Below are 71,312 nucleotides of genomic sequence, written 5' to 3'. Positions count from 1 at the left end.
CTGATGAAACTCAGCTGAATTTTTCCAATAATGCTTATTCAAACATTGTTGATAAAAGGAATGACAATGAAGTTTCACTACCTCAAGTAGAAGCTATCGCTGGGCCTAGTAACTCGGGTAAGTTTTAGCTTGTATTTGACAGCTAAATCTCTTGAAACGTTTTCCATTAACATATATCTAAGGACGGGCCTTAGGGCACTATGAATGATGCTAGTGCTAGTTCAGCGGTGTGCCTCACGAATTATAGCCAATAGTGCAGTGTAACGCAACTAGTTGCAACCAATCGCGCGCGCTTGATGCGAACTCATCAACCAATCGCAGTTGGTTGATTGTTGACTGCAAGATTGGCTCGAATTCGTGTCCGTGACACAGCTGTACTGGTGGCACATTCTTATTGCCCGTAAGGCCTATCCTACGTTTTCAGTAGAGTCTGGCTACTGAAATATTACACAAACTTTTGGCGGGAAATTCATGTTCTTGTTAATAATTTCTAATTAATTAATTGTGTCTTCGTAAACTAAAAGAATCTTGTTTTATAGGTAACTGCATAAGCGCACGTGGAACAAGTTTAAATGTTTGAATAAATATACAGCTTTTGTTCGCGTGCGCGATGCCGTCACGGTTTCTGGTATATCATATGATAGTAGAGATTTTAAAACGTGTGTAGCGTGTGTACAGGGTAAGGCAAGTAGGGTCCCCTTTCCTAAGAAATCTCTCAACAGGGCTAAAGAGGTCCTGGGTTTAAGTACATGCAGACGTCTGTGGGCCGCTACCATCTCCCTCATTCAGCGGTGCGAGGTATTTCTTGCTTTTCATAGATGACTATTCTAGAAAGAAGTTTGTGTACTTTTTAACTAAAAAAGGTGAAGTATTTGATAGGTTCAAAGCTTTAGTGGAGAACCAGACAGGTAAAAAGATAAAATCGCTACGTAGCGACAATGGGGGAGAATTCACAAGTTCTGCTTTTCAGGCGTATCTCAAGAGCAATGGCATCGTGCATCAAACCACTGTTCCTGGCTCCGCTGCTCAGAACGGGGTCGCAGAACGCGCGAACAGGACCGTGATGCAGGCTGCAAGATGCGGGCCTAAGCAACGAATTCTGGGCGGAGGCCGTTAACACGCGTCAAAAACCGCTGTCCTACGAAAGCTGTACTGGGGAGCACTCCCGAAGAAAAGTGGAGTGGGAAAAAGGTATCTCTAAGTCATTTACGTATCTTTGGTTCTGTGGCTTATGCGATGACTTTGATGCGTTCAAAATTAGATCCGAAAGGCAAAAAGTACATTTTTGTTGGGTATTGTCAGCATACAAAGGGTTATTATAATAGTGACGGAAATATAATAATGTGATATATTTTTAGAACCGGCTCTGAATGCCCTTTCATTTAATACCACACACGATTGGTTTCTGATCAAAAAAGTTTTTTTTTCCATACAAAAAAAGATGACGTCATAACTCTTCTACTTTTTTTTCTTTTGGTGCTACGGGTCAAATTGATTCAAATGGTCTAAAGATAAATCGTACCGATTTTCATACCTTTAACACCATTTGCAGCTAATTCCCGAATATCAGGCTGTACCGCTAACACTAGTAGTGAGTGGTAAATCATAGATCATTTATTTTTCGTGATAAACTTATTTTACATACAAAAGTAACAATGATAAGGTTAGACATAGGTACATAATTACATATTGTTTACCATGAAATGGGCTCGCCTCAGCATAATGCCGACCCGAGAGTCGGCGCTGGTCTTCCGGCGAGTCCATTTTTGTGGGCCACGATCACAGCTGTGGTACGTCTGATGATGCCAATTTGACATAAAATTCTCAGAGTACGAGCGATCGAACGAGTACGGTCATAATACATGATTCGTCTAGCTCAGGTGAATGTGATGATCCGGCCGATGCAACTTATATTCCAGAGGAGGAGAGTACGGATACTTCGGACAGTTCAACGGGTTCTCCACATTTTGGATTCCTAGCGGGCACGTCCAATCCAGATGCTCCACGGACTATACAAGAAGCACTGAGTGGTCCAGACGCTGACAATTGGAGGGAAGCAATGTCTTGTGAGTACAACTCATTATAAAAAAAAACATTTTATTTTTCTTCTCATTTTTTAAATACTTTTCGCGGAGGTACACCTACAAAAAAAATATGCATGAGTAGCCACTAATACCCACTACATACACATATAAAAATATTTGCATAAATCTTCGTGCGTCATGTCAAAAAATAACCTCCGCGAAAAGTATAAAAAAAAACGAGAAAAAAAATAAAATGTTTTTTTTTTTTATAATGAAGTATAAGGACATGATGCAGGTTAAACATATCCATTTTGTAGTCTATTTTATTGTTGTCAAATATAATTTTGTTTGGTTTATCTAACTTGAACAGTTTACAAAATATGACACTTTCAATGATACACTGATTATTTTACATTATCTTGAATAACTCGAAAACAAAAGAAGATCGAGGACTGATATTAAGCATAGAGTGTTCTTAGGACCTGCCAGTACACCACCTGAAAGAATGACCAAATCCGTCGTTGGGGGCACTTCTTGTTCGCTTAGCCTGCTAGACCCTTTGAAGCTTGTGGGTATGCTAGAAGTATCTTAGAATTATGATGATCGGTGAGCGAGCGAGTGAGTGAGTGTGTCAGTGTCGAAATTAAGGAACTTTGACGTACAATAATTCTTAAACTACAAGTTCAAATTGAATGTTTTTGAGATTATATGTAAAGCATGTTAAGCCCTATATGTCACTGAAAATTTAGGGTTCTAGCTTTAGCCAGCACAAAATTACAGGATGTCGAATACTCCCATGGAAACAGGACTTAATTTACCTAGGGGCAATCAAAGAGATGATGCCTATGATTATAGAGGTCTTGTAGGTTCTCTTATGTATATTGCTATCTGTACCCGACAGACATCGCATACGCAGTTAGCTACTTGAGTCAATTTAATGAATCATTTACTTACAGAGACCCACTGGAAAGCAGCCAAAAGAGTCTTGCGCTACTTGAAAGGTACCTTGGATCTCCGTTTGACTTTTAAGAAAAGCAAGCAGCAGCTGGATATCACTGAATATGCGGATGCAGACTGGGGCAGTGACGACGTAGACCGCCGGTCGTACACGGGCTACGTCTTTAAAATAGGTGAGTCAGTATAGTTACTTGGGAAAGTCGCAAGCAAAAAACAGTTAGCCTTAGCTCTACCGAAGCCGAATACTACTCTTTGTCAAATTCTTGTAAACAGGGTTTGTTTATTAGTACATTTCTGAAAGAAATTATAAATAAAGAAATTGTACCGACAATTTTCAATGACAATTAGTCAGCGCTAAAATTGTGTAGAAGCTCATCATCATGCTAGGACCAAACATATCGATATACGGCATCATTTTATTAGAGAACTTGTAAATAGTAATAAGATTACTATTGAGTATCTGAATACTAATGATATGTTGGCAGATATACTGACAAAAGCGTTGTGTAAAGTTAAACACAGTAAGTTTGTGAGACAACTCACATTACTGTCATAGGTAAATGCATATAACTATGTATTATATGTAATAATTGTGTTCTTAATGTAATTACCATCAGGGTTTTGTTGGTTTAGTCAAACATGATAGTGATTACATGAAATTAAAAGACTCGTTTATTTTATAAACATTTATTGAATTACAATTCATAATGTGGATAACTGAACTTTGTTGATACGGTGTAGCGAAAGTTCAGTGCATATGTTTTTGTTAATTTACTTTTTTATTTATTAGAAGTGTCGGTCACTACTTAAGTTTTGTGTTTGTGTGTTTAAACAAGATTGATTTGGTTTAAGGGCCAGTGTTGGAAAGTGTCTTCGTAAACTAAAAGCATCTTGTTTTATAGGTTACTGCATAAACGCACGTGGAACAAGTCACAGAGTAAATAATAGTACTAGGTACAGAAGACTCACTCTCTAACAAAACGCGTCTGTTACGATCAGCACAGATATGGCCGCTAGGTGGCGACAGCGCCACGCGCGGCTTATGGCTTTCCCCAAAATTGGGGCGGAACGGATGCACTTTTAACTACCTGTAGCAAAGCGACGAAATCGCGGAGTGAGCCACGTCTGAACAAGTATAAATGTTTGAATAAATATACAGCTTTTGTTCGCGTGCGTGATGCCGTCACATTCGTTTCGACCTTTCTGCTGAACAGCCTAAATTTGTAATCAGTGCTTATTCCTCGACAATATACATCTTCATATGGACTTATCATAGTTTCCTTTACGCCCAGGTTTAAAAATTCAAAAGATCTTGGGCTGGTCACACTTTGTGTAGTAAGAATTAGTTTTGATACTAGAAAATATTTTTGATTTTCTGTGCACACATAAGGTACCTAAGGAAATAAATTAAATATACGTTGACGTGCACTCAAAGTCAGCGCACATAATTTCTACCACTATGTAAAGTACAGTCAACGACAAACAGACATGTTTACGATACAATGTTTTGATTTTATTGATATTTTCCAGAACTTCTAGTTTATCCGTTTCTTTACACACTTATCCTGTTTATGATATTAATAAATTCACATACTTTAATCAAAGTTATAGGCAAATGTTAGAACTAGCACTTAAAGTATCAAAATATATAGAGCACCAACCTACTAAATTTTTTACGCTTGTAAACATTGCAGTTTTTCGTTATACAACGCTTCACGTCGACTTCGCACATCATCGTAATTGTTTACGAGCTTAAATAGTAGTTTGCGGACCTCACTCGGTATAGTAATTATTAATATTATTTAAAATAAACCCCTTATAAACCGCAAACAATTTGAATGAATGACATAAATTGACAACTGACTTTTAGCTTTTTTTTTAAATGACAATTGGTGATACAACAAAGAAATATCTGTCAAAAATATTTGGCTGGCCAGACACTATTTAGATTATAATTATATGCTTTGAATATTTACAGAATCATATATGCTCGAGCAACAGCTGTCAAGTCAAAGATTAAGTCACAAATAAATATCCCAATCACGTAAAAGGAAACGGTGACACAGTTCAGGTAAATAGAGTTAATAATGTTAATATACTTGGTCAAGCAAATCTTATCAGTAGAAAAAGGCGGAAACACAAATTTTCTATGGGCCGATAACCCTTCGCGCCTACATTTTTAAATTTGCCGCCCTTTTCTACTGACAATATTTGCTTGACCATCTATATATGATGCACCAGTCACCTGCAATAATTTACAGGGTGAATATAATAGGTCCTACTCAGCAACATTTAATATGGGACCAACCCCGAAATAGCGCAGTATAATTGACGCTCCCATACAAAATATCAACAAAATGTTAAATTGGTATTTTCGTGTAAGCAATACATGTAGACAGCAAGACCTGCCGTAGTCGAGTAAAAATATTAAAATGATATAGGTAGACCCTTATTGGCCCATGGCCTGGCACTAGAAATATTACAAAAATGTAAAGTTACATACCAGTACAGTGAGCTGCGAAAATGCATGGAGAAATTATGAATGAAGTCATTGATAAAGTCGCCATACACTTTTACGGATACAGTACTTCTTAATAATTATCAACATTTTACAGTACATTATGGCCCTTTAAACTTTCGACATAACTATGAACGTGTTGTGCCAATTACTGCACTAATGATTTTTTAATTTACAGACCCACCTACATCAAGACAGTCGCATTTACTGGATCATGATTATTGTAAAAAAAACAAGAGCAGCTTCCAATCACCTAAAAGAAAAAAGTTATCTGCTTCAGGTAAACTCTGCTTGTGTTTCTGTTTTCTTTTGCGTTGTTTCCTTTTATTGAGGTGTGTAATATAGTATTTGTATTGTATTGTCAAGTTTGAGTCCTGATGATGAGATCCATCAGGAATCGAATGGACTCCTTAAATATTACAGGCATATATAGGTATTGTGATTTTAGTTTCACTTCAACAAATCAAGCATAATATATAATATGAGTTTAAAAAAACCGGCCAAGTGCGAGTCGGACTCGCGTTTCTAGGGTTCCGTACATAAGTCCGACTCACGCTTGACTGCACATTTCTAATAGGTTTTCCTGCCATCTGTAGGTAAAGAACTGTTTTGTGTATTTTTTTCAAAATTTTAGACCCAGTAGTTTCGGAGATAAAGGGGAGGGGAATGGTGATTTTATGGCTATTTTCTTAAATAGCTTCGAACCTATGTATTTTCAAAATTATAAAAAAAAACATGTCCCTCTTTGGGTTACTAATTTACATATGTGTACCGAATTTCAAATTGGTCCAGTAGTTTCCGAGAAAATAGGCTGTGACAGACGGACAGACAGACAGACGCACGAATGATCCTAAAAAACGGAACTTTTTCCTTTTGAGGTACGGAACCCTAAAACGTGGCATTTGATGACGTGGAACTGCTGATGATGATCAGATTGAAATTCTTCAACGACGCCTAGTTCACGTTAGGTTTTTAGCAAACATCTTAGAGATGGTAACTCCTTATTACCAAATGTAATAAAATATTTTATTCATAATTACAGAGCCATCTACATCGAGACAGTCGCATTTACTAGACCATGATTATTCTAAAAAAAAGAAGAGCATCCTCCAATCACCTAAAAGAAGAAAGTTATCTGCCAAAGGTAAACAGCACTGTGTATTTACATAAAGATTTCAGAATCAGAAGGACCCTTCCCATGTTTTTCAGGGTTCCGCACCCAAAGGGTAAAAACGGAACCCTATTACTAAGACTCCTCTGTCCTTCTGGCACCAGACTATATCTCATGAACCGTGATAGCTAGACAGTTGAAATTTTCGCAGATGATGTATTTCTGTTGCTGCTATAACAACAAATACTAATTTAAAATAAGTTCAAAAACTAAAACCCGACTACTACTGCTAATCGCGCTGTAAAAAGTATGAAATGAAGAATGAATGAAGAAGAAACCTTTTTCAGACGAGTTCCTTAGTTACTATAATAAACATCTCTCCGAAATAGATTGCTTTCAAAATTCGATGTCTAGTCTAAAAACCATAGTTAAACGTAAGTTGTTTTAGTACCTAAGTACTGATAGCAGTTTTTTCTATCTGATATTAATATGCAGTAGTTATAATTGTACTTACACAGTTAACATAATTTATAATTTATGAACCTCCAGGTCTTTTTTTTATTGTATCTTTTGTTGCAGTACATCTTTTGTATTGTATTTTTAGGGTTCCGTACCCAAAGGGTAAAACGGGACCCTATTACTAAGACTTCGCTGTCCGTCCGTCCGTCCGTCCGTCCGTCCGTCCGTCCGTCCGTCCGTCCGTCCGTCCGTCTGTCACCAGGCTGTATCACACGAACCGTGATAGCTAGACAGTTGAAATTTTCACAGATGATGTATTTCTGTTGCCGCTATAACAACAAATACTAAAAACAGAATAAAATAAAGATTTAAATGGGGCTCCCATACAACAAACGTGATTTTTGACCAAAGTTAAGCAACGTCGGGAGTGGTCAGTATTTGGATGGGTGACCGTTTTTTTTTTTGCTTTTTTTTTGTTTTTTTTTTTTGCATTATGGTACGGAATCCTTCGTGCGCGAGTCCGACTCGCACTTGCCCGGTTTTTGATATGTTTATATGACTGTTTGGTTTTCTCAATAAAAAAAAAAGATAGAATTCTTATCTAAAAATATAATACAGGAAATATAGTCCCCAATCCGCATTGGGCTAGCGTGGGGACTATAGCCCAGCAAGCCCTCTCGATGAGAGGAGGCCTGTGCCCAGCAGTGGGACGCTTATAGGCTGAATTTTTTTTTAAATTCATCATTCTTCTTAGGCTAGGGTTTTTATAATATGAATATAAAAGAAAAATATAAAAACACTTACAAAACAATAAAAAATACATAATTATAAACACATTATAAAAAAACCTAACCTAGGGTGCCGCCAGCAGCGGGGCAAGGCCCAAGCTACCGGTGGTCAGGGCTGCAGAGAGAGGAACCGACGTACTATCCGCGCCGTGTCCAAGATCACCGCCTTCTGCATCTGTCCCTTGTTCCAACCACCTAGCGAGAGTCTCTCAAGATGTAGGACTCTTCGCTATTTAATTAAACCGTTCACTGAAACAACTAGCGGGACAATGGCCGTCGAATCAACAAACATACAAATTATTATTATGTCTGTCTTTTACAATTTCTCGGAACCATGGGGTCCCGGGCATTTGGAAGGCGTGCGTGGGGCCGAAGCCAACACGTAGAGGCCCCTTGTAATAAGACAATTTACTCTAAATGTAATGTGACACCAACCGATGATTATCCCTGTTTGCACTATAGTAGTGCACCCAAGGACAAGCCCCGGTTAGTGTAAGACTATTGTAAGAAAAGGTACAAAAATAAACCGGGCTATTGAGTTGAGTTGCTAGTGGGCTAGTAACCGGGACTATGGAGGAGACTATGGCACCTGCCCTGCTCATATGTTAAAAAACATGAAAAAATGGGCCAGGTGGTGACTCGCCAACTCACAATATGGGTCCCCGAAAACGGCCGCTCGCACGGAGCGACAAGGGGACAACATCACGTGAGCGGCTCAGGGCGTGGAGAGGTGTGCACCGCTTTCTACCCAGTGGCTGTAAGCAGCCACTGTGCCAACTCGCGTCTTAGACATATTTCACTTCCGCCCTGCGAGCATATAAAGTCTATTTCAATAGAACTTGGTAACTATGTAAACAAACCGCCATATTGAAATTGTCTCTGAATGATGAATTTACTAGTGATGGTCAAGACTCCTACTTACTACTTTACTAATGTCAAACCATATCGAATAATAAAATACCAAAAGTAAAAAAACAAGTAGTTACTTATTTTTAATTTGTTTAATCACGATAAGAAGACAAATTAGTACTTAAGAATGATGTATTGATGTATTTTATAACCGCGGCGGTAGGTACAGAGCGTGGGTTGGGTAGTGTGTAGCGGGTTTATATCACAAACTTTAGTCACAACACTACCCATCATAGACAATTGTAGAATTTAAAAGAAACAAAACCGTCATTCCATCAAGTCCTAATAACCTAACTTATGAACCCATTTTAAACTTTTAATTAAATATCCAAGATACAGTTATATATTTATGTATTTTACGGAACGGACCGTTTGAATAGTGTATATGTGTATGGTTTCAATGGTATTTGATGAGGTGGTGTGAAAAGTCAAAGAGAAACAGTGATAAAACAAAGTTACGTTGTTTGTTTACATAGTTAGCAAGTTCTATTGAAATAGACTTTAGCTCTGACACCCCACTCTGGACGGCCGGTTAAGGCAAGCCACACTGTTAAAAATTATGTAATTTTACATTCAAAAAAATTACATAATCCTGTAAAATTCCCGAAAAATTTACGAGAATTACGTAAAATGTCATATTTTTCCGTAAATTTCCCAGATTTTTCGGGAATTTTACAGGATTATGTAATTTTTTTGCATGTAAAATTACATAATTTTTAACAGTGCAGAGGTGAGAGTCCTGCGGCCCCTGCTCAGTGTTCACTCCAGCCGGCCAATGAAGGCAAGCCGGAGAGAGGGGCCTGACCGACTCTCGGGGGTATGGGACCCAAGGGACGTCACTTCCCATTCAGCTCGCCACAAGCTGCCCTGGGGGCTTATTATTATTATTATTATTTGTATGTCTTTCCATATCTCGGGACCATGGGGTCCCGGACCTTTGGGAGGCGTGCGTGGGGCCGAAGCCAACAGCACAGAGGCCCTTTAAGACAAGTTTGATGTTATGTAATACACCAGCTAGAACCCATTCACGGGTACAAATAGATACCCGTAAATCGGTCCCAGCTGGCGTAGGAGCTATTGTAAATGCAATGGAGAAGAGTGCCGGTTATGGTGTTGAAGTTTGGCTGGTCAAAAGATTGGGCTATTGCCGAGAGGTCCGGACACCTGCCATAACAATGTTTCTATACGTTATCGAGGCAGGCGGTGTCTTGCCACTAACTAGGTGGGCCCCTGAAAGTCGTCGTAAAGACGACCAGGAGCAACACTGATGTAAGCGGCTCAGGGGTGTCGAGAGGTGTGCGCCGCTTTCTACCCAGTGGCTGTTATAACAGCCACTGTGCCAACTCGCGTCTTATGCATCTTTCACTGTCGCTAGCTATATGCACCCCTGGAGCATATAGCTAGCGACTCCTCTCTGGACGGCCAATGAAGGCCAGAGCTGAGAGTCCTGCGGGTCCCCTTGGGGTCCACTCCGACCGACGAAGACACGCCGGAGACGGAGATCCTGACCGACTCTCGGGAGCACTCGGGTCCGTGGGGTCGTTACTCCCCAACAGCTCGCCACAAGCTGCCCTGCGGGCTTATTATTATATTATGTATTATAATTTTTTAAATTAAAAAATACCACGTAATATAATTCACTATTTTCTTTCTATATTTACAGAGATTCAAAGGATCGCCGTGGTCGTATGCCACGCAATTATAAACTTTAAGGTAACGTGGCATACGACCACGGCTATCCTCTGAATCTCTGTAAAATTATAAAAAAAAATAGTAAATTATATAACGTTATATTTTTTAGTTTAAAAATGATAAGATTAATAATATTTCCAGTATGATATTTTCAGAATTCTATCTTGTTTTATACTTTTTAGAGCGCGATTTACAGTAGTAGTCGGCTAGTCGTGTTTTAGTTTTAGAACTTATTTTTAATTTAATTAATTTTGGGGTCATGATTTCGTACTGATGACTATTTGAAGCATAGACTAGGAATCCTCTAGACCGAGTTTAGAGCAATTATTTCATGCAACCGATGATGCCAAAAATGCGGGGGTGCGCGGGACGAGGTGAGCGAAGTCCCGTGTCGTGATTGGTCCGTTCAAAGACACGGACGTCACACAAAGACACTTTCGACTGGAACATGGAGTAATGCGTGGCAGAGGGGGTAGTGCGACTACGCTCAGTCTGGAGGATGTTTCGTTTGTGATTTGAAGTCACTTTATATTACTTTTGCGAGGGCGTCGTCAATACAGAAATACACACAGAGCGCCGCATATATCGGACTACGCCCGACTCCTTTGGCTTTGGGACGCGTACACCGCGCCACGTACGTTGGGCTACGCCCGACTCTTTTAGTATATGACGCTCATAGTACATAATATAATTATATTAACGTTCGTGATGACTTTATGACCTCTAGAGGGCGCCGTGTTCAACCAGCGGACGACTAAGGGCCAGTTGCACCAACCACATTTGACAGACTGATCAACGTCAGCCCCAGCGCTTTACTATGAAACTTTCCATACATAAAAATTTAGCGAACTCTTTAACGATAGGTACCTATCGGTTTGGTGCAACCGACCCTAAGACGATTCGAATGACATGTCGTTTGTCAAATTATAATGAGTACTTTAGAAGTTATGAGGGAACAGATGAACGTACATATATACGAGTACATACCCACATACATACCGGTAAAAATCATAACCCTCCTTTTGCGTTACCGTAGTCGGGTAAAAAGTACAGAACCCTTGGTGGGCGAGTCCGACTCGCACTTGTCTATGTTTGTTACTCCATACGGCAAAGTGCGAGTCGGACGCGCGCACGACGTGCTCCGTACCATTACGGCAAAAAAATTACATTTGTTGTATGGGAGCGACACTTATATATTTATTTTATTCTGTTTTTAGTACTTGTTGTTATAGCCTCAACAGAAATACACTGTGAAAACTTCAACTGTCACGGTTCATGAGATGTATCTCATCGCTGGCGTGGCGGCTGGCTGGCTGGCATTTCCATCTCCATGTAGCCTCGACAGCCATATTTTTTTTTAAATTATCTGCATTTAAATAGTGGTAGGTATTTGTTGAAATTGAACTGCTCATGAAAACTATGAATGAAAATCCTCTAAGGCAGCGGTCGGCAACCTGCGGCCCGCGGGCCGCATGCGGCTCGTGAACCTGTTACTTGCGGCCCGAGAGCCGCCTTGGCTATTTTGTATGTAATAGTGACAAACGACAATGTCTCATAAAGTCATAAATATTAACAAAGTACGGCCCGCGTCACCTCCGTTAACTACTATTTGGCCCTTGGCTGCTAAAAGGTTCCCGACCGCTGCTCCAAGGCATAAGATTTTTGAAAGTCTTGATGCACTATGGTTGAAAATAATTTAAATGGCATTGAAAATTATTTATTTCAATTTATATTTTATCAGAAATAAAGAAGTATTGTGGTATTATTATATTATGGACATGAACTATTTGATCTTTATTTTTATGTTTTTCGTTGAAATAACTCGGTTAAATAAGGTATATATTTTATTTTTACAGATTTACAAGTGACACCACGAAAAACAAAATTATTAAAAAAAAATTGATTTCTACAAGCAGAAAATAACAACATTGCGTGAAGGAAATGTATTGCCGCGCATTAAATCATTAGCTCTGAAGACCTTAATCACTGCCCATACAACCATTTCCAGTCGCCGTTACGACGCGGTGTTGACACATCTTGTGTCGACACCGTCTGTTTCGGTCACAATTCCAGTCGCAGAGTCGTCGCCGTGTCGACACAGTTACCAGAAATGGGGAAGGGTCGACACATGACACAAAGTGACATAAAGTGTGGTCGCCGTGTGCACACATTGTTTCGGGTTTGCGACTACTTCATGCCAAAATCATTCGTTCATTCGTTCATTTTGTTCCTGTCAAATGGAAACTGTCAGATGGAAAAATACTTAAATAAAAATAAGTGACATTAATACGCCATCTCTAAAACGGATTACAAGACGTAATTATATATTGTTTGCATTTATATTACAATAGGACTTAAATTATTATGGGGAATTAAACTGCTCGAGTGATTTGATAAACTAAGTGTAATATAATCAACGCGCCACCACATTGTTTTAGTTTAGCCGGAAATGAAATTGTTTACTTCTCAGTGCCTGTGTTCATAACTATATTATTTGAAGCATTTTTAGTACTTCGATGCGTATACTATACTTAAATAACAGAAATAACGCTTTACATACTACGAAACTTGTTAATTATGATGTATAAATATGGTTTAAGGCTGAGAAATATTGCAGTCACAAAGTAGTTGCAATGTTTCGACTTTGTGTCGACTCTGTGTTGACACATGACACGCGCTGTCAAAAGTAATAACAAAGTTACTGGTATGTTACTGGATTTGCAAAATGGCTCCTTGTGTTGATTTGTTTTCAGATATTCTCAAAGTGTAAAAATGCCGTGGTCAGATATGGGCAATTGGGCATTAATCGATTAACTGTTTATTCGACTAATTAATGGAATAAAAAAAGTTAATTCTCAAATTTTAATCGCGATTAGTTTAGTCGACCTAACATAGATTGAAATTGAATTAATCTGAATATTAATCGAATAAATTATCGATTAAATCTCGATTGAAAGATGACAGGGGGCCATTTTTGTACGTAAAAATAATAGAAATGTCTTGCATGCAGATGGTAGCAAAACACTTTGTCATAAAAGTCGAGATGGGTGTCGATATATAGGTTTTAGGGAGTGCCGATTTCGAAAATAATGACCATTTTGGAATCCGAAATGGCGGCCATGCACAGTGTCATAAAAGTCGTCATGGATGTCGTTTTATACGTTTTAGGGGGCCCCAATTTTGAAAATGATGACCATTTTGGAATCCAAAATGGCGGCCATGCACTATGCCATAAAAGTCGTCATGGGTGTCGTTTTATAGGTTTTAGGGGGCGCAGATTTCGAAAATGATGACCATTTTGGATTCCAAGATGGCGGCCATGCACTATGTCATAAAAGTCGTCATGGATGTCGTTTTATAGGTTTTAGGGGGCCCCGATTTAGAAAATGATGACCATTTTGAAATCCAAAATGGCGGCCATGCACTATGTCATAAAAGTCGTCATGGGTGTCGTTTTATAGGTTTTGGGGGGCGCAGATTTAGAAAATGATAACCATTTTGGATTCCAAAATGGCGGCCATGCACTATGTCATAAAAGTCGTCATGGGTGTCGTTTTATAGGTTTTAGGGGGCGCAGATTTCGAAAATGATGACCATTTTGGATTCCAAGATGGCGGCCATGCACTATGTCATAAAAGTCGTCATGTATGTCGTTTTATAGGTTTTAGGGGCGCAGATTTCGAAAATGATAACATTTTCAATTTCAAAATGGCGGCAATGCACTATGTCATAAAAGTCGTCATGGATATCGTTTTATAGGTTTTAGGGGGCGCAGATTTCGAAAATGATGACTATTTTGGATTCCACTTTTATGACAAAATACGTAGCCGCCATCTTGGATTATAAAATTATCATCGTTTTCGAATTCTGCACTCCCTAAAACCTATAAATCGACATCCGTGACGACGCAAGTTATCTTTATTTTCAGATCTAACAAATTGCTACAGAATACAAAGGACAAAAAAGAAGCGAGGAAGTAATGAAACAAGCAAAAATACAGATGATTCCTCGACGCAATTGGGTGATTCTTAAATTGTGTCCAGATTTTTTTTGTCATAAAAGTTTTTATTTTTCACATATTACTCTCACAAGTTCCGTGACATTTCGACCTTGTAATTTTTTAAGTAAATGTTTTTGTTTATCTATGAGGATCTCACTAGAATAGTATAATCAAGGTATGTTTATATTTGATGAATGAAATAGTAACGCAAAAAAAAAATATATTTGTGTCTTATATTCCTGCCGAAGACTTTTATTTTACCTTTTCCTTCTACACAAGTTTGGCCAAGTAATAAGAATTTAGGGCTCTCAATTTTATTTTGACTTCTACAACAGTAAAGCTACGAGGCCATGTTTGGTATCGTTTTCGTATAAATTCGCAGTACCAAATTTAGTTAAGGTATCACATTGACACCATTCCGAAGTAAAAACATATAAACTTATTAAAATACTTTCTTTTAAACTCCTCTTCACGCTTAAACGGCTGAACAGTTTTAATTTAAATTTGGTACACATATATTTTGAGTCCCGAGACAGGATATAATAAGTTATCTCAAAAATCATCCTTTAAAGGTGTGAAATGAGGTGTAGGGGGGAATTCAGAATTGACTTCTTGAAGTTAATACTGTTTAAGTTTAGGTTTGAAGTCATGTTTTTTCATCATTTTTAACTAAATCAAAGATGTAGACCATCCCAAATTTCATATAAATCGGTTCAGCGGTTATTGATTTCCCGTACAAATTTCCACGCCACTTTTCACACCTTCAAAAGATGATTTTGGTTATAAGATCTATCCTATGTCCTGTTCCGGGACGCAAACTATTTCTATACCAAATTTTAACGAAATCGGTTCAGCGGTTAAGCGTCAAGAAGAGTTTCAAAAAAACCGGCCAAGTGCGAGTCGGACTCGCGTATTAAGGGTTCCGTACATTAAGTCCGACTCGCGTTTGACTGCACATTTCTAATAGGTTTTCGTGTCATCTATAGGTAAAGAACTATTTTGTGTATTCAGACGGACATACATACAGACGCACGAGTGATCCTATAAGGGTTCCGTTTTTTCCTTTTGAGGTACGGAACCCTAAAAAGATTTATTTTTATTTTGTGGAATGGTGTCAATGTGATATCTTAAATTGATTCAGCACCCCAGATTTATACGAAAACGATACCAAACACGGCCTAGCACTTTCACTGATATAGATATATCAAGATAAAATTGAGAGCCCTAAATAAACTTTCAAGAGCGGATATCTCAAAAACTATTCAACATATCGAAAAAATTGATGGAATAAACTTGTAACAAATTAAATTAACTTTCATTTTGTATAAGTGGCCATGTCGCTGAGATGCATAGTTTCCGAGATATAATCGAAAAACGGGAAAATGGGACCTTCAAAGCCCCCTCTCTCCCCGCCGCTCAAGGGCTACGGCCGGGGACTTTTGATATGTTCACCTCCTAACTTGTCAAAGCGAGTTACGGAGTCAAAAATTGTGTTCCGAGCATTTCCCTCTACAACTTTTGGAGCATTCGTTGCCTGACCTAAGTAGCTTATTGAATTTCTTTAAAAACTTTTCTGTAAAAGGTTGACGGGTGTTGGGTGTTTATATGGTTTCGGTCGATTATTATCATTTGCATTGCCCATGATGACTTACTAGAATTACGAGCACACGAGACACTAATAGTAGTTTGACAAACCTTGGTTTTCAAGAGGTATTTTATATTGACATTTGCTGTCACAAATTTGCTGTCAGATTTAGTCGCAAACCGCACGCAAAGTGCACACAAATGTGTCGACACCTTGTTACGGAAAAGTGTAGACACGGCGACGACACTTTGTTTCGAAACAATTCTAGACACATTGTGTGGACTCTGTTACGACACATCTGACATTTAGTTACCACTTTGTGATTCTGCGACTGGAATGGTTATATGGGTGCGTATTTACGCAACAACCGTAGAAATGCGCGAGGAAAGAGATGGAGTCCAATTGAAAAAGCATTGGCAATAGCAATTTACAAGAAATCTCCCAGGACATATCGTCATTTGTTACAACTGGTGGCCTTGCCCAGCATTAGAACATTGCAAAGAGAACTACAAAAAATGAAATTAGAGCCGGGCATCAGCCCGATTATATTAAATCATTTAAAAAAGAAAGCCACAGCAATACCTGAAAAAGATAGGCTGGTCGCGTTACTTTTTGATGAGATTGCTTTGAAAAAGCGTCTGATTCTAAGCACCAGATCAGATAAAGTTGAAGGATTTACGGATTTAGGAGAAACTCGATACAGAAGTGCAGAAGTGGCAGATCACGCCTTAGTTTTCATGGTACAAGGCTTACATAAAAAACTGAAGCAACCGATAGCCTACTATTTTGTTAAGGGGACGATATCAGTGCAAAACCTTGCTGGTATTATTAAAGACATAATAAAGGCACTTGCTGATATTGGTTACACGGTGGTTACCACAGTATGTGACCAAGGACCCACTAATATTGGCAGTTTGAATTTACTCAAAAGGTGGTGTGGCACTACTACCAATTATTTCATATTGGATGATAAGAGAGTTTATATAATGTTTGATATTCCGCATTTACTGAAATCGGTAAGAAACAATTTTCATAATGGAGGAGAAATTGTAATAAACGGGAGAAAAGGAAAGTGGTCTCACCTACGAGAAGTGGCAGAAAAAAATAAAAGTACCTTACATTTCAAAAAACTAACAGCCCTACACGTGAATCCTACATTTCGAGAAAAAGAAAATAAAACTAGCTGCTCAAGTGCTCAGTAATACCGTCGCTGCTATTTTAAAACTCATGGCTGAGAAGCACGGTGATGATGATGTTGAGAAAGCTCAGGAAATCTCGGATACTGCCCATATCATAGAAGATCTTGATAGGCTTTTTGATTGCACAAATGGTCCCTCGTCCAGAAAAGACATTATCAAGGGCCGACGAGAGAATGTTTCCAAGAAAACTAACCACGTCGAATTGTGGAGACATTATAAACAAGTCATGAGTACTATGTATTTCCTAAAGACTGATAGTTTTTTAAGACTGAAGAACGTCCGATGCGTACAGGGATACATTACCTCCTTATCATCACTGGAAGACATTTGGAAGTATGTTGAATCGAAAGGATTCAAGTACTTAAATCTTCGGCAGCTAAACCAAGATAGCTTAGAAAACCTTTTCGGAATGATTAGGCAACATTGTCCCACAAGTCGAAACCTAACGTGCCATCATTTCACAGCCGCCTTAAAGTCAAATATATTGACAAAATTAAGCACGCCAGTAGGTAGAGCAGCAAATTGTGAAGAAGATGATAATGAAGCTATTATAGATTTTGAAGATTTCTTTAAAAGTGTCAAAATGACTGAAGAAATGGTAATACCTGAAGATGTTCAAGCTCCTGTACACTTACCAGAAGAAGCTGAAGCGCCAGTTTTACATTTACCTGATGCTTTTGACTTTCCTGAAGACGATGCAGGATGCAGTCTTTTCGAATCGTTGGACAAACAGCCTACCGTATATGTCGCGGGATATTTAGCCTCAGTGGTTTTAAAAAATATACGATGGGAATGTGAGAACTGTACGCGAAGCTTAATAACTGAAGAGAAGGAACAATGTGATTCAGCAATGTATAGTTATATTAAACTTCGGGAGTGGTAGCCAGAGAAAACAAGTCTTACGTATCCAACATTAAATCTTTGCGTATTAGTAGATACATTTACCTCATATTTTGAAGCTGAAATCAAACCGATTCTTCATGAGAGACATATTACTGAGAAAGCTGTCATGGTGATGCTGACGAAATGTGATAATATGCTATGAATATGTAATGATCACAAAGCTCGTCTTCTCCGTGTACTGTTAGTTCGTCTTAGTCATCTTTTAATCCGAAACGAATGCCATAGAGCAAATCTAGCTTTCGTTAAATCTGAAGAACCAACTGCTGACATTATCAAAAGGTCACAGCAACAATGTACATCAAAATAATAAAACAATAAAAACCGGGCAAGTGCGAGTCGGACTCGCGCACGAAGGGTTCCGTACCATAATGCAAAAAAAAAAAAAAGCAATAAAAAACGGTCACCCATCCAAATACTGACCACTCCCGACGTTGCTTAACTTTGGTCAAAAATCACGTTTGTTGTATGGGAGCCCCATTTAAATCTTTATTTTATTCTGTTTTTAGTATTTGTTGTTATAGCGGCAACAGAAATACATCATCTGTGAAAATTTCAACTGTCTAGCTATCACGGTTCGTGAGATACAGCCTGGTGACAGACGGACGGACGGACGGACGGACGGACGGACAGCGAAGTCTTAGTAATAGGGTCCCGTTTTACCCTTTGGGTACGGAACCCTAAAAAACAGCTTGTCATGGATAAAGCCAATCACTTAGAGTTAGTCCAAAAGTTCTGTCAAAAAGGTTTTTACTGATAAAAAGGTTATAGGTAGGTACCTACAGTTTCCTTATTATTCGTACATATACGTATAATTAAAACATTTATTAATGGTGAATTCATTCCAATATATTTTTCACCTCAGCAGCTCGAACAAGGGTACTTTGCTTCTTAAAAACAGTGAGCAAAATGCGATTTTGCTCACTGAGTCATTTTGTCTCACTCAGTGAGCAAAATCGCATTTTGCTCACAAGTTCGATATACTTGGGTTCTATTATCTCTGTCCCTCTAGGTATGTTCTCACTGCTTAGGGTGAAAAATTTTGTGTACTACACGAGATCAAAGTTATTTACATCTCGTGCGCTTTTGAATCCCTTACTACGCTCAAGATTCTAAATTAGATTCACTCGCTACGCTCGTGAATCTATTATAGAATCTTTCGCTTGCACGGGACTCAAAATAAGCACTCGAAGAAATATCAAACTTTGATCTCTTGTTGTACAAATAACTATTTTCTACTCGTCGACTGCAATTCTTTAATTAAGATTTCGTATACCAAATTGCAATTGGGTACTTTTAATGTACGGGCTCCCAACTCAACTATAATATTCATTTCGAAAAAAGCCATACCTTAAATTCATTATTTATTTTAGGTTGTATAGTAGAAACAACTTCTTCGTAAGTTAGAAACGCGCATGGTACACCATTAATATAGCAACATCCATAGACTACGAAAACCGCTTAGTGTTTCTTGTTAGTTTCCATAGGTTACGGTGGCAAAATTGAGAACAAAAACTATCTAAAAATTGAATTTAACAAGGAGCAAGTACCAGGGCCTCATGGGTTACGAGAAGGTGTCGTTGACCAACCCGCCGAGACGCGTTCGTGTATGAAGGTATCGCAGCTGCTCGAAGGGTAACTTAGCTGTATACCTTTGGTTTGTTTAACTATATGATTCTACTAGTTTAAAGTGCAATTTTTGTTGAATCATAGAAATATACAATAGTGATACGAGTATAATCAATATTTTCAATCTCGTACCTCGCTTAGACAATTCTCTATTATATCACGATTGTATTGTACTATTAACGTAATTTTCTTTCGCAGTTTTGGAGCGCGCTGGTGGCCTAGTGGTAAAAGCGTGCGACTTTCAATCCAGACGTCGCGGGTTCAAACCCCGGCTCGTTTCAATGAGTTTTTAGGAACTTATGTACTAAATATCATTTGATATTTACCAGTCGCGGTAAAGGAAAACATCGTGAGGACACCGGACTATTTCCCATAAGGCCTAGTTTCCCCTCTGGGTTGGAAGGTCAGATGGCAGTCGCTTTCGTAAAAACTAGTACCTACGCCAATTCTTGGACCCAAGGCTCCTATGAACCATGGCAATGTGCTGGGATAATGCGAGGAAGATGAATTCGCTTCCGCAGGTTTGCATAATTCGCACAAATTTCGTTTTATGACAGAGCGTTAGCGAAGGTCTCCAGTCAGATTTTCCGGATGTTCTCCTCTGCAGGTCGTATTTTTTAATCGATTTTCGTCTGATTTTCGTATAATTTTGTGAGCCAGTTTGGTAATTAAGTAGATTTTTTTTCGTTAGTAAGTACTAAGAAAATTATAGGTACTTAACCCTACCTTTGGTTACTAGAACTAGCGTAAGACAAATGACAGTATGATTCTCTCTGTCTATGTTTGAAATGTGACAGTCCCGTGCCAAATTATTAAAATAGGACATTCTATATCCACTAGACTATTTATTAATTACCCATTTACCCGTTGACTGTCTAAGGGATTTACTTTCAAAGTTTTTATTGTACATAAGAATCATATTTTAATAATTATACGCAATAAAATTCGATTACATATTTTTATTTCATAATTCAAATTCAAAATGGCATATTTACAGCGCGGGCGTACATTGAATCCTGAACGAAACAGGATTCTAAAATAGAATCTTGAGCGTAGTAAGGGATTCAAGTGTTTATGCCCAAGATGGAAATAATGTTGCTACCTATGGCACATACAACTTTTAACATCACCAATGAGGAAATTATTATATTCTAAAATGTGACGTTCCATGGTAAAAGGCACCTTATGGCGGCTGGCGCTTACGTCACATAGCGCCGCAATAATATTGGAGCGGGGTAAATAATAGCGTAAGCGCCAACCGCCATAAGGTACCTTTACCGTGAGACGTCACAAATATTATACATATAACCTTAAAAAATATGCTCCTGCTAGCGAGAAAAAAAGCCCTTTTCACATCCACTATTCGAAAAAGGGGGTTTTTCTTCTCTGCTAGGAGGGATCAAAGTGTTACTTTTCTTCCCTGCTAGGAGAGACCAAAGAAACACTTTAGTTCTATAGGACGTTTATTTTTTTGCATAGATTTTTAGCTTAAATCATACTTTGAATTCTTCGCTTCGTTCATATTTCTATGTACGCCCTCGCCGTAAATAATATGTCATTTTGCTCCATCCTCCAAAATATTTCTGGTCCACATTTAAGTCCAACCATGTACCTATTAGTCCACTCAAAGAACACTTAAAATAACGTACGACTTAAATGTGGACTCGATCCTAACCTGAGTACGAAATTTGTTGACAAGGAGCCTATGTTTCAACCATACCCATTTTATCGATATCGATAAAATACGCAACCGTGTAGGTTACTACACTATGTAAGTCTGTTATGTTGGTACTATTGTTCTTTGACAGTTCTTTGTCGTACATGTTGGTAATGATTGGATAACCAAACATACACACAGACTAATCAAATCGCTAGTATGGAAGTCCCGTCTCTTAAAACGTAGTGATTATATTCTCTTTGGTTCGCGCTTCGCGTCTCCTTTGACGCAGGCCGAAATACCGACAAAAAACGGAGAACAAGGCGCGAAGGCGTGAACAATCTGCGAAATCGACGACACACTCGCGTTCGCGGCTTCGCCCGCGATTCACGCGCATAGTCTGGAGGGGGCTTCAGGGCGTTAGAGCGCGTGTTCAGATATTGTGACACCTTGGCCGCTCCGATATATCTTATCAAGGCTATAACCGCGAAAATCGAAGTTCGCAAATTGCGGGCATTTTTCTCTGTCAGTCTAATTACGCATCCATTGGAGTAAAAGAGAAAGATCCCCGCAATTTGCGAATTTCTGTTTTCGCGGTAGCCCCTCAGGATGGCGACTGTATGAGGGCCTACCTAACCGCGAACCACGTTCGACGTGTTGCCTCCCTGTCACACTTACGTACGAATTTACAAGTATATTACAACGCGCACGTGCACGTCCGTGCACACGCATCCGGTGAGCACAGGCGTTTGTACATTGTAACATTTATTAAAGCCGTGACAGACTAACGCAACGCACCAAGGTACGGTAGTGTGTTATGGCTATTACTGACATAGTGAGTTGTGTAAGAATAGCGTAAGGATGTGGTTTGACTGTTTTTACCGTTATTTCATACTCAATATCCATGTACATTGGACACTAAAATAAAAGACTTGATTATGCCGGAATGCAGTTGTTTTATTCCACAAGTAATAACGCCCATCTCAAAAATATACCTACATATAAAATGCTGAGTAATTTCTGCTTGGAATCTAGACTCTAGAGTACTAATATCTGAATTTCCCTACTAAATTTATGAGAATTTATGTCGTAGGTAATAAATAATGTCAATCTCAAGTACAAAATAACCCTAAAAAACATTACTACTTTAAGTGCCCCAACATACGAGCGCTTTTTCAACGCGCGTTAAAAAAGCGCTTGTATCTGCCCGCACGCTAATTCGATTTAAAGACCAAGGCTTAAAGTTGGAAATCCAACAACGCTTGATAAAAAGTGCTACCGCCATCGTGTGAATAATAAATACACATGTTTCCATTTGCGTCATTCAAACGCTTTTTTAACGCGCGTTGAAAAAGCGCTCGTGATAATGAGGCCTATGTTCTTTTGAAAATTTAGAAGGCTGTAAGGCCCCGTTCGCACGGCAGCTTTTTCAACGCGCGTTAAAAAAGCGTTTGAATGACACAAATGGATAACCATGTATGTATTCACACGATAGCGGTGGCGCTTTTTATCAAGCGTTGTTGGATTTTCGACTTTAACCCTTGGTCATTAAGTCGAATTTAGAGCTTGGACAGATTCAAGCGCTTTTTTAACGCGCGTTGAAAAAGCTGTCGTGCGAATGGGGGCTAAAGGTGGTAAAGACGTATCCAGACTAGTAAATTTTTCGCCAATCTGATTAAATTGTCCGATCGAATGAGGACGCGCGGACGCAAACGCCAATTTGGCTCGCCGATATTACCGATAAAATGAGGTGCGGACCAAACACAAGAATACCAATTTGTGACGCCAGTATAATCGTTCTGGGGCATTTTTTAAATTTAGAGGGCTCTATTAATATCACCATAAATCTAAAATTGGTGATTAAATTGGAGATTGACGCCAATTTCATTTCTGATCAAATCGGTCGATTTGATCATCTCGTCTGGATACCGCTTAAGCCTTTCAGTACATACCTCGCAAATAATACAATACCATAAAGGTACAATAATATAGAGATGACACGGGGGAGGGGCCAAACGACCGAACGAGACGCACTTATGGAAATTTCAGTAGGAGTAGCAGAGAAAGCGGTATTATTGCTTGTCCTTGTCACAGTCTCACTTTTTGTTTGTTCCCCACCAAAAATTTAGTATGGTTTATGGTGGGCAACAAATAACCCGACCGAATTACGTAGATTGTTTTTGGTATGTTGTCAGAAATGTTAAAACGTGTTTTTAATATTGTCGCTTTGCGTATGTTTTGTCCCTCACGGAGGCACGCGTATAGCTAATCTATGTAATACTAGGTCTATGTACAATACTCACTAGGACCGTATGTACCTATAGTCTGTCAAACAACAACTTCGTCAAGAGAAAAAGGCGCGAAATTTAAATTTTCTATGGGACGATAACCCTTCGCAGCTACAATATTAAAAAAAAAATTGCCGATTTTTTTATACTGACGCATATGGATTGACAGACTATAGGTATATTCAGTGACAGAGAGGCCCTTATTGTTGTTCATGTATACGGTAAAAGCACGGCAATTTAAGTCTCCGACCGGGACACACCGAGACCGACACAAACGAAAGAGCGAATGAAATTTATATTTTCGTTTTTCGAGGTAGAGCCTCTATACCCGGCAACCGGCAACCCTTGACCCTATATTCGACAGGAGCAACACTGATGCTACTGTCACTGTCACGTCACTGTCATAGACAAAAAGAAAAACAAACGAAGCGATTTCTGAGCACGATGGCAGATCCTAGAATTCGGCAAATTAAAATCAAGACCGGCGTTGTAAAGCGCATAGCTAAGGAGAAAGTGGTTTACGAAAAGGAGGCCGAACTACAAAAGAACAGGATACAGAAGATTAAAGACGAGGGCCAGGACGAACATAACATCCGAAAACAAGAGGAGGTTCTGCAGGAGTCCCTTATGATGGTCCCTGACTGTCAAAGACGGTATGTATGTATATATAAAAAACTAATTTGCTAGTAAAAAGTCTTGTTTTAAAGCTTTTTTTTAATTTTAGGGCGAGTTTACGCGGCAATTTTGCAATAACGGAACAGATGGTTTTGAGGTTATGTTTGTAGCATCTTTGTTTACTGGAACAAAGTAGCGAAATGTATTAGTCATCCTCTAATACAACTTAGTAAACTAGTGTTCAAATTAAATGAAGATTAATGAAAATGTATAGGTACACAAGTTTATTGAATTTTCAGGTTGGCAAAAGCATTTGCAGATCTCAAGAATACTCTAGAAACGGAGGCAGACCTCAAGGAGCACGAAGACTACCTCACGGCTCAGCAAGTTCTAAAAGACGCCGAGTGCCAACTGGTCACAGCTTCTTAAGCTTATACCTAACTATTTTTAATAATTTAATATAATCATAACAATCATGGCTTATTATAATGAAAATTTTGATAACCGGAATTCAACATTCCATAATATTCCACCGCCACCCCCGCCACCAATCATTTACATGCCCCCTGCAGTCACTGATGAACAGTTTGTAAAACAATTTGAGAAATTGGACACTAAAGTTTCGAAAAAGGCAGTTTCTATCACTGAAATTAGGGAAAAAATTCGTGCTCTGGTGCTTACTGTAAATGAATTAAAAGAAAAGCAAAAAATATTGGCTGAAAACTTAAACACATTGTCAGAAGAAGAATGGAGTTCTAAAGTAAGAGAGATGAAAGAAAACCAATTAAAAATTGATGAGGTTTTATCTCTTATGAATGATTTTTGTTTGGAAAATATGAGACAGGCCTTGGCCAAGAGATCTGCTAAACGGTTGAGATTGAAACGGTTGAATAATGAGAGGAAGAAGGAAAAGGAAGAAAGGGAAGAAACGTCACGGAAAATAGATGAGAATCTGCAGAAAATTAAGGATGAGATCAAAAAAGTTAAACTGGTAAGAACTCATATCTTCTATATTAAGATTCTGACATTTATTTATTTAATCTTTATTGCACAAATATGTACAATCATACAAAAGGCGGACTTAATGCTATAAGGCATTCTCTACCAGAAATCAGAAGTGTTGCTGTCATAAATATTGAGGAATTTCATAATAGTTCTTTCCTTGATTTATGCTGCATATTCCCTCCATGTAAAGCTGTTATTACCCAACAATATTTTTCTATGGCATAAGTGACATTTATTTTGATGTTTCTGCAAGTCTCCAAAAACGTTCCACAAGTAAAAAGTTGACTTAATAAATTAACATTAACATAAAACTATAAATGAAATTGATTCACTAAATAATTTACATCTCAAACTTTACATCTCAGGATGAAGAAGCTAAACTAGCAGCAGACTGCATTCTCCGAGACACTCTCCGCAAGAAGCATGATGCCAGGAAGTGTATTGTCAAGCTGGAGGCCCTGGTGAGGCTGCGGAAATCACGCCAGAACACTGCCAAGGGTTGTGGAGAGCAGTGTTCGGAGACTGATGAGGCGGAGTTTAACAATAATATTGGTATGTAACACTTACATATGTTAAGTCACCTTTTGGTATAGATCTCGAAATTTAGAGAGGGGAATGAACCAATGGACACTAATTTTTCAGGCTTTCCGAACGATTTTTTGTAAGTATTTGTATAGCCTCTTCTTCTGAACTTTGAACTGTTTGCTTTTGCTTGGATTGATTTTTAAAGGAAGTCTCGTAGTTCAGTGTGCCTGTTGGCAAAGGCCTCCAACTCTTTCCAGTATTTCCTCTGCCTGGCCAGTCTTGTCCAGAATGGTCCTACAGTAGTTATTATTTCATCCTCCCATCGTTTGAGTTGTGGGCCTCTAGATCTTGACCCGTCTCTTGGGTGCCACATAAGGATTCTTTGGCTCCATTTTTCGATCTTACACCTTACAGTGTGGCCTGCCCACCTCCATTTCTGCAAGTCTATGTGGGTGAGGATGTCTCTAACTTTGGTTCTTTTTCTTATGTCGGCACTGCGACATTTATCCTTTAATTTAACCCCCAACATACTCCTCTCCATAGCTCTCTGGCACTTCGCAAGTTTGTCTCTTTGTTTTATAGAAAGGGACCAAGTTTCACAGCCTTAGGTTAGACATGGCAGGACACATGTGTTGAAAGTTTTGCTTTTTATCCTTATACCTAGGTTGCTCTTCATGATCTCTTTGAGAGACCAGTATTTGCTCCAGCCAGAAGCTATTCTTTTTTCAATCTCTTTGTCCACTTGGTCTTTGAAGGAGATTATTTGGCCTAACTAAAATTTCTGTTTTGTCTGAATTTGGCATCAACTTGGTCTTGCTTGAGTTGAGTTCCAGGCCCACTTCCTTGCTCCTTTTTGCTAGCTCTCTGAGCATGCATTCGAGTTCTTTGGGGTCTTCTTCAAACAGGACTTCAGAAAGTTTTATTACAGAAAGTATAAATGTTGTATAGAAAAATAAAACATTCATACTTTACGTGTAATGAAAAATAATCCTGTAACATGCCTGTAACCTTTAAAAAAAAATCTTATCGATTTTGTTTTGCCATGTAAAAATACGTTGAAAAAACTATTGGGTCAATCTTTCATTTGGTTGTTAAATACATGTTATGTGTACAAAATGCAAACACTAATTTCAAATTCCCGCTGTTTTGTGCTTAAGGTTAAGCCCAAAACATTATGAATCTGTTGTTGATTAATTTTAATTCATATATAATTAATTTAATATATTAATATAAGCCTTTTATTCCGACAAATTGTACACTTTAAGAGTAATAATATGTAAAATTATTCTACATAACTTACCAAAAAACATAATTTAACTTATTACTATTTCAGACAACATCGGTTTGGTCTGTGTGCCATTTGGCAAAGGCCTTGATTAATTTGATTTATTCTTTTGTCAACAGAAAAACTAATATCCCTTTGGAAAGGCAAGTTGTCCAACTACGAACTGGAAGAGCAACTGCTCCGTGACCAACTGAAGGAGTCTCTACCAGTTGTCGGTAAAATGGAGGGTATTGTGGAGACGCTGAAGGAGTGGAAAGATATCATGTTTGAAGGAGAACCACAGTTTGACTTTAAAGGAGATGACATCGGATTTCTAGCAATCAGGTATGGTAATAAATGTAATTTTATAGAAATAAGCCTTATTTATATAAATACAATGTAATGTTTCGGCTGAACAACTGATTTCCGGCTTGTTCCATGAATCTAAATATTAATTTTAATTTTTAACAAGCAGAAACGTCTGCGACCGATGCTATTAAGCTTAGAATAAATTTAGAAGTGGAAAAATTACTGTCCACCCAAGACAGTAATTTTTCCACTTTTTAATTTATTCTAAGCTTAATTTAAATATTCACCTGTCACACGATGTTTAAGTATAACCATAGAGTAATATAAGTAAAGAAAAAGTGGTAACTCCATACATCAGTTTTCTTACCAAAATGCGCGCTAAATATTTCGGAGTCAAAAAAAAAATTAAAAAAAATTAAACTGTTTTTTATGTACTTAACCTAATCTACACTATAATAGATTATTAGCTAAGTGAGAGGTTTTCTTTTAGTTACATCATTGACGTTATTATTACTATATTTTAATCTAAATTAAGTATACTACATTGAAAAACACCGACTAAGTACAGAACTTACCACACACATTGCTAATTTTTGACAGGAAGTACCGTTTGGAAAATTTTGATATTTAGGCAAGTAGTAGCCCAATGTCTGGCCTACAACTAGAAAAAAAAATTAGAGGTGTCACTTCTTCACCACGACATAAAAAAATGTTTTATTTTTTTAAACTTTTTTTTTTTCGTTTTTTTTATATGACAACTGGTATTCGTTTTTTGAGTATAGATACCTAAGTAAAGAACACCATTTAAAAAAATTAAGCAAATCGCTTGAATACATCCCGATAAACAATACATTAAAGAAAAAAAATTAAAAAATCATAAGTGTAAAACTGTCACTAGTAGGATCTTGATACTTAGCAAAAATATCCTTCACCATAAGAGGTACTCACAAAAAAAACCCGAATCAAATTGGTTTAAGGGCCAACTTACTATGGAAAACCGACTATGGCCTTTTAGACCCAGTAGTTTCGGAGATAAAAGTAGGGGAATGGTCATTAGGGTTCCGTACCCAAAGGGTAAAACGGGACCAATATTACTAAGACTCCGCTGTCCGTTCGTCCGTCCGTCTGCCACCAGGCTGTATCTCACGAACCGTGATAGCTAGACAGTTGAAATTTTCACAGATGATGTATTTCTGTTGCCGCTATAACAACAAATACTAAAAACAGAATAAATTAAAGATTTAAGTGGCGCTCCCATACAACAAACGTGATTTTTGACCGAAGTTAAGCAACGTCGGGCGGGGCCAGTACTTGGATGGGTAACCGTTTTTCTTTTTGCCGTTTTTTGCATTATGGTACGACCCTTCGTGTGCGAGTCCGACTCGCACTTGCCCGTTTTTTTTTGGCTATTTTCTTAAATAACTTCGAACCTATGTATTTTAAAATTATAAAAAAATACATGAAATAAAAAACAAATACATATCCATCTTTGGGTCACTAATTTACATATGTGTACCAAATTTCAACTTAATTGGTCCAGTAGTTTCCGAGAAAATAGGCTGTGACAGACGGACAGACAGACAGACGCACGAGTGATCCTATAAGGGTTCAGTTTTTTCCTTTTAAGGTACGGAACCCTAAAAACGACCATCATATCCATACTGGTGTGTGCAACCTAATATCGAGAAAAAATGTAAGCAACCAAATTCGCTTGAAAAAATGCGGCAAATTTCAAAACTGTAGGAGGTTCAACCTAATGCACTATTGCCATTTTTTTGTGGTGAGACTAATTTAATTTTTTTTTCAGGGCTCAATGGGACCAGTATATCAGCAACGACGGTTCATCTCTCCCTATTGGTTGGGTCGTTCCTGAACCGACAGAAAAAACCTAATACTGTTCTACAAACCTTAGAGTACTAATAGTCTGTTTACTAGTACTGTAATCACAAGTGTGAACCAATCATTCATGTCTTATGGAGTATCCCATGACTTTTTACAATTAAACACCCTTGTGTCCCACGGACGCGACAACGGTTCAGCAATGAAAATCAGTATTCAATTCTCAATTTAAAACTTCAAGCTCGTTTTTTGGCGGGCAAATTTCCCTCGGACTCCTGGGGTTAATAGGTATGTCTTGGTTTCGGGAGTATCCCATGATGTTTTACAATTAAGTACCCGTGTGTCCCACGGGCGTGACAACGGTTCAGCAATGAAAATCAGTATTCAATTCTCAATTTAAAACTTCAAGCTCGTTTTTTGGCGGGCAAATTTCCCTCGGACTCCTGGGGTTAATAGGTATGTCTTGGTTTCGGGAGTATCCCATGATGTTTTACAATTAAGTACCCGTGTGTCCCACGGGCGTGACAACGGTTCAGCAATGAAAATCAGTATTCAATTCTCAATTTAAAACTTCAAGCTCGTTTTTTGGCGGGCAAAGGTCCCTCGGACTCAAGGGGTTAATATAAGTATACGGTTTAGTTAAAAAATAGTTCTTGGCGGTGTGGCATTTTTTTTTGTCGTTAAAAGTAGTTAACTTTCATATACTTGTACAATTTCATGGGATGTTCTGTGGTCAAAGTTTTATTAATTTTAAAGCATCCTTTGCTTTTGCTTTTTAATTGTTACTATTACGCTATTGCCGATGATTTATTTGCTATGTGGCCTTAATTTTATCAATAAAAATATTTTTAATGCTTTGTAATTTTTTTGGTTTCATTTTCACACTCTACGTAAATGATCAAAATAAGCATCTTTAAAATAAGGGTTCCGGTCCAAAGCTTTTGTGCATTTACCGAACTTTGTACAGTCGCCTTCGGATATATCGGAGCGGCCATGATGCTCACAAATATCTGAACAAGGCGTTAAGAGTGCGTGTTCAGATAATTTTGAGCATCTCGGCCGCTAATCCGGACGGGCCAAACCGGCCGTTGGTGGATTACAGATTATCATCTCCAATTTGTATATATTTGAAAAACACTTCATCAGCGAATAAATGAATGATTTATGTATGATGGTAATTAAGTAAGTACTATATTACTTTGAAGAAACTTATATACTTAAGTCAGTAGTAAAAAATGACGGAGTACTGAGGTAACAACATACCTATATACATACAAAAAATACAGTCGAATTGATAACCTCCTCCTTTTTTGAAGTCGATTAAAAAAAATTAAGTACCTACATATTATCAAAATATTATACTCGTCTGCATTGCGTTTTCGCACTTTCATTTCAAAGGCTCTAAATATTAGTCGGAAAAGAAAATTTCGTGAATAGAGTGGAGAAGTAGGTAAATCGATTTCTTTAGCTCGAGAGTTCGAGATAGGGTTGCCAGATGGTCGGGATTTGGCGGGATTCTCCCGATTTTTAGCATGTGTTCCCGATTCCCGACAAAGTGAAAATTGTCCCGAAAAACAGCTTCACGTTATCCATACTAATATTATAAAGGCGAAAGTGTGTCTGTCTGTCTGTCCTCCCTCTTCACGCTTAAGCCGCTGAACCGATTTAGTTGAAATTTGGTACCTATAGAGATAGTTTGAGTCTCGGGGAAGGGCTCTATGGGCAGAGCAGCTGACGTAGTGCCAATAATGTAAAATATCGTTGTTTTTAATACAATTACTTTAATTTAATGTTTTTTTTTTCCCGACTTAAGTCCCAAAATCCCGAAAAATTGATATTCTTTCCCGATAATAGCGCCTTTCGATCTGGCAACCCTAGTCGAGACCGACCGTATTCCAGCGATCAAGGGATTAGCGAGGCTCTCCCATCACGGATCTACAAAGAACCGGATAGTACTGTCACTTTTTGCTAATCAAAATTGACCCTTATCACCGAGCAAGACTGTTGATCGTAATATCAGACTAGAGATAAGTAACTATCCGCACATACATTGACATATAGGTAAATCCTAGATCTATCTATCTGTCGGCGGCCGATCATAAGATCAGGCATATCGTGTAATTCCTAGTCATATCGTGAAACGTGAAAATCTTTGACTCGTTCCCTGAGTCGACGGAGCCCCGCTACGCGGGGCTCCTATTTCTGGGCAGTTTGCCCTTCGGGCATCTGAAGCAACCTAACGAACCTATCTTACCTATGTATTGGTTTAATGTGACACTCGTCAAAACATTACACAGGAACATTACGATCTGCCTGATCTTACTATCGGCCTACGACATATATATCTACCTAGATTTCAATAATAAAATTGTATTTACTACTACATAAGCTATCATAATTTTTGTAAATAAAAGGTTTTTAACTTTTTAGTTATACTAATGGTGGTAGGTACATACCTATAGCTTTTTTATCTTATAACGTTATCATTAATCCCAATCAGAACGAGATGCGATCCTCTAAGTAGCGAGAATTCTGATGACTTCGCAAATGACTTCACACGGACAGTTGTGGATTAACTCTTTCCGCCCTCATGATGGATGGCCTATTACATACGCTAACAACTTAACTGAGATATTTTAATGATATCCTGCTGAGATCCCCTTTGACAGTTTGATTGTGCTTAATGAGGTTGTCGAGAAAATAATTGAATCACGATACTTATTTTTAATCTTGATACATTTCAATAAACGGTTTCTTGTTGTAAAATGCAATTGAAACATAAAAACGAAGATAAAACTAAGTGCGCCATATTTTATTGCTTTCTTTTGGTACTCGATAAAACGCTTTAGCCGGATTTATAAGGAGCGTACGGGTCCTTTTTTATGATGTCCATCTTTCTTCTCTTGTTAATGGTAGAGTTGACCGTGGATGCAATCCCCTCCAAGGACAGTCTTCGCGAGTATGCCGGTGAAGACACAAGAGACCAATTCCCTTTCGCCGTTGTGCTGTGGTACTTGAAAACCAACCTCCGGTTCTGCACCGGAAGTCTCTTGAACTACAACTGGGTCCTCACGTCGGCCGACTGCGTAGAAAACCAAACACCTCGCGGCATAGCAATCAAATACGGAGATTACACTACACGTGAAAGTACTAAAATCGCAAAAGTAAACCAAGTATTCATCCATCCAAGCTTCTGTCGCGCTCACGGCTTAAATGACATCGCACTGTTATTCACCGAGAAGGTTAATGGAATATCAACGTACGGAAAACTCCTGGCGCTCGACTATAAAGCGCTGTTCGGGCTGCCCGTCACGTACGCCGGTTTCGGAAGAATATCTAAGGAACACAGTGATATTTTGGATGAGCAGCTGCTTCCGCTGCAAGTCGGTAGAGGTGTAGTGATCCCTTGCGAGTCTTCAGAGTTTAAATACGGTGCGCTGTGTATAGCACCGAGATGTAAAGAGGTCCAGCAGAAGAGTCGTTCGGAAGAGGCCGGCGGCCCGCTCCTGTATAGAGGACGGATCGTCGGGGTCGAGACGTCTGTCATGACCAAACGCAACCTTGCCAATCGTGCCATCATAACGCAGTATACACCCGTCTCTATATATATAGTTTGGATTCGGAAGATAATGAAATCTGTGGGCAACGGTACGAGTAAAAATTAATGATGATCAACATTTTTTTCCCTAGTTTTGTTACCCGAATCCTACGCTGGGGCAGTAATGCAGAATGCAACGAAGCCACGCACACCATTGTGTCGCCAACATTAACGTAGTGTTCATGCAGTGTTATTTTTAAGTTTTTAAGTACGTATGTTTGTAAACTGAAATAGATACATACTACAGACTTGAATAAAAGTGGCGAAGGCTGGACACTGGAGGGCTTGGTCACTTTTCATTAGTAATATGAATTTATATATAGTAGTCATACTACTTAACATGACTACAATAAAATGAAATAAATAAAATACAAATCAAAATATTTGACAAAAGAATTTTATTTGTTCCCATTGTTGTACCTATGTACAGATGTCATTTTAAATATTGTTTAAAATAAATAAACATAATAAAATAAAACTTTATTGTTAATCAAAAATATTATAAAATTCTAATCCTAATTCTAAAGTCGGCCCCGGTATAGCATTGGTGGTGTTGAGACTGCTGGGGGCATTTTATCGCTGAATGGCAATACTAAAGCTACTACTTACACTGCTGATAAAACAGTATCCAGACGGGAGAATTTTTCGCACAATCTGATTGGATTGACAATTTAATTGTGCGGTCTGGACGCAGATAATTGGTTCGCCGTGACTATGAAATGGGGTTGGCAACTGTCAAAGGTTTGCCTAGATGGCGCCATCATAGCTTGCCCCTTTTTCTATGAGATTTGGCTTAAAGAGCTGAGCTCCAGGGTATTAAAAAAACTAAAATTTGACACAATTCTAGGGATTGACGGGGCAAGCTATGATGGCGCCATCTGCTAAAAACTTCCACCGGCCAACCCCATTGTGTACGCGTGGACGCTAGATGAGACTGACAATCAAATTACCAATTTAATTTCTCATCCAACTGGCAATTTGATTGTCCCCTCTGGACGCGCAATAACTTCAGCCTCAGACGGTCCCAGGCCCCAACTAGCAAGTCCGCAGTCGCAGTTAAAAGTCCGGCAGGGAGGCTTCGAGTATTCTAGCAGTGCGTTGAGCGAGGAAGTTGCTGCCAGTGATATCGCCATTAAGAACATTAGTTTTGGAGCACGAAATAGGGCAGCACATCGATCGGCGCCGGATAGTCCAGGGTCGTCGGTCCCTCGTACTCCGTGCCCTCGGCGTCGCGCCACGTGCCGCGCGGCAGGTACACTGTACGGGACACCGCTCCCTGCTCCAGCACCGGAGCTACCAGGATCTTCTCACCCAGGAGAAACTCTGGAAATATATTTGAATATAAATTTACATATTTCAAAAACGTGACTCTCAATTATTATTTTTATGCCCTAAGGTGGTATTCCATCTGTTCAATATATTGGTCCAATGCCATTGCGTCTCACTCTCTCATTAAGCAAAATGTGAGACAAAATACAATTGGACAGGTGGAATATCACCCTTAAGGAAGGTTGACATTTAGGTACCGACCGAACCTCCGCACCGATCGGATTGGTTCGGAAGTTCGAACCTTGCTCGATACGATGATTTTTTTTAATTGAAAAATAATACCATGCAACGTCTCTCTAAAACATTTTCTTTGCTTCTTAAAATGATAGTTAGATTACCCTATTTTTGGAAGGATAGGTAAGTAATATTTATAATTTTAGTACAAAATTGGTAATCGTAAGAAAATCAATGTGGCATTGTGAGAAAGAAAACCCCTTATCCCTGAAGGTTCAAACGGTAAAAAAAAGTTAAAAACTCCATCAACCGCACTCGTAAATGTCAGGTCGAGTTACATTAATTATGCTGTTTTTGTAAATATATCCCCTATTGTCCGCCATGGGAACAACTGCCACTTCTGATCACTTGTGAAACAAACAGCATACGCGATTCACAAAACATTTGCAGCAAACCAGAGACTAAACCAGAGCTCCCTGTCACACTTACGAACGAATTTACAAGTGCGACAGAGAGGCAATACGTCGAACGTGGTTCGCGTTAGGCCCTCAGGACTAAATTTTAAAACTTGTTACGGTTTTGAACTAGTGGCGTCTCCTCTGTCAGTTCTGTCACTGCCAACGTCGTGCCATAATATGCTAACAGATGGCGTTAGCAAGCTAGAACGCAATTACGTAGAACCCTACATCGCGCTTACGGAGTTTCAAATGTCAATTATCCTAATAGGCGTTTCGTTTTTATAATATGACTCTAGATTTACTGGACTCATTATTTACCTTGCTAAGAAGTTTAATCATTTCCATTTATATTTTATAAGATTCAGCGTTTTTGTAAACTACACAATCGCATAGATACCAGAGAGGAGCTTTTATTTTTTACCTAGTTAGTATGGGTAGGTTATTTTAGGGTATTGGTATTGAAAATTTAATTTACATCGTTTAATGGTAGATTTACGATTTTAAATAAATAGATTATTTAACGAACCAAAAGAAATACAACTTTGTAAGTTGAAATGGGGGTCCACTATTTCTGTCTGAGTGTAAGTACATTTGAATGCATATTGGGCCTTACTCAATACGTGCTACGTACATAATACAAGTTAAGATTGGTTTTACAGCGCTTTAGCTTTGTGAATCATTCAGTTGTCAGAGGCGCTATCTAATTGTCAAGTAATGGGGGCATTAGTCAGTGCCACTTCTGGGTAATCGAGCGATTAGTCTGAAGTATGGCAGTAAAATGTACCTACCTACATCAATAATCTATGAAGTATTTTGAATACGCTACAGGCCAATGCGAAGGTAAGTGTCGAAAGTGGCTCAATATTAAGGACCGTGCGCGTTGGAGGATCTGCCAATCTGCCATCTTGTGGGCTGAATCGCAAACATAAACATCACATTTACGCCTCGCGCCAAAAATCTGACGGCTCCTGTGCTGCCCCCCATAATTCATGCACGCTCCCTAAGTTCGAAGAATTTTAAACCAGAACAGAAACCCACTAACAAAAACCGTACGCCACTTTGCGCAGCTTGTCGACTACACGATTTCGTCAGGGTTGACAATGACAACGAGTCTACTTTAGGTAATAGAGAAATGTTTTTAACATCCCAAGTAGCAAGGGCTGTCTCGTCCGTAGGCAGTGCCGGATTAACCAATAAGCAAAACAAGCACGTGCTTAGGGCACCAGGTTCAGGGGGGGGCACCAAAATGCCAGGTTGAAAAAGTGAACAAATACATAACTAATGGCGCGTATTTCTTTGGGAAACAATCGGTAATTCACAACACATACTATAACAACCCGTCTCGATTTGACCTTACGCGGAGGCCCTTAAAGTCATGGAAAAAAATCTTGCTTTCGGGCTTGCGGCCAGCCGAGTTTTTCGACATAGGTTACCGATTTTATAGCGAATTTTGCTCTCTTGCACGCCAGATTTGTCGGCCAAGCCGAGTTGCTCCTTAGCCGCGATCCTGAGACTTAACTGTCAAAGTGTTATAAGGGGCCTCGTGAAAGCCGAAAACTAAAAGCATCCTATCAAGTAGCGCTTTCGAGTGAAGCCAAAGAGCGAGCAGTAGAAGAGTCGTTACATGCATAGATTCGATTTCAAGCCACTCTTTTGCAGTTCGGCGTAAGGTCTTATGCGAGGTCTTCTGCCTTATGGCAAAGTTGATCAACTGCCTTAATTACACTTGGGCGTGGGTCCAAATCCAAGCTTTCCTCTTTCGCAGCTGGGCCTTCTGCCTTGCTCACACTTCACATTCACTTGGTCAATTCCAAGCTCTGCTTTCTTGCATCTTTTCTGTATGAAAACAACCTCGCTGAAACCCTTAAATATCGAGCCCTATGCGAAGCTAGGCTGATTTCGCGCTCGCTTCGCTCGCGTTTACAATAACATTATAAGATATGATAAAGGTGACATTCGGGTGGCGACTGCAGTAGCATTACTGTGTTGTAAGGTTACTGCTAGAGCACTGTCAATTTTCGTGATAAAATGATGTGACTGATTTCCATACTAAAAGTAAAAATGTTCAACTGTCTATCAAATTGCGTTTTTATATCGAAATATTTTCGCGCTCGCTTCGCTCGCGTTTTCTATAACTTTCTAAGATATGATAAAGGTGATGACATTCGGGTGGCGACTGCAGCAACATTACTCTGTTGCAACGTTACTGCTGCAGCACTGTAAATTTTCGTGATAAAATGATGTGACTGATTTCCATTCTCAGCTGTAATGCGGCAATGAACGTCACTCAACTTACCAAAAAATTCAATGTAATCTATGACCCTACGGAGAGGGGCAACAAGGTCTAGAAATACTTAGGGCATCAACATATCTTAATCCGGCACTGTCCGTAGGGTCGAGCCACCAGATGGGCGCGGCATGGTTAACGAGTCTCTCTTACTATACAAATGTATTACCATCCCAGGTAGCAAGTGCTGTCTCGTCCGTAGGGTCGAGCCACCAGATAGGCGCGTTCACAGGGGTACCATCTCTGACAGACGCCTCCATAGCCGCCACAATTTCATCGGCATAGTCGGCATGAAGCTGGGTGTACTTCCTGCTAATTTCCACCGCCTGAAAACAAACATTTATGTAAACCTCCTAGTGCTTGAAACCTAATTGTTAGCCCATTCACCTTTATTGCTAGGCATTAAGATTGAGAGTGACTACTATTGTGGCAGTATTGACCATTTACCTATCTTATACCATTAAACGAGCAATTCTTGTATATATTTATATATTTCGGGCTTCTCGGAAACGGCACTAACGATTTCGATATACCTAATTTGCTATGTGGGGGTTATTGGGAGCGAAACATCGACCTAGCTAGGTCTTATCTCTGGGAAAACGCGAACTTTTGAGTTTTTATATGTTTTTCTAGCAAAGCTCGATCTCCCAGATATATTTACCTTAGTTTAACTGATAAGTTACACTGTCTCGTGATTAAGATGAGGTGGACTTAGGTACCTAATCGTAAAATGTGTTGGTATCTAGTGAAATTGGTAACACTTTTACAAAAGTTTGCGTCACTTTAAATAAAAAATTCGATAGAAAGTCTTTTTGATAACTGGATATCGGCCTCGACCCATTTCACCATATTGTTTAATTTCCAGGAGTTTTAATGAAACCTTGAACGGCGAGAAGTCAATAAGATTCTATAAGAGTGTTGTTTGCCAATACGATATCTCAAGGGTCTGATAAGTTTTGATAAATGATTGCATCATGTTCAAGAAAGTACAAGAAACGGCCATTCAAAATACAAAAATAGATGAAGTCATCGAAATGCTACCTGTTATATTTTCTTCGAATATTTCCTTCTATCTTGCTGCTAAGAGGGACACATATACCTACAAATCTCTGCCTCTCTCAACAGAAACTGAAAGCCCTTATACATAACGCAAGCAAGTGGGCGGAGGTGCGGGAGGACTCGAGAGGAGTATTTGTGAGCAAACACGTAAACGAATACCTACTATCGACTATCGGAGCAAAGATGCCTAAATATGAGGTAGCGGCCATCTTGAATTTTGACGTTGGAGTAACATAATGTGGAAGTGCCACTAGGAACGTCTCTTTCATAGGAATTTGACCTTAATCGTGGAATTCCACAGCCTGTGCCACAGCAAGTATCACTGCAAACTTTGTGCAGAGTTAGCTAGATATCCGCGGCATCACATGCCGGAATGTATGAAACTATTCTATAAAGACACTACGCAGAGTATGAACGGTGGTTAAAATTTCACCCTGCATACTACGTCCGACCTCTTGAATTTTTATGAGTCTGTTACCTCATCACTGTGTTACCTCATCATCATGGTCCCAGGGTACGAAGGAGTACTGCAGCGAAGGCATGAAGACATTGGCTTGCAGCCAACGAATGAACAGCTCCTTGCTTGGCTTCTCGTTGTATCTGAACAAACATAAATATATAAGTAGTTATACTTAAAGACTAATACTAAAATGATTTTAAATACGGAACCCTGAAAAGGACTTGTTCATAAGTTCTAACCATTTAGGTTCAAAAACAAGAGTGTGGTAACTATAGTTGGTCAAGCAGATCGTGTCAGTAGAAAAAGGCAGCAAAGTTGAAAAATGTAGGCGCGAAGGGATATCATCTCATAGAAAATTTGAATTTCGCGCCTTTTTCTATGACAAGGTTTGCTTGACCATCTAAGTATAATTTATCTGTCGTAACCAGATCATAGACTGATAATTTCACTTCATCACTCAATTAATTGATCACTCCATGATATGGTAAGGTTAGGTTTGGATAGTTCATGATGTAGACCACTGGCCCCGTCCCATGTCCAGCGCTCTGCCAGAAGGCCAGGTGCAGCGGCTGACGACGCCCAGACTGCCAAGTGCCGCAAATACGCATTTCTGAAATATTGTTCCGAATTTGCGGCACTGGCGGTCGAGACTTTTGGGCCTTGGTCGTCAGACCAGACATCAAAACCTTAAGAAAGGATATTTCCCGAAAAATTGTTGGAGTCTCTGTCGACCTACGTGCAGGGTCATATTTTGCCCAAAGGCTCAGCTTAACCATACAGCGGGGAAATGCGGCCAGTGTCCTGGGGACTATGCCCCAGGTGACATTAGAGTTCGACGAAAATTTGATTAACCCTACAATGCATGACTTTTTTGTTTTTGGAAATAAAATTATATGTGATAAAGTGATGTATTACCAGCATCAGCATTACAAAAACTTCTGGTATTGCAGGTGGACTTTACATAATTAGAGTATAGGACGTGGAGGTGATCATGCTGGAACACATTGGTGATTGAACTTGATACCAACTCCGAAATTCTGACAGGTGATTCCGATGTATGGAGTTGCGATATATTTAAAAATAAGTCATATGTAACTGGCGTCAGCTCAACTAACTCAGGACATGACGACCGACTATTTTCTGAGTCGCTAAATACTTCAGAAGCCTGATTTATTGTTGCCCGCATTATTTCAAAGATGAATTCACTATCGGCACTCGAATATCCCATCATCCAGATCTGGATCATCTTTACTTGCAAAGGATTGATAAAAATGATAAATAATGCTCATTATCTGCATTCCGTAAGGATTTACTTTCGCATCATCTAAAAACTATTCATAATTATTAATTAATAATCAGCTGTTGTGAGCTCTAAAAAAAGGTTAACGATTTTGAGCCTTATGCCTTGGACAGAAGTTCTCAAATGTATACATATTTTAACGTGAGTGTGCCGTAAAACCGTAAATAACCGTTCCTACTGATTATGCCAAACTAAAACTTATGCCAACGTCATAAAGACTCTGACAGGTGCAAGCGTTCCGTAAGTACTTGTTTTGTGTAAGCAATATGAACCTCAATGCATGGTGTACCATATCGGGAACGTTTGAAAAATATTGGTCGACGCTATCTAAACATTGCAGAACTATAAAATTAAACTTACCATTGAGTAACTTACCAGTTTAACAGTCACAATATATATTTTTTCTTATTGTTTAACTTTAAAATGATTTTTTTGTCGCACTTCCAAACTTGTCAAAACTGATTTTTGCACCAACTCCCGAAATTTGACAGATCGTCCGACACTTTGGGTATAATACTGCTATCTAGCGGCAACACGCCGAACTATTTAAGTAGCCTTGAATGTAAAGTAACCTTCAAGGTATAACAGATGTCGCTGCCTACCTGATTCTTTATTCTTTATTCAAACACTATGTATAAGTTTACAGCTCCAGCCAAGGCACTTATACTGTTAATTCTTGATACAATTCGCACATATTTCGGTTGTGCCATATATGGAACTGTATGCATTGTAGGGTTAAGTACCTATGTAAATATATTATTCTATCAGGTGACGAAAAAAAAAGTTCATGATGTGGCGATCCAATGATTTCATGAAATGATTGTCACATCATCATGAAATCCATAACTTTGAAAAAGCACCAAAGTTGCTCACCCATTCCCTCCGATCATATCAGGCAACACCAGCGTATAACCGTTCAGGTTCATGGATAGCAGTGTGGTCACTAGCGTCGCCAGGCCGTTGTTGAAGTCCCACAGCGTGTCTTTGTCCACCATCCGGACGAATACGGGCAGGTCTTGGGTCCTGTGGTGATCAGAAATGGGGAATAATAAGGATTGAGCAAAGATGATGATGAAGATGATGAGGATTGATCCAGAGGCCGTGAGTTCGTCTCACCCAAGACAGTAATTTTTCCACTTTTAAATGTATTAATAAGTAGAGTAATACCTCAAGAGTCCTTTTTTAAAGCTCACTCATCCTGCACAAATTTTGCAATGACAAAGTTTGAAAACTCCGCACGGCTTGGCAAGAGACAGAGTGTGAGAGTGCCACCATAAACGTAGAATTCCTATGAAAATGCGACGTTTATAGCACTTCCACATTTTTCGCTACGAAGTCGCAAGAACATAGATTGTTTCCAAAAAGCTGTGTGATTTTCCATTTTAAGTAGTATTGAATTACCTCATTCCGGATCGTACTTCGATGGCGGGTCCGAACTTGGCCACTTCTCTGACGTAGGTCTGTACGATGTGTCCCGGGTGCAGGTCGATGTCGCCGTCTTGTACAGGGATCTACCAACAAATACAAGCCATACAGTTAACGAAAAACGATGGAGGTGACACCCTCAAGTCCCAACAGGGGCCTTAGCTAAGATGACAATTGTTTATTCGATATCTTCAAAGTGTATTGGGTTGTGAGATGCAAATGAAAGTAAGTGGCATGATTAATGCCATACATTATTTAAAAACATCCTATTGGCGTTTTCGTAAACGTTTTTGGTTAGGTTCATTGGTAGGCTGTTCATAGGTATTTTAAAACTTGGAGAGATTTGAAATTAAAAAGCTAACAAAGGTTTTTCTTTCGGTTTTTCCTCCTTTACATACCTTACTTAATTGCATACTGCTTGCAAAAACTACTCGGAAAAATCTAAGTAGGGTCTTATCTCAAGTGTAGGTACTTAAAGCATATTAAAAAGCAGTACCAGCTTCGAATGCGCGTTAGCAATGTACCATTCACAGGCAGTTGCATGGCTGTTGGCTGCGTTATGGTATCCTATTATGGGGCCATAGCACCGATATTCAGCAACTTTTTATAATGCAGAAAAAATGCGGACGAATCCTAGCCAATATCCACCAACCAAATAGCTGTAGACCTTATTTTAATAATCTGAAACTTTTAACCCTCCCCTCTCTTTACATTTTAGAAGTAGCCATATTCGTCCACAAAAATATACATCTTTTTAAATTTTGCCAAAATGCCAGACGCAAACAGTATTTAGAACTTCCGGAGCCGATACTAGAGATCTACAAAAACGGCTATTAAAATATACAATTCCCGCTTATTTAAAAACATCATACAACCGATTTGCAACAAATTTAAAAAGTAAGCTGGTCGAAAAGTGCTACTACAGTATACCTGAGTTTATGGAAGATACCTTGTTATAATTATAAGTATATGTAAGTAAAAAAACACATTATAGTTAAAAAATATTAAATTGATTAAGTACTCCTAATTGTTACCTACTCTTAATTTACTTTAAGTCATGTTACGCTTGTCACATAAAATTTATAATTAGATTTGTTACAAATATTTTTGCGATACCCTGCCAGGGTCCATGTGCCTGTATGGTACTATGTAGTTTACTCGTATGTAATATAAATATGTACACTGGATGCAAATAAAGATCTCTATCTATCTCTATCTCTCTAATAAAGCTGAAAGTTACCTGAGGAGACCAGCTGGATTCTCCGGCATCGAACTTCAGCGTGTCAATATCGTAGGTATCGATTAGATCTTGGAGCCTGCTGCTGTACCACGCAGCTGCCTCTGGATTAGTAAAGTCAATGTAACCGGGAAGAGATCCGTTATTGTTCCACCAGGTCGAATCAGGACTACCTTCTTCGTTAAGTACCAAGTAGCCGTTTTCCAGAGCCTCAGAATACCAAGGATCACAGTCCTTGTTAATAAAAGGATGCACCCATATAGCAACTCTGAAACCCAACCCTTTAATATCCTGGATAAGTTTCTTAAAGTCAGGCAATTTCCTCTCATCAACGGTTAAGGATCCGTAGCAGATTTCCCAGAGATCATCGATTTCGAACTGAGCGTTAGGGAAACCGCTGTCCTTAATCTCATTAGCGAAAGCCCAGAGATTGTCCTGGTCAATTTCTCTGGAGTATCTCGCCCAGGTAGACCAGACTGGGTACTGGATCATGCGATAGTCAGGTATGCCTGATGGTTTGCCTAGATAAGTGTCGACAGCGTGTTGGTGCGCAACTTTAGCATTCTCGAACAGCCAGATGTCGTATTTGAGGACGTTGTGGGTGCGTCTAGTGGAGTAAGGAGCGGTGACTTCAGCAATGAAGCATATATGGTTGTCTAGGCTGTTGTGGTAGTCCACGAAAAGGGGTGCTTCGGGGTGGACGTAGAAGTACTGTCCGGCGGAGTTGAGCCAGTAGCGTTCGGAGACGGCAGCGTTGTCGTCCTCTTTGGAGATGATGGAGTACTTCTTCAGATGGGCGTGCTGGAGGGGCCAGTATTGCTCCTTCTGCTCGGGGCCGGCGTACCATTGTTTGTTTCCTGTGAATAGTAAGATTAAATACAACATACACAAATAGGTACAAATAATTTATTGAGAAAAGTATAGTACAGGGGTTGTCCTTAAAGACTAAGAATTTATAGAGAATTAGAGACAAGTGGTTTACAAATGACTGAACTAGGATTCCATGTGTTTCAGCCAGTGAAGGACAATATTAATTAATTTTTAATAATTCACTTAATTATAAACTATATTAAGTACCTAAATCAATTTTTTAACAAGCAGATACGTCTGCGAGCGATATTCCAAATTTTATATTAAAGGTGAAAATCCTGCCGGAAGCGTAACTTTTTCCATTTTTTCCTTTAATATAAGTACCTAGTACACAATATAAGTCTAATCATCTTAACAAAAAAGTAGGTTCTTAAGTTGGTTGGTGGTTGGTTTTATTCTACGTGTAGAGAGTTTACAATAAAATAATAAATTGTTTTATCAAGGAACTTGACAATGACATGGTCCTCTTGCTGCTAATGTTCGAGATGAATCGAGACGTGTCTGAAAAGTGAAGTGTTTGTTCATTGTTGGTTATTTAATCTGATACGGCTTGTTGCTAACCGTATCACATGGAGGTAACCACGCATCGCATGATAATAATAAATAAGAAAGAAACCTTTCAAATAAATCACCTGTCAAGATATTTAAATAGGAATAAAATGTAGAGCTGGCATTTTCGAGAATAATATTATGTAATGTTCGCATAAGCCTTATTGGCCTTATTGCCTATCTTTATGTGGTGTACCTGTTCACATTTCCCTCTCCACGTGTAACGGCACACATTCCTATCTATTTTATTACACGTAATATCAATTTTGATAGTTGCTATATTGGACTTTCCCATCGTATGATAGTTATAGCCCGTCCCTTACACGTGGGAATACACCCTTTATCTGAATATTATTTATAGTTCTTAGGAGAAAGTAATTCCGCTGTTTTCAACACCCGACGGAAATCTTATACAGATGTAGTGCATAATAATTTTCATTTCTCATGCTCTGAAAGAGGGTCATTGTTGTTCTAAAAGGTGTGCAGAAAATGATACGTTTCTGCACTAGAGCATTTTAGGTTCCATCAAGTACGAATTCTAAACATTTTTTTACGATAAGCAATTGAAATTTGAGTATTAAATGGATTTTTTATACAATTTCCATTCTGATATTTTTGACTCCCCATTTCATAAATAACGATACTTTTGCCTAAGTATATTGTTAAGTAATTGAAAGTACCCTCAAAAAATACTATAAAAGGTATACTTAGTCATGTTTTTAAAAAAACACATGCATTTTACTTTCCTCGTATTCGAAATGAAAAGTAAAGTGTGTGTGTGTGTTGTGTGAAGGCATCATTTCAGCCTCGGACTATTGGCGCTCTCACTGCGTTCGAGCGCCAAACTACCTCGGCAGAGATGGGTGCCTTTCATCCCTTGGTTAACAATCTACTATTACAGTACAGTAGGTATTATGGTCCTGCTTTCCCGCACTAGTGCGGGAAACAGCACTTTCAGTGCGTACGTCAAAAGTTTAAAGGCCCGTATGTACTTATTGTAAAACGTTGTACGATACACGTGCGAATAAGTACCTAATTCCTAACTTGTGTCGATTTAAAACACTCCCTTCGGTCGTGTTTTAATATATCACCACTGGTCTCGAATTTCCTCTTTTCCGTACTTTTATCGTAAATAACTATTTCCATCGTATTTTCACGGAAAGGAAACGTACGAACGTGTCTTGTTATTTGAGTCAGTCTCGGTACAAAAAGTATTGAGGTTTACTGAAATAACATGACAAAAATACGAACGTTTCCGAGAAAATACGATGGAAAATGCACTACATCTATAGATATGTTTGACGTGTCTGTGTGACGTGTCTATCGAGATAGTATAGTTAAATAAGTTCTAAGTAACCGGCGGCTGTTTTAATTATGTTGGTTTTTTTTTTAAGAATTTACGACAGATGACCTCGACATAGAGAGGGAGCATCCGCGGAAATATGCTGGCGCGCATCAGGTTTGCCAGGAGTATCAAAGACGTGAAAAAAAACGCTTTTTAAAGCTTTTTGCCAATCGTTTTACACCTGCAGCCTGTGGGCCAGCTATACTCAGCGAGCATACAATGCTCTACGAATACAATATAACAACGTTTTCAGGATGCTGATGGGGCCACGGTACGTCACTGTAGTGCATCCGGAATGTTCGCGGAGGCGCACACGGATGACTTTTTTGCAATTATACGCAACAGATCGGCGTCACTTATGCAGAGACTGTGTGGCAGTACCAATAGCATCCTGAAAACGTTGGCAGCTAAGATAGATGCACCACTGCTCATGCACTGGAATGGACTACATGTGGCAGCCACAGATGCTGAAAATGGTGCATCTAGGTTGCCTAGTTATATTTATTTTTTGCTATTGTAGATTTATTATTATTATTTTGTATGTTAATGTCACTATTACCTTAATTAATTTTAAGATTTGTTGTAAATAGGTACTAACAATTATGGATCTATGGATTCGAATTAAATAAATAATTGAATTGAATTGAATTAACTTACCAAAGTCGAAGCAGTCTTCAAACACCAGGTCACTAGGTCCGTCCCAGGTCACAGTGATCCTGTAACCGCCGCTGGCCTCGTCGAAGGTCGAGGTCACGTCAAAGGTCACGGAGTCGTCGACGACGACGTTGCGACCTAAGATACCGACAACGTCCGACACTCCTGCATCTGAAAAAAATTAACAAGGGTGCTAACTGAATGGACACCAGAAAGCGTTTTCACATTGTCCGCTCCGATATCATCTTCATCATACATTTAATTATTGTATTTTGTTCTGTTCGCGAGCCTAACGCCATCTAGCGGACATCTCAAGAAGGGGCGGAGTTTCCAAGCACGGCCGCGCGGGGGCGCGGCGACAGCCTCTACCACTTTACCATCCTACACTACACGGCAAGGCACACAAGCCGCTCTCGCGATTTATTCCAATTTTAATATAAAGTCGCCATACGTTTTCAATTAATTTAATTTAATATACAATAAAACAATCTTGTAAAATCAATTGAAGAGACCCGCCTGCTGCTCCTGAGACCTCCTGAATCGATAACCTCCCAAACATGTTCAAAAGAAAGTGTTAATGCCAAAATAAAAAGACTTTGTCACAGATAGGGTATTTTCCAGCAGCTGTTTTTCTCCGAGGTCATCCGACATCCGATATCGGATCGGACAATGTGAAAACGCTCTTGTCGTAGCGCAAACGATTTTGTCATTCAAACAAAATAAATGCAAACGGCCGAGCGCGCTGCTCACCCTATGACACTCGACGCCAAAGTTAGTTTTTAGACTTCACGATATTTGCAGTTCCAATAAATTGTAATTCATTCATAAGGAATTATTTCCTAATAACTCAGCAGAAGTGAGCATAAGGTTCTTTAAATCTGTGCACTTTATGCACGCGCGTCCACCGGTGAGATAAAAGTCACTACAAATGCTCCTCAACCAACAAGATTCTACTGTTCTGCGTGACCACCGGCACGCCACATTTCGCAATTAGGCTACTTACCATCAACGATGGTGAGATGGAAGCCACCATCAGCATGTTCTTCGACCAGCAGATTCCTGGTGTTTTGGGCGCGCGGCGCAGCGCACAGCACTGCCGTCACTCCTGTTGAAAAAAAAAACAAATTTTTAGGCATTGGTATCTGGTTGTCATTGTCCGCTGCATAGAGTCTAAGAGTCAACTCATTCACTGCCAGTGCGAGCTACACGCTACGCTTGTAAAAGATAACGTGTTTGTTCCGGTTTGTAGCGAAAAGCGCCTACGAACAGAGACCCCGCCGAGTCACTGGCAGTGTTGGTTAGAGAGGTATAAAATCTAAAAGAAATACGTGCCGTGAATACGTGCTGCAAAGGTAAATTGTAAAAAGTGGACATTTAAGGTAATAACGCCGTATGGCGCCATCTAATTCAGCTGTCGATTCCGGGCACGACTTCTTCTTAAAGTTTGGTAAGAAATTTGATTTTGCTGCTCGGAAAGTTCACTTTTTATATTTACCTACTTTACGTACGGAAGGTATTAGTTTAAAATCCAAAAATGTTGTATCATAAGGTTGCCTACCTGCCAACAAAAGGAACAGCTTCATTTTCAAAGACCCACGCTAAACTGTACTAAAGATGTCAACCTCTCCGCTCAATATTTATATCATCTCACATATCCCAATCTGTCGCGGGCGATAAGCTTATCACGTCGATAGCATATCCCATGACGGGATAGGAGTGATGGCGGAAATTTTTATCCTTATCTTGACAAAATTGCAGTGCTGACAGGACCTACGCACTATTATTGGGTACCTAAGTACATGCGTGTAACTGCACAGTAGTGCACAGGAGGCTAATCGAAACTTACATTGTGATTTCAAAATGATATCTAAATGATATCGATGGGTCTCTCTATTGTTTCCCGAAAAGTTTTAAGTCTACCCAATGTGTTGTTTGCCCACATTCTCGTTAGCCATAATTTATTTGGTTCAGAAACGCGTCACTTTTCAGGATTGCCATAAAACAAACCTAGCCTATCTATAGGATAACCTTACGAAAATCCTGAAAAGTTAACGGTTTCAGTTTTATGACTAATGATAATCTGACAAACAATGCATTATGACTTAAAACTTTATGGGAAACAAAGGGACCCCGGTATCGATATGTTAGTGGCGTAGCAACAACCGTTTAAACTTAAATAACGTAAGTATGGAAATAATGACGTGACTTTTCGTCGTGTCTTTAAACTTTTCGACTACTAGCATTTGTCGATAAACTACTTATTGGCTGCGACCCTAATAGGCAGAAACAAATATCTACAAATTACAACTGAAATAGGTGTCATATACCTACTAAAGAAAATTCACCAATATAGCCTTCGGTGGCCGAGGCCGGAATCGAACCAGCGACCATCCCGGTCACGGCCGTACCCGTCTCAAATAGGTATTCGAGTATTATGCAATTTTTGGAAAGCTTAAGTAGACGCCTTTGATTTAATAACATAATATAATTTATTACCTAGCTGTAAATATCTACAAAGATTCAAGGTAATTCATGACAAAGCACTTAGCTCCATGATACAGTCCCATCGAGAGCTGTTTATCTGAAGAGGCGATATGGTATCTATATCGTCTACTAGCTGGGTTCAGGCACTTTTGTCAGTCGGCTGCAAGAGATGGCGGCGCTCAGGATACTGTTGGGTGAGTTTTATTAATTTTATAACTAACACTAATTATTTATTAATATTAAATTTTACTAACCAATTAATTGATTAACTTTATCTTGGGATTGCTAGACTTTTCTTAACTATGGTAGAGTTCATACTCGGGGTCCAGACAGCATCAAAAGTAGCTAGTACTTTAATGAATAGTTTTTCAAATAGAGAAAAATCTTCCAGTTTGCGTTCCAAAATCTCTGTTACACTCTATTTACATTAAATATAGAGACATACTCGTATATGTACTTTTACATAATAAATAGTTATGGATAGTTTTTCAAATAGAGAAAAATCTTCCAGTTTGCGTTCCAAAATCTCTGTTACACTCTATTTACATTAAATATAGAGACATACTCGTATATGTACTTTTACATAATAGATAGTTATGGCGCGTTGTTGCTGACTGTACCTTGACCTTTAGTTTTATTTTTACATACATACATATAATCACGCCTATTTCCCGGAGGGATAGGCAGAGACCACGGATTTCCACTGGCTATATACGATCGATCCTGACATAGGTACCTCTTTCGCTTCCTTCACTTTCATAACATTCCTCATACACGCTCGTCGGCTTAGGGTGCTCATGACCTGGCCTTTCTTCAGAATTTCCCCGATCTGATCAAGATAAAGTCCGCCGAGGTCTACCCCTTCCAACTCCCACTTCTACTTCATAAAATCAATTTAACGTTATAGATTGTATGAGGTCGCTTCTCGCTTTTTTAATTTACGTACGGTCAAGTAGGTATGTAGAATGTGAAATAGGTAAATAGTCACTTGATATACATATTTTAAAACTCGGTTCTTAAAGGTCTTGATGGGTTATCTATTTATTGCATTTAAGAGTACCTATGTAAAGTGTAAACACTTGATTGTAGTTGTAGGCGTTGGAAATATCAATTAATAATATATTAAACAGGTTCAAAACCCGTCGAGAATCAATATCTACCGTCAATGAGTGTAGGTACCTACCTACTAATCAAATCATTCATCAATGAGTATTTTCAAGATACTTTGTAGGAGAAATAGCATCTACCTACAGTCTTATCAGAATAAAAAAAAATATTATCTCTTATTGCCAAGACATAAAGTTTATTAGTAGGTATCTTTTTTGCATGTAGGTACCTACCTACATATCTAGAGTGCCTAGTTAAAATCTGTTAGGTTTTGATATTGATATGATACGATCACTCGCGGTGATTGATGACATAGATGTGCAGGAGGTCGTATCACTAACTCACTGAACTTATCATAACAATACTTATTATACTGGGTTCTCGGCATCAGATACAACTTTACCTATATTGTTTGGCGTCGAGACCCTTGGCCCGTGTGGTACGAGCGCCCACGCCTTTTTAGATCTTAAAGAGGATGGACGTCACCGACGACCGTAAAGCTGGCAGCTTCCTCGATCAACGAATTAGTATTGCGATACAGCGAGGAAATGCTGCCAGCATGCAGCATAAGACCACGAAGCAATCATTTGCTTCAATTTTTTTTTAATTAGTTACTATTAAGGGATCATCCATTAATTACGTCACACGAATTTCTAGGTTTTTTGACCCCTCCCCCCCTCCTTGTCACACTTGGTCACATTTTGCAAATCCCTCCCCACCTGGTGTGACGTCACATTTTAGGCAATTTTGTTTTCAACGAAATCGGTAATAGTAACTCGGCATTATTTTTTTTAATGAATAAATATTTTTGGTAAAAGGAATATTAGTAATTTTATAACACAAAACCAACACAAAACCAATTAGGAACGAAAATTACTTCCAAAAACTCATTATTTAACTGTACAGCGAATAAAAAAATATAAATTAATTTTCGGTTACTGATGAAGTTAAAGTGACGTCACAATGTTTGTGACTCCCCCCTCCCCCATGTCACAACATGTCACATTTTCTTGACTCCTCCCTCCCCCTAAACGTGTGACGTAATTAATGGATGACCCCTAAGTATTTTTAGATTTAGGTATTATGTTTAATAGTAAGTTCATAGCAGGTATATAGTATATACCTACCTACCTACCTATTCAAAAAGTTGTGGAGATATAAGGGCCTTTGCCCAGCAGTGGGACATTTTTATGGGCTAAAAAGAAGAGATTAATGAAATGAAATGAAGTGAAAATATTTATTTTCAGACAACTATTGGCCCATAGATAAATACCTTAAAACTAGCATACATATTATTACAAAATATATCTTAAAACTAAAAACACACAATTATGGCTGCGATGCAGTTCGCAACCCCGCAGTGTCAGGGAGCCGGCCGCGGAACCGCCGGAACTTGACACCCTTCGGCCAAAACTCCTCCTTGGTGAAGGTCGCTAGATGTTCAGTCGGAACGCCGGATAGCGGATAGTCGGATGTTAATTAATAGTAACTTATTGTATTTTGTGTCGACAGCGGTGGCAGCGTTGGGCGCGCACGCGCACTCCGCCACGCTGACAACGCGGCAGGAAGATGTCACGCTCTCACTGGAGCCCCAACTCACTGGAGGATTCTCCTTGACGATCATTAAAGGTAAACAACACTTCCCTTGCTAATTTTAAACTTCAAACTTCAACATTTATTCAGCAAATAGGCCACAAGGGCACTCTTACACGTCAACATTGAATTTACATACAAGCAAAAATAATAACAATACATCAACAATTTTATAAAATACAACTAACAATTCAAACTAACGTATTACAATTACTTTGAGATATATATGGTCTCTTAACTCGGAGTCTCTTAATGTCGAATTACATAAAAAACCTATAATATATATTAACCTAATAATTAAACCTAATTTAAGCCCTGTATAGGGTACAATAAAATATTACCACCCAATAACGTCATCTTTTTGTATTTTTTTCATTGAGCAGTAGGCCTTTTAGGTGGCAATGAGGCTTGAATTGAGGATTTCTTATAATCTGATCAGTTAACGGGTTAAACTCTTGCCACCCAAATATACGAAAACAAGTGTCAGTCTACCCCGTGAGTCAATAAGTACCATACCAAGACAACTTGAACAGAAGTAGGGTCACTTCAACAAGACACGCATGTAAGCAGTGTAAGTATATAGCTTCAACCATCAAGCCGATTTCACAATCACACTCACTTATCAGATTTGAGTCAACCGCTCAGCTCACGGCTTATAAATGTGTAATGTGTAGGTAGTATGTGTCGCGAGAAATAAGAGTAAATCGGCGCTTTATAAAGTCACTGATTTGTCATATTGTGAGATTTGTGAGTAATACCGCTTAGCATGGGCTAAGGGGTATTACTCACAATAAGAGTAGGAGCTATGGAGCTCTTGTGGTGCCAGACGTACTCATGAAGCTTCCCGGCCGATATACGAAATCAATAATTATCCAAATCCACAGACGACGAGACAATCTTCCACGGCTCCATCGGCCGCACCGTGATGTCCACGTACGTTTCATCACAGGAGATAGAAGGTGGCATGCAGCTGTCCTTACCCGGGGCTGAACTGTCTGTCCACACCGTGGTTGATGAGGCAGCGGGAGCTAGAGGAGTCAAGATAGTTTGGGACGCCAATGAGCAGACCAGGCTGGAAGACTGCTTTGATTTCGGTAAGACCTGGCTTTGTCCTACGTGATCCACGAGATGGAGGTATTGCTGTCCCAGTTTAATTACGTTACCTCGTCCGCTTTGAAGTACTTTTACTGCCGACTCCTCCGTAAAATTCAACGCCTCTAAAGCCAATTAACTAAATCAAGACATGAAAATCACTACTTCATGTATCGACTTAAAAAGCCAAATTATCTGTTTCTTTATTCAGGTACCAAACACTGGTACGGTGGCCCAATGGAACTCATCCAAACATATCCGATAGAGAAGTCCACCCAAGTCTACGCTCCCTACTACACTAGGGAAGGAGACAACGGAGCCATCATGGAGAGATACTGGCTCAACTCCGCCGGAGAATACATCTACGTCCACCCTCAAGTTCCTCTATTCATCGACTACAATAATATTACTAGTAACCACATGTGTTTTGGAGCTCAAATCGCTGCACCGTACTCGACTAAGAGGAACCATACTGAGCTCTCATACGATCTGTGGTTCCTTTCTGATGTTAAGGCAGCTCATAAGCATGCGTTGAAGAACTATTTAGGCTGGCCATCTGGGACACCTGATTTCAGGATGATTCAGCATCCTATATGGTCCACATGGGCTCAGTTCGCAAGAGACATAGATGAGACTAATCTTATGGAGTATGCTGAAGAGATAAATAGTCGAGGTTTTGCCAATGCGCAGCTAGAAATCGACGATCTTTGGGAGATCTGTTATGGGTCTTTGACGGTGGACGTGAAGAAGTTCAGTGATATGAAGAAATTTGTGCAGGATATTAAGGCAATGGGATACCGCGCTACTATTTGGATACATCCCTTCATTAATCAGAATTGTGAGCCGTGGTATTCTGATGCTTTGGCTGCGGGGTGAGTTACCTTAAAACTTAAGATAATAAGTTTAAATCTCTTCAAGTTTAGGCTTCATATGACTACCTTTAGACATATTTTAGTGCCGACTCCATACAAATGAGGTCAAAACAACCCATGGACACCCTTACCCCAAGGCTCCCATCTAAGATAACACAACTGGCCCTCTAAGATTCTGATCCTCGCTTTTCTATGTGTGAATCCTGGATTCCTGAAATAACACAAAGACTGCTTTCTTTCTAGCTATCTAGTTTTGAACGAAGACGGCAGTCCGGATACTTCCTGGTGGAACAACAACGGTTCGGTGGCTGCTTATATCGACTTCACCAACCCCACCGCAGCCGAATGGTGGTACCAACGTGTGAAATTGATTGTGGATACCTATGATATCGACAGTCTGAAGTTCGACGCTGGAGAAGCTAGCTGGTCTCCTGAGGTAATAATTGTTCTTCAGATTCATACATGAACTTTATCAACTACACCGCCGTGGAATGCAGGTGCCAGCGCGTGAAGTTGATTGTGGATAAGTACCTGATATCGACAGCTTGAAGTTCGACGCTGGAGAAACCAGCTGGTCTCGTGAGGTAACAACTTAAAACTGTTCCGTCGCTTCATACATACTTCTCCACCAGCAGGTGGAGTCGAAGTGTTATCAAATCAAAGTGTGCAGTTACAGGCAATGTTCTGTCAAATACGGTGCAACGGTAGCATAGGCAGACCCTAACGACATTCAATAAAACGGAAAAGTTTACTCATTAAAAGTGTCCAGCGGAAGGATAGCTCTAACAACCACCACTTAAAAGGGTATCCTTCCGCCGGATCCTTTCTGCTATATGCTTGTTGTTAAGAGGGACAGGGAAATATACCATTATCTGTTCCTCTCAGCACAAAGTAACTGACCAAATGACTGATCTTACTATTTAATATTGTTAATATAGGTGGCAGTCCAAACCGGAGACGTGGACCTCCACCCGCACCACATCACGCAGGCGTACGTGAGGACCTGCGCGCGATTTGGCAACATGATTGAAGTACGCACCGGGTTCCAGTAAGTATCACAGGGAATAATAACTCATTAGATAAATTAAACCACAGCTTTACCCTCTTGCTCTGCTGCCACTATCTTAGCTGACTGTAGTCTGTAATGGGGAGTTTAATTTTATTTTAGACAAGAACCGATTTAACCACACCCACACCCACTGCACAGGGCCATAACGCCCCTACTGATTCCAGTCATTATTTTCAGAATGTCAAGTCATTCCGCCAAGTTCTTCTAAGTTTGCCTTTGCTTCAGTAACAATCTTGAGCTACGATAAATAATATGGAAGTACATTTAATTACAATCTTACGTGTTGAGCAAGGAAGCTGTCTGTCTTTAATTTCCTTTTAGTATCAGCCGTTTATGAACAGATCTCGGTAGATGTTTTGTGCGTCTGGGCGCAACGGGCCGACAATCTCGACATCAAAGGCAACAAAGTTGTAGTTGGCATTACGATTAAACAAGGAAATGCTAACAGCATCCCAGCCACAGATTAGAAATAGATTTTCAGTTTTATTTTTAGGTTAATCTAAGAACTTTTTCTCAGAACCCAGACTCTCCCGATCTTCGTGCGCATGGTGGACCGAGATTCCATCTGGGGCCTCACAAACGGTCTCTCCACCGTCATCACAACCACGCTCCAGATGAATCTGAACGGCTACACGATGGTGCTGCCTGACATGATTGGTGGCAACGGGTAAGAGATAGCCTTTTTACTAAAAGCTTTTATGAAGCATACGAGTACCCTGGGGATATGACTATGAGTTCAGTCTCCACTCTCAAAGACCTTGGAAAACTCTCATCTGCCGACGGAGCTGTTCCTAAGGGTGCAGGTCAACCTGTGAGCTTTGTTAATCAGATAGGTGCTATGGTTAAGAAGACACTCCTTCGTACACTGGGGCTTTCATCTGGTAGACCGAGATTTCATCTGGGGCCTCACCAATGGTCTCTCCTCCGTTATCATGGGAATAATTCAGATTATGAGCCTACACGATGGTGCTGCCTGACATGATTGGTGGCAATAACGGGTAAGACATGAAAAAAAATTAAATATTCTGTATTCTCAATTTCTCAGGCAACTGAAATCCTGAACAACGAGGCTATGACCTTGGTAGTTTTCGATCGTATAGCTAGATGGTTGGCAACCAAATCGTATTGCACCAAGGTCAGCGTGACCTTTTACCGTCGGAAGCTTAATTTCTAGCCTTATACGGGCTTAGTAAGGGCATATTTAATAAAGGCATACACCTTAAAACTAGTTAACATATTACATAATCTAAAACTATAACTCGGTATCGGAGAGCCGGCTACGGAACAGCCAAAACTTGATACCCTTCGGCTAAAACTTTTCCTTGGTGAAAATCGCTAGTACGCCTTCCAGAAGCGCTCCTTTGCGCGAAGCGCGATGGCGGAACTGCCATCATGTGACTTATTAATAATCCTACTAATAATCAGGGGACTCCTATGCTAGTTGTCCTACCCCCTGCAGTTCACGCCCAGAAATGAAAATGAAAATTAAGCAGTTTCTTGTATTCCTACAGGTACAACTTGGACAACCCTGACTCTGGTCTGCCAACGAAGCAGCTGTTCATCAGATGGGTGCAGGCCAACACATTCCTACCAGCCATGCAGTTTTCCTTCGTACCCTGGGGCTTCGATAATGAGGTCAGTCTCCACTCCCACAGCTCCTGGCGTACTCTGGTCTGCCGACACTTCCTGCCAGCCTTACAGTTCGTAACCTAAGGTTTCGACGGCGAGATCAAGGTCAATCAACTTCCACAGACCTTTGCAGACTCTGATCTACCAACGAATCTGCTCATCAGATAAGTGCATGCAAACGAAAAACATACAGTGCCGCGGGCCCGCGGGGCTTCTACGGTGAAGCGACTCCCACTTCCACAGGATTTGGGAAAGAACCTCCACTTTACTAAATAGGCTACTACTTAAACCGAACTCTTCAGGCTTGGCCGAAATATTCGTGTTTAGTCCAGAGTTTCACAACTTCTATTTAGTTCTCAATCCCATCAATAAATGTCGTCGGTCTTGAAAACATGGCACAAAGTACCTAAGTTTAATGCCCTCATTGTTCAAGATTATAAAACACTGGTTTCTCCCTCTAAGCATAACTTGTTTTTTGTGAAAATACAGGGTGGAAAAAATCTTAATAGATTAATAAACCGGTAATGTATTAATATTAATTAGTCTATTAATATTAACATTAAGGAGAAGCTTAACCTTAACAATTAGTTCATAAAATGGTATATATTTTAAAATACTCGTGTATGATGAAGCGATGAAGTAGGTATGTGCAATGCAATTTTTCAGTAGAAAGGGCGCGAAATTTTAAAATATCTGTGGGGGACAGGACTTTTGTGCCTACATTTTGAATGAACGTTTGCGGCACAAAAAGTGGCCTATATAGATTATGTACCTACCTATGACTGCCTGTATAAGCCATTGTATTAAAATGAAGACAAAACATTACATCAGCAAACTTTAATACCGTTTTACAGAATCGTAAAAACTTTGATTATGCTAATTAGCATCATTAAAATATGCATTGCAACATTACGTACTAAGTATGTCTGTTGTATGTACCTAGTTTGTTAATTGGCTGTATATATAGTCATTGACAGAGTATTAAAAAGCTATAATAGTTCGTTTTTTTTAGCATTAGAAAAAAAGTATAACAATCTTGTCGTGTCTTTTTATTTGTCTTTTTCTAATACTAAAAAAAACGAACTAATAATACCAAACTATTTGCTTTTTAAGGTTCCATAGTCAGTTAGCCAGCCAATAGCCGTTGACATAAATATATGACCAGTTAAATTGTTGTGCTATTAAATAAGCTGAAATAGATGTCATATATAAGAAAAAGTAACAAAGGCTGGGATCGAACCAGACGGCCTACCGCGAAAACCGAAATTCCCAAATTGTGGGTATCTTTCTTTTCTACTCCAATGAAGGCGTAATGAGAGTGACAGAGAAAGCCTGCAATTTGCGAACTTCGATTTTCGCGGTAATAGCCCAGAGAGTCTTCTACATTTAAGGCGTCTACATTAACCGAAAGGCCACCTGGATGACGGCAATACAGGTCGAAATTTCCTCAGTGCGGCCGCCTTTTGGCCAACTATGTAGTTCAAATACGAATATAGGAATCTGATGTGACATGGCGACCTAGTAGTTTCATTTGGTAGCACTGGCGTCGCCACTGCAGTTTCACAACTCGAGATCTTGAAAGGGTACGTTTTAGGCGCAGGTACGATTAAGGAAAGTTTCCCCTACGGGACAAATCATTATTGTATTTTTTATTTCCAGACATCGGAAATAAGTTTGAAGTACACGAAACTGCACGCCGAGTACGCCACGCACATCCAAGCCGCCATGAATGCTTCAGTGCTAGACGGACGCCCCGTCAACGGCCCGCTGTGGTGGATAGCGCCCAATGACGCCCAAGCGCTCACTATCTGGGACCGTGAGTGACTTTACCACTTCTTAACAACAATGGCCTTGCACTACCAACTATCTACCTACCTACCTAACCACCATATAACCTACACCTCCCTGCCTAGCTGCACTTACTAACAACCATCATATAAGTCGCTGCTGAAAGTCAATCTCTTAAAAAAAATACAACGGGTTGCACTCCGGGAGTGAAAACTCAATGACATTGTAACAGTTTTTCGATCAGGTCACGTGTCCGTCTTACGAATCTTACGTCTTACGGTCACGTGACCTCTCGCGAGTTTAACATTTTTTCCCCATCACAAAAAGTGCACAGCGCCCCTAAAGAAAGTTTTCACTTCAAAAAATGCCACTGCTCGCGCGCCGCGTCGCGGCCGAGCAGCCAACGCCTAACCCCCATATTCATAAAACTTTACTGGCTGATTTACTTAAATTATGTTTTATCCCTTTCTTACAAATACATAAGTCAAAATGACAGATAAAGACAAACGATTATTAGCTAATTGAGGTTTGTAGCGCGTTTATGAATAAGGGGTAAATACGTACCTACATATTATGTAAAATTTTAGTCCGTCTACTATCTAGATATATTAAGGACAAATTATACTCGTAGAAGAACCGTAAAACATGAAAAAGCTTTATCAGAAGTCTCGAAAACCCAACACTTTCGGTGAAAAAGTCCACCACCAAGCATGTGTGATGCATTTATCTCTTAATAACATCGTTGTCACAAGTAATAATGACACTATTTCAAAACAATTATCCTTTTCAGAATACCTCCTAGGAGAAGACATCATAGTCGCGCCGATCCTCGTAGAAAACGCGACATCTCGCGACATCTACCTTCCCGAAGGCGAATGGCTAGAAAAGGGAGACGAAAGCATAGTACACACTGGGCCTCTTTGGATCAGGGGTCATAGTGTACCTATAGATGATCTAGCGTTCTTTGTACGCAAAACTGAGCCGGATGCAGCAAGCCATAGCCAAGTTTCGGCCATTTTGCTCGCTCTTGTTTTGATCATTGGACTGTTGTACCATTGATCATCATAAATTCTTAAAATTTGTTTGTAAATGATAATTGGTGATTCTTTTGTAAATAATTATATTTATTGTTAAAGTTAAGAAATAAAACGACTTGTGGATTTGCTTATTTTTTTTACGATTTTTTTGGATGCACCAGTAAAAATGCGGCGCCCGGCTGTTGTTATATGTATATTAGTGTCCGACCGAAGGTTCGGTTTCGGTTTCGGTTTCGGCCAGTTTCGGCCAAAAAATCATGTTTCGGCTGTAGTTTCGGTTTCGGCCAAAAAACGGCCGAACCTTTCGGCCGGGCCGAAACTTACGAAATGGTACTTCGGACAAGGACCAAAAGTTGGGGAATAAGTAGGACAACAATATTAATACATATCTACAATAATCTACATATACTGATTCATCTATAGGTACAGAAATTAATTGGTTTATTATAAAACACAATTCCACTAATGAGAGCGCCACTGGACGGTCGACGCAGTTTTAAGAGGCTGTCAATACCTATAAAGCGCACAGTCTAATTGTATCGGAGTGAATGAGATAGCACTGTCGCACGTAGCCGTTGGCCGAGTATCAGCTCGGCCCGAATCGAACGATGTCTTTTTCGCTCTTATTCAGTCATTTTTCTATCTACCACTAATGGCAAATTTTAAGCGAGGCTAAAGGCTATGCTCAACTAGGGCCGCAAAATTGATTTTATCAATAGTTAATATTTTGCGAAGCTGAACAGCTGACTATTGATTAAAACGAAAAAAAAACCCTTAAAACGGTCCCCCGTACAGTTTTTCATACGAATGCTCGACCTTAGCCTCACTGTTTACCTCAATTTACCATTGGTTTGTGTTCCACATGTCCTCTACTCTACTTCAGCATAGCCTTTGGCCTCGCTGCGCCATGCTCAGCCTGCGGTCTCGCTTTTTAATACAATGGACATTGGTTGGAGTCTGTGCTTTAACTACTTATCCTGAAGCTTGAAGCACGGCTTTGACTTCGCATGAAAGTTCGCCTCACTGGGGCACTTCGGACTTTTAGGCCCGGGTGTAGATCGGTACCTGGCCTTGCGATATTGTTAACAAAAAATTTCGCGCTCGCTGCGCTCGCGTTTTTGGTTGACCCTGTATCTACATGTTAGCTAGACCAAGAAAATTCTGCAATGATTTTGATAGCATACGCAGTGTTACTAGTGCAAATGTTATTTATACGTCATAATTTCATACAAGTTTTGACGTTTAAAGTAACACTTGCACTGCATGTGTTATCAAAATCATTGCAGAATTATCTTGGTCTAACTCTACTAATTTTCTTAAAAAACTGCTTAAGTAACATCAATTTCAAGGACATTGGGTGTTGACAGCCCCATAATATGTGTGTAAAAGCGGTTTTATGACATTTTTTCAACGATTTTAACAAGTCTACAAAAGTTTCGGTTTCGGTTTCGGCCGAAACTAGAGCCAAAGCTGAACATTCGGTTTCGGTTTCGGTTTCGGCAAAAAAATATGTTTCGGTCGGACACTAATGTATATGTAATTAAATAGTCACTTGATTGAAGCGAGCTTTACATCGTGAACGTCAACGTCCAAAGTAAATCAAAAGCGACGGTAAGTACATATATAGTATATACTGAATTATTCATGATAATGAAAAGACGAGAAGCAAAGGAAAGCCTAGAATTACATATCTCAGCCACGTGAAAAAGAATGCGTCGTATGATTCATTCACCGACAAGAGCAGAGCTACAAAGTTATGATGATGATGATGATGATTATGATGATGATGATGATGATGGTGTAGATGTCGGCGGCCGATCGTAAGATCAGGCAGACCGTAATGTTCCTGTATAATGTTTTGACGATAGTCATATTAAACCAATACCTATATAGTATATAGGTAGGGAAATAGTGGCGGATTTGCCCTAAAGGGGCCCACTGATTAACAGTCCGCCGGCCGGTATCGGCCTGTCAGTTGTTTGGAACTGTCAAAATTTTGTTCTAACTGACAGGCCTATACAGGCCTATAGGACTGTTAATCAGTGGGCCCCTTAAGGCCCAGTAGGCCCGGGCCTAGGGCGGCAAGAAATTAGAGGCGGCAAATTGTGACTAAAAATTCGCTGATGATAACAAGAAATAACTTAAAATGGAGTAAATATGATGGGTGCAGCGAAAGGGGGCATAGGGCGGCAAAGACTGCAAATCCGCCACTGATAGGTTCGTTAGGTTGCTTCAGATGCCCGAAGGGCAAACTGCCCAGAAATAGGAACGAGTCAAAGATTTTCACGTTTCACGATATGCCTAGGAATTTCACGATATGCCTGATCTTACGATCGGCCGCTGACATATATACAATCCTATACATTTAGATCCCTTGCGTTACCATGACTACTTTCGTCATGGTCTTCCGCGGTACCTAAAGTATAAAAGCGACCAATGTATACGCTTCTAATTATTTCTAAGGTACATTCTAGCCTAAACCCTGTGATTAAGAGCTAGATGACAAATGCCCTGGGTAGCGGAAGCCGTCAACTACTGTCAGAATGTTTACGTACGGCTGTTTTTGCCCCATTGTTAGAGCTAAGCGCCGTAGTAATGCTTTTAATGTTTCTTGACTTTTGTTAGGGAGACTCTTCAATGATACTGGAACAAAAACTGCCCAGGGCCCAGGGTTTTTTCGAAAAACACTAAGACAACTTTTGTTTTTCTATGTCTGTATGAATGAAGGAAAGAACGGATGAAATTTTTACAAAATATGGCATCTAAAAAATAAATGTTTAACCATAGGTATTTTTTGGATTTTGGCACAAAGTGACGGATGAGAGACCGGCCTTTTCACAGCAGTGGGACCCTTTTCCAGGCTGTTTTCATAGTGTAGTTGCCTATTACTTACCCACAACATTGTAGGGATGGATCGAAACCAGCTAAAGGCAATCTGAGAGTAAGAGCGCACAGTGCGATAGAGATAGATAACGAAATTTCGATTTTCGATGTATCTGGAGCCCAATTCCGATCTAACAATTTTATACAGTTACCAATTGTTTTGATACGACCTTGAAAATCGCTCACGCTGCTTGAAGTGAAAGTCGTGCGTAAGATAGGGTAATTCGCCAATAACTGACCACTTTTAGTAACTGGCTACCCCAAACCAAAAATTAATTCTATTCACCTATAAATATAATTCATTCTAGTATAAGGTTTCAATAATTGGCCACCTGTTAACAAAGTGGCGAGTTACTGGCGAATTAGCCTACACGCCGATCACTAAGACGATTGTTAAGGTCGTAACAATGCAATGTGCAGGCTCCTTTACCCAGTGCACCAATTATACGGTGTGATAATGATATGCGTCACGTAAATAATAGTTCTTAGTGCCTGGACCGCTAGTGAAGTGTCGGAAGGAGCCGAAGAAGGACCCGTCAGGATGGACGCCATTTTGTGCTGTAAGTATAACTGTGGGCCCGATTCGGATTTTGAAATAGACATCTATTAGACATCTTTTAGACATCACCAAGATACGATAACGATATGTTTAAGTCTTCTATTCTATTCTATTCTATTCTAAGATCTAACCTGTCAAATTTGACATTTGCGCGATTCTGTTGAACGATTTCCACAGGATATGACTTAGAGATCCAATTCACATCTAATAGATATCTTACTCTATCTAACGTAAAAGTGACATTGGTTGCCCGAATTGCGCTGCAAAAGAGAACTAGTTGATATCTAAACTATAACGTATCTAGAATGGATCTAGTACGTGTCGTCTCTTGTGAATATCTTGAAGTTCGAATACGGCAGTGTATTTGCGGTATAAGTATGTGTGCACCGGGTTTACAAAAAATTGCTCGCATAATTGTTACTTATTGTATGTATTTCGTGTAAAAATACGGCCGTACAGGACTAACGATTTTTATCCCAAAAATATATACGTTGACAATTTCGTTTACTGCGGCGCATTTTTGATAGTTTTAACAATTTTAAGGATAATACCTACGTTTTGTTTTAGTTAGTTTTATTTTTAAAGACATTTTCTAAAAAAACGTGCACAAATATATTTTTTTTAAATTCTTTGGTACCTATTACCTAACGTATTTTTGAGCCCGCCTGTAAGTTACCGAATTTAAATCCTAGTTTAATGACTGGGCACGTTGTATTCGGCGAAATTCCAAATGAATGCATTAGGTATACATAACAATAACTTGCTTCTACATTTAAAACTTTTGTCCAGACAGCTGGGATCTGATCTGACTATGCATAGGTATTTGAAAACAATTGTTTAAAAGTTGGCAATAAGTATGCACCGTATTGTATTTATTGTGTTAAGAAAACCCGCATCACGAATTCCAATCAGGTATGGTTTGGGACTCAATTTGGCTTGTTTTAGTAACACTAATAGGTAGGTACAGTCACCTGCAATAATATGTTCCTCTTCGAAGGCCGCAAAAATATGGCTCTACAAATAAGATCGTGTCAGATATTTTTGCAGCCTTTGTTGTGTAACATATTATTGCAGGTGACTGTACTTACCTTACCTATACTTGCCTATACCTACTTACAAATCAACCAAGCCGACAAAAAAGTGAAATACTTACGTAAAATAAAAGGTAACGAACTCAATTCTTTGGCCAATTAAATCTAAATCCGGTGAAAAATTACCTAAAACACTAATACCTACTTATTTTAAGCTACATTTAGCGAATCAAGCCCGACGATATTAGTTATGTAATATCATTGATCAAGCTTAATCCCGGAGACGATTATAAATAGACTTCCTAAGAAGCAATCAATACTCGCAACCATGCATTATAATAATTGGTGTTTTGCAAAGATGTCACGGTGGATACCAACAATTACGGCATACAATGATGGGAACGGCATTAGAGTAAACTGGTTTTATTGATAGGAGGCGTTATAAAGATGACGTGGAGGGTGAAAAAACTTGGAAAAACGCTGTAGAAGGCAGGATAATACAGTACAGGCTGGTCTAAAAATACTGTGATATTTTGTTACTGCGGCATACTGTTGGTGATTTTAACGAAAGTTTGCCTTTGTGTATCCAAGCTAACGATAACTAAATGACATCATTTAGATAATCTGATGTCAGGGTAGGTACGTTCGAATTGACCATGATGTTTATGTTTGCAGTGATGCTAGCGCTGGCGGCGACCACGCAGGCAGTGGACATCAACATATTGACCACACCCACGCTGCAGGCGCGGCTTGAAAACAATCCTTATGGAGGACTCAACCTCTTGCTGAAACGGAGTAAGTAGGTTTAAAATATGAGCCTTCAAGGTAACATCGCTGGCAACAATCAACGTAATAACATTGCCATACCGGTACTGCAGGCGCGGCTTAAAAATACTCCGTTTGGAGGGCTCGACCTGCTGCTTAAGTAGAAGTAATAACAATCAAAATACTGATCCCACTGCACACCCACAATGCTGGCGAGACTTGAAACTAAATCGTATGGAGAACTAACCGTATTAATGCAAGTGCTGTAACAGTGTAAGTAGTTACGTATCAAAATACGAGCCTTCATTTACCTGTTAAGTGGAGTGGAGAAACCAACCTAATGACGACTTGTTTCCACTTTTTTTTGTACCATGATGACATTATAATGATTATATAGCAAGTAAACTAAATTATGATTCGTTTGAAATGACTGACGATATTCCTTTTCTTCAGAGGGTCTATCCGAGGTGGTGGCAGTAATCGGGCGGCGAACCGGCGCGATCAAAGACGTGGTCCAAGACGGCGACGTGGTGATCCAGTTCGCCAACGACACGTCCATGCGGGTGTCGGTGGAGGCCGCGGGAGGAGGCCAGATACTTACCATTACTTGGGAGGCGCCTAAGGGGATGAGGCTGGAGGACTGCGTTAATTTGGGTAGGTTATCTATAGCTGGTCAAGCAAATCTTGTCAGTAAAAAAAGGCGCGTAATTCAAATTTTCTATGGGACGATATCCCTTCGCGCCTACATTTTTCAAATTTGCCGCCTTTTTCTACTGACAAGTTACATTTTTCCAAACATTGCCGGTCACGGACGCCCGTCTGTAGTCCGTCGACTCGGCGGATTGTCGTAGAAACTGCAGCCTTACTTAACTATAAACAATAATCAGTATTGAGCAAACCCAATCCGCTAAATTATTTCCACCTATCCCCACTATACTGCACCTAACTCTATCACCTAGTCGGACACAAGGAATGTTTTTCCAGTCCATAACTTGGAATTCAATTCAACACAGCCTATCTTTAACACCCATATCTCTGCGTTTAGCTAGGTACATGTTCAGTGAAGTCCCTTAACGTATTGTATTGTTCAACAGGCTCCCGGCACTGGTACGGCGGCCCTCAGCAGAAGCGCCAATACTGGCCGATCGAGCGCCTAACGCTTGTCGACTATTCCTACGTCACCAAGGAAGCCGACAACTGCGGCATCGCCGAACCCTACTGGCTCAACTCCGAAGGCATCTTCTACTACTTCGACAAGAAAGTCCCTCTATTCGTCGACCAGAACGACTTGGAGAAAAACGCAGCTTGCTTCGTAGCACAAGTCAAACCTCCCTATTCGAGCAAGCGAGAGAGAAACGAGCTCGTATACGCTGTGGGCATCTTTGATGATGTCAGAAAGGCACATGAATACGCAGTTGGTAAATATCTTGGTAAACCAAGCGGCGTACCTGATCCACTGATGATTAAGTATCCAATTTGGTCGACATGGGCAAGATATAAGACTAATGTAGACCACGAAACGGTTCTTAAATTCGCCGATGAGATCAACAGCTATGGATTCCCTAATAGCCAGTTGGAAATTGATGATCTTTGGGAAGTCTGCTACGGATCCCAGACAGTGGATGTGGATAGGTTTCCGAATATGAAGAATACGGTGCAAATGCTGAAAGCGAAGGGATTCAGGGTGACGCTTTGGACACATCCGTTCATCAATAAGGGGTGCGACCCATGGTATACGGAAGCGCGTAACAAGGGGTAAGTTATTTGTCGATATTTAAACTAAAACACTTATTCTTAACAGAATTCCGGTTGGATGGTCTATTTGGTGTTTAATGGCGGTGAAGCGAATCGAAATCCAACAACTAAAAACTAAACTGAGCAAGTGGTGATCTACCATCAAAAAATAGAAGGTACACTTCGAGACCACTGAAACTTGTTAGAAAACTCGATGAAGCTTTAAATTCCATTTATCCTCTTATGAGTTCCCTTGTTATTTATCATATTTAAGTATTCACCTGTCATCCAACCCAATACACCAGGTACCATTTTCTATATTTTTTACCAAGTCATGCCACGCAATCAAAACCATACTAGATCTTACACTTGAAGGAAGACTAAAGCCTGAACACTGGTTCACAATTCACACCAGAAAGATAAGATGTGCACAGTGCACTTATAGAAATGTATGTATATTTTAGTTGACAATACCTTTCTAGCTACCTGGTCTTCTCCGAGTACGGCTCCGTGGAGACGAGCTGGTGGAACGACAACGAGACGACGACGGCCTATATCGACTTCACGAAGCCTGAGGCGAGGAACTGGCACATTGGACGGCTGAAGAACCTTCAGAACGCGTATGGCTTCGACAGCTATAAGTTCGATGGGGGGGAGTCGGATTGGTCGCCGCAGGTATGTGTTTAAGTCTTGAACATAAGGATAGTAGCTACCTAAAGGTTGTCTGGAAGAGATCACTTTTTAGCGATAAGACCGCCTGTTGTTTAACCACTTCTTCCTGTATTATTTGTATTGTTTTCTGTAATGAGGTGTGCAATAAAGAGTATGTATTGTATAGTAGGCGAACGTGTTTACATTGCAGAACTGTATTTATGTATTCGTAGCGCTCAGGCGGTTGAACCGATTTAGATATAGGACAATTCAGACACAATTGATTTGATTTTAGGTCGATTGTTATAGGTTTATACATATACAAAGTATTGCTACAGATATTCCTATTTAAAATTGTGAAACAATTCAGATTCCGGTACTCAAAGGCGACATCCGCGACCAGCCTGGAGTGATCACCGCCGATTATGTTAGAGCTGCGGCAATGTTCGGGCCCATCACTGAAGTCCGAGCTGGCTACAGGTCTGTATTCCCACCGTTCAGAATGCATTAGTTCCAGATAAGATTCTGAAAGGTAACATTCGCGACTGCCCAAAAATGAACCATCTTCTACAAAACCTAACCGTTTTTAACAAGGACATATAGGTACGAGTTGGTGAACACAACTGCCTAGAATTTATACAAAAAAATCACCACGCCACGCTAGTGACGTATGAGATTGGAATTACAAGATTCGCTGTGAAAGACGGTCAGCTGATGTAATAGACGTTGGACCGGCAATTCAGAGTTGTGGGTTGGAATCCCACATTAACCCGAGTTCATCACAGTTCATTTTTCATTGTGATAGACATCCGTGATCGATGCGGCAAGAAATGCCGATCGGCCATTGGTCTATACAGTCATCGCAGTCGAGTAGGCAGACTACCTCCTCAAAATACCTCTTTAGTCGCTGCAACTATCATCTGTAAAAATGCTGTGGCCAATAATGATGATGAGGCATCTGTATAAACAATTTATAAAAATCACCACATTTATTTCAGGACGCAAGACCTCCCGATCTTCGTGCGCATGATTGACAAGGACACGTACTGGACGTTCGAGAACGGTCTCCCAACTCTAATTACAACGTTGCTTCAGATGAACATCAACGGGTACCCGCTAGTGCTGCCTGACATGATTGGAGGGAATGGGTAAGTGGAACGTAAATATTATATCCAAGGCTGAAGGTAGATCAGAAGTATTATTGGAAGGTAATAGAGTATTAAATATATTAAAAACGGGTCACTCGCGTATTTTAAGTCGAAAAACGCTCGACATGTTTCACTCCGTACCGAGGAGTGTCGTGGAGTGGTAATAGAGTAATTTTCACGCGCCGACATTTGAGGAGTATTCGAAACCACTTCGAAACCATTAGGATCTGATGTTAGGAACATTGCTGCACCAATGAGTATTTTGGAACTTATGAACGAAATATCATTTGATACTTTAAGGTACCAGTCGTTTTTCGGTGAAGGAACACATCGTGAGGAAACCGGACTAATCCCAATAAGTTCTAGTTTACCCTCTGGGCTGGAAGGTCAGATGGCAGTCGCTTTCGTAAAAACGATTAGTGCCTACGCCAATTCTTGGGATTAGTTGCCAAGCGGACCCCAGGCTCCCATGAGCAGTGGCAAAATGCCGGGATAACGCGAAGGTGACACAATCAGGAGGTAAATCAGGACCCAAATAAAGAAAGACAATTAAGCTCCATATTAACTGAACTTTATCTTCCAGATACAATGAAGCTCCGACCAAGGAGCTGTTCATCAGGTGGCTACAGGCCAACACTTTCATGCCCAGCATGCAGTTCTCATACGTGCCATGGGACTTTGACAACGAGGTAGATACCATTTATACATTTGACTTTATGATGGCCAGTATAACATGAACGAGTTTGGGCCATAGCACACTGCTTCGCACTTCGGTACGACGTCTCCGATGCTGCGATTGAAAATCGCAAATGGTATAAAGTGAGTGGGTTTAAGTGATAACTGTTAAATAGGCATCAGGTTATCAGTCTTTTCATAGGTTATGACACTTATCAAAAAGAGACAAGGTTCAAAATAAGGTGGTAAAATGTGTTCCCCTAGTTCTATTAAGGGATAATGAACACAATCATAAGGCGTATCCAGATTAGTCAATTTTTCAACAATCTGATTAAATTGCCCGATCGAATCAGGACGTGCGGACGCATACGCCAATTTGGCTCGCCAAATTCAACCGCCGATAATGACCGATATTACCGATAAAATGTGGTGCTGACGCAAGAATACCAATTTGTGACGCCAGTATTTTCGTTCTGGGGCATTTTTTCAATTTAGAGGGCTCTAATATCACCATAAATCTAAAATTGGAGATTGACGCCAATTTCATTTCTGATCAAATCGACCGATTTGATCAGTCCCGTCTGGATACCACTATAATGACTTCGCTTCGATTCCAGACGATTGCCATAAGCAAGAAGTTCGTCCAACTGCACGCAAAATACTCCGACCAGATAGTGGCCGCGTGCGCCCGCGCCGCGCAGACCGGCGCGCCCGTCAACCCGCCAATATGGTGGATCGACCCTACCGACACCACCGCGCATGATATTTGGGATGGTAAGCATATAATGTGTTCATTTATCTTTTTTTTTTCCTAGCCTATTTTGGTGTCCCACTGCTGGGCAAAGGCCTCCCCTCGTTTTCTCTAGTCGACCCTGTCATCGGCATTTTCCCACTATTTGGGGTAGAAGGCGTCCAAGTCGTCCCGCCATCTCCTTTTCGGTGTGCCTAAACTCCAGCCTGCACCGTCTATTGTTATCATATAATGTCATTACCAAACTAAAATGAAACTGGGCGGGACATGTTGCTAGGCAGAGTGATGGCAGATGGACTATTAACAGAATGGTGGCCGCTTTCGGATGAAAGAAGCGCCTGGCGTCCGTTGGCTCGTTGGGTGGACGACATCCAGAAAATTGCGGGTCACTTCTGGATGAGGTTGGCTCAGGACCGGGACGAGTGGCGTGCTAGAGTAGAGGCCTATGCTCAGCAATGCGCGATAAAGGGCTGATATGATGATGATGTGTTCAATTTCCATTATTATTATGAACCATCAGGGCCATGAGCGTTGACGAATTGGGGCCTAAATTCGAAAACTATTTCATGAACACTGGCGCAATAATTAGCGAGCTTGTATGCTGCCTTCTACAGTTCACGCACGCATTAGCAGAGCGAGATGCTATGCCGCAAATCCGAATATTTCTAAGCGCTAAGTCTCTATAGAGTCCAAGTACAAACAGCAGTGCAGCAACACTCCTACCTGTACATAAGTGGACCTTAATAGTCTTATTACACAAGACATAGGTCCACCGATATACAGTTAACTGTGTGGGCGATGGTACTCAAAGGGTCCATGTAGGTCTAGCAAATGCGCTACTAATGTAATGTCTTTGACAAACAGGCGCGTTTGCCAGATCCGGGATTCACCCAAACAACCGATCCTTTTTCAGAATACCTCCTCGGCGAGACCATCCTAGTTGCGCCGGTCGTAGAACGGGGCTCCACTGAACGCGACGTGTATCTCCCGGCCGGCACGTGGCTGGAGCAGGGCGACCCTAACAGGAAGCTGCAAGGAGGCGACTGGATTCGCAACTACCCCGCACCCTTGAACACACTACCCTATTTTGTTAGAGCATAATTTTGGCACCCAAAAAATACTTCAGAAATTAGGAAAGCTTTTAGAAACAAATGATAATGGTACTTGTATGTATATGACCGTTTTTTAGCAATAGGTTATTAATATTGACAAGAGTCGCACAATATTTTGAATCAGCCGTGCAACGTGGACGTCACAGGACTCAAGCTTTTTGTATGGGGCGTTTTTACTCGCGGTTAGCGCCTGTCTAATTTCGCAATTTGGAAGTTTCTGAGGTAAAATAGATAGGTAGCTAGTTTATTAGAAACATTTGAATCTCACGGGAAGTAGAATCTATCGATGTCTCCCAAAAATAATCATGCATGAAGCTAATTTCAAATGTATCAATGTATGTAATTTTTATTTAGTTAACTTTTAACATTCTATCATGCCGGCTGTACACACTCGTCGAGACACCCCGAGAGTGGCCGAGAACGAGTGTGTACAACTGTACATACTGCTCCCTTCTCATCTCGTCTCGCGCCTTTCCGATTCGAAACGGTGCCGAGACTCGGCGAGTGTGTACAGCCGGAATTATAATAGTACTATTATAGTAGTATTACAAATTGATATCTTATAATATTTTAGAAGTAGATATTAGAATATTACTTACATTAAGAAGCAGTAAAATGCTGCTCAGTTTACTTAAAATGTATTATCATTTTTTTTATGTTCTCGACGCGAAGCGTGACGAGTTAAAGGCCCGACCACCTGCGGTCATAAATTACAATTTTGTCGGAGGGGTGCTGACCTGCGGTGAGTGTGGACGTACATTCACCGCAAAAATAGGCTACGTCAGCCACCTGAGAGCTCACGATCGTCGCTCTCACTAGCCAGTAAATACCCAGTCGCCGAGGCCGAAACCGGCTAGGACAGGATGATGATGATGATTATCATTTTAGCATTAAAGTATTTATTACCGCAGTTCGTACACTTTTACTTATCCACTCCATTAAAATGAAAACCATATAATTATAACTGTTGTAAGTAAAGGACGAAAAACGATGCAGTGTGTATGGTCACGGAATTTGATTATGAAGTCATAAGGACCTACCAAACTATAGTTAAAGATGATGAATGATACTCTAAGAACAAATTAAATAATAAAAAAAAAACAACATAATAATAACAGCATAGGTACCTTCAGATCCACAGCGCAGGCTTCGTCATCATACAGATAGCTCATCCACCTCAGGTTTGGTCAAAATAAAACGTACATTTTCACATATGTCATCCGCAACACGCATCGTCAAATTTAAAAGGAAATTGGTCATTACAAAACACATAATTATAAGCCATAAACCTATATCCTAATCCGGTAAGTATCC

General features: G+C 39.8%; 7 protein-coding genes and 1 long non-coding RNA gene across 10 annotated transcripts in view; 7 read left to right on the top strand and 1 right to left on the bottom strand.

Annotated features, from left to right (window-relative positions):
• LOC134798932 (uncharacterized) overlaps window positions 1-3,141 on the top strand; it is a 4,982-nt gene extending 1,841 nt beyond the window's left edge. For 2 of the 3 annotated variants that reach the window (XR_010145286.1, XM_063771364.1), the window contains exons 3-4: window positions 1-117; window positions 971-2,231. The exon at window positions 1-117 is cut by the window's left edge and continues 72 nt beyond it. Coding sequence is in view for 1 of the 3 variants with exons in the window: in XM_063771364.1 (XP_063627434.1) it covers window positions 1-117; window positions 971-1,089 (236 nt within the window). In the remaining 2 variants the exon portion in view is untranslated. Of the gene's footprint in view, window positions 118-970; window positions 2,232-2,980 lie in introns of those variants that run through there. The other variant, XR_010145285.1, reaches the window with a different exon arrangement.
• Window positions 3,142-3,614: 473 nt separating this feature from the next.
• Window positions 3,615-12,438, top strand: LOC134798589 (uncharacterized). The gene is made up of 4 exons (XR_010145226.1): window positions 3,615-5,052; window positions 5,678-5,779; window positions 6,542-6,643; window positions 12,315-12,438. It is a non-coding gene; the product is annotated as an uncharacterized LOC134798589 (long non-coding RNA).
• An 11,692-nt stretch (window positions 12,439-24,130) lies between these two features.
• On the top strand, window positions 24,131-24,829 carry LOC134798936 (tubulin-specific chaperone A). The gene is made up of 2 exons (XM_063771368.1): window positions 24,131-24,369; window positions 24,631-24,829. The coding sequence occupies exons 1-2, from the start codon at window positions 24,161-24,163 to the stop codon at window positions 24,758-24,760; spliced, it is 339 nt and encodes a 112-aa protein (XP_063627438.1). The 5' UTR covers window positions 24,131-24,160; the 3' UTR covers window positions 24,761-24,829.
• On the top strand, window positions 24,807-30,135 carry LOC134798928 (uncharacterized protein PF3D7_1120000-like). The gene is made up of 4 exons (XM_063771358.1): window positions 24,807-25,322; window positions 25,702-25,888; window positions 27,266-27,470; window positions 29,242-30,135. The coding sequence occupies exons 1-4, from the start codon at window positions 24,807-24,809 to the stop codon at window positions 29,324-29,326; spliced, it is 993 nt and encodes a 330-aa protein (XP_063627428.1). The 3' UTR covers window positions 29,327-30,135.
• A 2,047-nt stretch (window positions 30,136-32,182) lies between these two features.
• LOC134799024 (chymotrypsin-2-like) lies at window positions 32,183-33,048 on the top strand. The gene is made up of 2 exons (XM_063771446.1): window positions 32,183-32,859; window positions 32,964-33,048. The coding sequence occupies exons 1-2, from the start codon at window positions 32,183-32,185 to the stop codon at window positions 33,046-33,048; spliced, it is 762 nt and encodes a 253-aa protein (XP_063627516.1).
• An 847-nt stretch (window positions 33,049-33,895) lies between these two features.
• Window positions 33,896-47,611, bottom strand: LOC134798912 (myogenesis-regulating glycosidase-like). Its single transcript, XM_063771335.1, has 9 exons — window positions 47,577-47,611; window positions 47,022-47,123; window positions 46,022-46,189; window positions 42,604-43,457; window positions 41,340-41,449; window positions 40,812-40,961; window positions 38,673-38,778; window positions 37,289-37,445; window positions 33,896-34,194 (listed from the first exon to the last, which is right to left on the bottom strand). Exons 1-9 carry the CDS (start codon window positions 47,599-47,601, stop codon window positions 34,013-34,015), a joined length of 1,854 nt encoding a protein of 617 aa, XP_063627405.1. The 5' UTR covers window positions 47,602-47,611; the 3' UTR covers window positions 33,896-34,012.
• A 1,000-nt stretch (window positions 47,612-48,611) lies between these two features.
• LOC134798894 (myogenesis-regulating glycosidase-like) lies at window positions 48,612-58,817 on the top strand. Its single transcript, XM_063771284.1, has 10 exons — window positions 48,612-48,696; window positions 51,122-51,238; window positions 52,087-52,296; window positions 52,506-53,166; window positions 53,410-53,602; window positions 54,105-54,214; window positions 54,753-54,902; window positions 55,747-55,870; window positions 57,524-57,680; window positions 58,443-58,817. The coding sequence occupies exons 1-10, from the start codon at window positions 48,672-48,674 to the stop codon at window positions 58,709-58,711; spliced, it is 2,016 nt and encodes a 671-aa protein (XP_063627354.1). The 5' UTR covers window positions 48,612-48,671; the 3' UTR covers window positions 58,712-58,817.
• Window positions 58,818-62,091: 3,274 nt separating this feature from the next.
• On the top strand, window positions 62,092-70,002 carry LOC134798911 (myogenesis-regulating glycosidase-like). The gene is made up of 10 exons (XM_063771334.1): window positions 62,092-62,132; window positions 63,838-63,957; window positions 64,381-64,581; window positions 65,022-65,682; window positions 66,144-66,336; window positions 66,683-66,792; window positions 67,311-67,460; window positions 68,044-68,149; window positions 68,753-68,909; window positions 69,800-70,002. The coding sequence occupies exons 1-10, from the start codon at window positions 62,114-62,116 to the stop codon at window positions 69,985-69,987; spliced, it is 1,905 nt and encodes a 634-aa protein (XP_063627404.1). The 5' UTR covers window positions 62,092-62,113; the 3' UTR covers window positions 69,988-70,002.
• The last annotated feature ends 1,310 nt before the right edge of the window (window positions 70,003-71,312 follow it).

Source organism: Cydia splendana, chromosome 17 (genome assembly GCF_910591565.1).
Source record: "Cydia splendana chromosome 17, ilCydSple1.2, whole genome shotgun sequence".
NCBI lineage: Eukaryota > Metazoa > Arthropoda > Insecta > Lepidoptera > Tortricidae > Cydia > Cydia splendana.
This window is presented reverse-complemented; position numbering and strand designations above follow the sequence as displayed.

Bases quoted from the DNA above. Each gene is read 5' to 3' on its own strand.
- LOC134798928 (XM_063771358.1), top strand. From the start codon at position 24,807: ATGGCTTATTATAATGAAAATTTTGATAACCGGAATTCAACATTCCAT. The intron at 25,889-27,265 runs GTATGTAACACT...TTTTGTCAACAG, and splicing joins GGAGTTTAACAATAATATTG to AAAAACTAATATCCCTTTGG. The intron at 27,471-29,241 runs GTATGGTAATAA...TTTTTTTTTCAG, and splicing joins ATCGGATTTCTAGCAATCAG to GGCTCAATGGGACCAGTATA.
- LOC134799024 (XM_063771446.1), top strand. From the start codon at position 32,183: ATGGTAGAGTTGACCGTGGATGCAATCCCCTCCAAGGACAGTCTTCGC. The intron at 32,860-32,963 runs GTATACACCCGT...TTTTTTCCCTAG, and splicing joins AATCGTGCCATCATAACGCA to TTTTGTTACCCGAATCCTAC.
- LOC134798912 (XM_063771335.1), bottom strand. From the start codon at position 47,601: ATGAAGCTGTTCCTTTTGTTGGCAG. The intron at 46,190-47,021 runs GTAAGTAGCCTA...AATTTTTTTCAG, and splicing joins CCATCTCACCATCGTTGATG to ATGCAGGAGTGTCGGACGTT. The intron at 37,446-38,672 runs GTAACACAGTGA...GTTTGTTTTCAG, and splicing joins CCTGGGACCATGATGATGAG to GCGGTGGAAATTAGCAGGAA.
- LOC134798894 (XM_063771284.1), top strand. From the start codon at position 48,672: ATGGCGGCGCTCAGGATACTGTTGG. The intron at 53,603-54,104 runs GTAATAATTGTT...TTGTTAATATAG, and splicing joins AAGCTAGCTGGTCTCCTGAG to GTGGCAGTCCAAACCGGAGA. The intron at 54,903-55,746 runs GTAAGAGATAGC...GTATTCCTACAG, and splicing joins GACATGATTGGTGGCAACGG to GTACAACTTGGACAACCCTG.
- LOC134798911 (XM_063771334.1), top strand. The intron at 63,958-64,380 runs GTAAGTAGGTTT...CCTTTTCTTCAG, and splicing joins CAACCTCTTGCTGAAACGGA to AGGGTCTATCCGAGGTGGTG. The intron at 68,150-68,752 runs GTAGATACCATT...CTTCGATTCCAG, and splicing joins CATGGGACTTTGACAACGAG to ACGATTGCCATAAGCAAGAA.
- LOC134798936 (XM_063771368.1), top strand. From the start codon at position 24,161: ATGGCAGATCCTAGAATTCGGCAAATTAAAATCAAGACCGGCGTTGTA. The intron at 24,370-24,630 runs GTATGTATGTAT...TTGAATTTTCAG, and splicing joins GTCCCTGACTGTCAAAGACG to GTTGGCAAAAGCATTTGCAG.